The following is a 72089-nucleotide window of genomic DNA, read 5'->3' on the forward strand; positions in this document are numbered from 1 at the left end:
CGATTATGTTGAACATAAAAAGCCTCCGTGCCATAGTTTAGAGAAATGAGAAAGGCACAATTGCACCGCTAGGTGGATTAAAACAGGTTTTTTATGTTATAGAACAGTATATTTGACCAGAACTTTTCAAATAAACAGAAACATTAAATTTAATGTAGCACGTTTTGTCCAAAATCACGGTAGTATTAAATTAGTATTATCAGGTCTTAAATAGTACTTGCAGCTGAAATTTTAAAAAATATATTTGCAAAGCAATTTAAGTTTAGAAATAGCCAGAAAGCATTCTCGAAGAATTAGTTATAGATACTAGAGGAACCATTGCTTACTTCCCAAAAGATAATTCATTTCTTATTACCCTTAAAAAAAGTTTTAAAATTTGGCTTTTAAGCCATTACTTTTTTGTTTCAAGCAAGTGAGATTATCTGTACACAAGTTTCCCAACATTAGTTTCCATAACTTTCAATTATTGAGTAACTCGTGATGAATTACTCAAAAGTAGAATTTTTATTTTTGATGCTAAATGTGTTCAAGGTGCATGAGACGTCGAGATTTGATGCAAACTCGAAAAAAAAAAATTTGACTACGATTCACTTTTTTGGATTTTGGCACATTTTTGCTTTTCTCATATAGAAAGGTTATGCAATCACTCTGAAAATGTCAACCTAATCCCGGCCCGGAGGGCCGAGTGTCATATCCCATTCGACTCAGTGCGTCGAGCTCGGAAAAAGTCTGTATGTGTGTGTGTATGTATGTATGTGTGTGTATGTGTGTGTGTATGTGTGTGTGTATGTATGTGCGTATGTGTCAAATAATGTCACTCATTTTTCTCAGAGATGAAAGGTGCAACCTTCCCATCGGCTGCTATTGAATTTTGGATCGATCGGAATTCTGGTTCCGGAATTACGGGTTTCAGAGTGCGGCCACACAGAAATTTCTCATACAAACTATAGGAAAAATTAAAAACAGAATTTTTATTTTTGATGCTAAATGTGTTCAAGGTGCATGAAACGTCGAGATTTAATGCAAACTCGAAAAAAAAATTTGACCACGATTCACTTTTTTGGATTTTGGCACATTTTTGCCTTTCTCATATAGAAAGGTTATGCAATCACTCTGAAAAACGTCAACCTAATCCCGGCCCGGAGGGCCGAGTGTCATATCCCATTCGACTCAGTTCGTCGAGATCGGAAAAAGTCTGTATGTGTGTGTATGTATGTATGTGTGTGTATGTGTGTGTATGTGTGTGTATGTGTGTGTGTATGTATGTGCGTATGTGTCAAATAATGTCACTCATTTTTCTCAGAGATGGCTAGACCGATTTGACCAAACTTAGTCTCAAATGAAAGGTGCAACCTTCCCATCGGCTGCTATTGAATTTTGGATCGATCGGAATTCTGGTTCCGGAATTACGGGTTTCAGAGTGCGGCCACACAGAAATTTCTCATATAAACTATAGGAAAAATTAAAAATAGAATTTTTACTTTTGATGCTAAATGTGTTCAAGGTGCATGAAACGTCGAGATTTGATGCAAACTCGAAAAAAAAATTTGACTACGATTCACTTTTTTGGATTTTGGCACATTTTTGCCTTTCTCATATAGAAAGGTTATGCAATCACTCTGAAAAACGTCAACCTAATCCCGGCCAAATTTTTTTTTGGACTCGTTTAGGGTTTCTGGATTTTAACAGGGGCGTAGTTGATGGTTTACGGAGAGGGGTTACACCCCCCCTCTACTGTTCGCGCCCCTCCTTTAAAAATCTCCTTAAATCACCCCTCAGACCACCACCCCATCCAGCCCTCATACCCCTCCCTTTCAACCCCATCATCTTTAAACCACCACTATATCACAAAGCATACCAATTTAGGCTGGGGAGTCGTTCGTTCATGGGACTTTCGCCCTCTTCACATACCCAGCCCCGCATGACAAAATGAGTTAGCAAGCAGATAACATTGATCTAATGCTGATTAGGCTAATGGAGTATGATATTTTTTTTGTTTCAAGTGTTTCACCGTCGACACGTAGCTCATCGAGTTCGTGGCTGGCATGCCATTGTGTATAAGTGCAAAGTGTACTAAGAATGATCGTGGACATTTCCACGATTATGTTGAACATAAAAAGCCTCCGTGCCATAGTTTAGAGAAATGAGAAAGGCACAATTGCACCGCTAGGTGGATTAAAACAGGTTTTTTATGTTATAGAACAGTATATTTGACCAGAACTTTTCAAATAAACAGAAACATTAAATTTAATGTAGCACGTTTTGTCCAAAATCACGGTAGTATTAAATTAGTATTATCAGGTCTTAAATAGTACTTGCAGCTGAAATTTTAAAAAATATATTTGCAAAGCAATTTAAGTTTAGAAATAGCCAGAAAGCATTCTCGAAGAATTAGTTATAGGTACTAGAGGAACCATTGCTTACTTCCCAAAAGATAATTCATTTCTTATTACCCTTAAAAAAAGTTTTAAAATTTGGCTTTTAAGCCATTACTTTTTTGTTTCAAGCAAGTGAGATTATCTGTACACAAGTTTCCCAACAATAGTTTCCATAACTTTCAATTATTGAATAACTCGTGATGAATTACTCAAAAGTTGAATGTTATGGACACTATTGTTGGGAAACTTTTGTACAGGTAATCTGACTTGCTGTTCTCGTGAGAAATGCACGAAACAAATAGTAATCACTTAAATAACCATACATGTATATTCTTTATTCACGTACCGATTGTTCGCCTGATGATTTTGTTATTTGCGGTAAATTGCAGATTGATACCAAGTACGTGTCGCCCGTATCTAGAAGCAGAGTCTACTTTAACTGACACGAGCTTTCCCTTGACTTCATCACTAATGCATTTTTGTATTTCAAGGGCACACTTTTGCACATGTTCTTGCACTATTTTTCTGTTCATTCTAAATTTAAGTGCGTCACATATTGGATTTAACAGTTCTTGCATTCCTTCGCATTCGACAAAAGATAGTGGCGCTCTGTCTACTGTTACCAAATTTAAAATTGCACTCACTATACATTGTCTATCGAGTTCTACAGCCACTTTAGCAACTTTTCGATGTGTAAGCTGTTCAAACTCAGATTTAAACAATCCACGTCTTAAGGCCGATTCCCTATGCTCTTTTCGAAAGTGTCGAATATAGTTGCCCGAATCATAAAGATTTTTTTTGTTTATAGGCACATTTCCTTTCTTCTATATTGCACAACAAACATTCACCGTCTAGCAGCGTGCATTCTTTCGCGATTTGACGAAATGGCTTCTTGCTAGGCCCGGGAGCACTAAAATCTACTGACTATCGTTCATTTTCGGCTTTTATTTAGATATTCGTAGGCACTGTAATGTTAAAAATTCACCACTAACTAGGGTTCGTCGCGGTGCGGATGTGGGCGGTAAATGGATAGTCCGCACCGCAACCGCAAAAAAATAATAAAACCGCACCGCATACCGCAACCGCATTGCATTTACCGCACCGCACCGCGCGGTAATGCGGTAAATGCGGTAAAAATCATGTATTTTTAAAAATTATTCATTTATTTTGTATAACCATATATAATAAAATGTTATTCTTATTTACACCAAAATTACCTTTACGGACTCCTCTGAATGTAATATTTATGAAAAAATTCAACGTGAAAGTTTTATTAAGGGGGGGAGTGGTAAGGGTTTTGGCGCAAAAAATACTTTTTTGCGATTTTTTTAAACTTGGAGTTAAGCGAATTGATAAAAAGTTTTGTACATTATAGTGTATCATTTCAATAACATGCTGTAATCCATGCAGTCGACAAACGACTCGGTGACGAAGCTTTTTGTAGAACGTCTCTGGAAAAACATGGTTTGCGGTGGTACCTGCTATTCAAAAACTACTTAAGCGGTTTCATTCAAACTTTGCATACACATTCTATGTAAAAATACCTAACCCCTACGCTGAGATTTCAAGATAAATTTTCAATTAAGGCAAAAACTGTCCAAACTATTCAAAATTTGGCATCTGGGCTAATTTTTACACTTTTCACAGTATGAGGGGAGGCTTTGAGAAACACAAAAAAAATCGCAATGCCCTACACTAACTACGAAAGCTCTACTTTCAAAAATTTACAAAATACTCCTAACTGAAAAATATTAATTTGGTAGAAAAAATTCCCAGTTAGACGAACAATGGATGCACGCGAAAAAAAATCCTCCAAATTCGTTTGGTTTGATGATGATAATTACATTCTGTGGGTTGTTTTTAAATCTAAGTATGATTAGTTCATCTTTAAGTTCTCCAAATTAATCAAAATTCACAGTTGAGAAAATGTCATCGAAAACGATTCATAATTCCGCGATTTCTAAGAGAAATCGAGAGAAATGGTGCATTTTTAATTGGATTTGACAGCACAATTTCAATGATTGGATTGTGCGTTTTATGTATTTGAAAAGGCTCGTTTGTAAATTTTTAGTTTGAAGTATTAAATAAATAGTTTTCAAAATATGTCGTAAAAATAATGGTGCCAAATTATATTGGACACAGCTTATAGATTTTATTTCTTAGTAATAGTATATTTTATCATAATAGAATAACCAAAATGTAAAAAATCAAATTGCGATAGGTCGAATACAGATTATATTCGAATTTCTTCTCAAATCATTGTCAAGTCTATGGAAATTAGAGCAATTAAATGTTTATTATGTTTCTCTATTGTAGGGTAATAAGTAAGACTCGAACGTTCTGACAGAAGAATTTTCCTAATAATGACATTGATAAGCATTCGTTCAGAAAATAAATCTAGTTGCGTCCTTCTCAAATGGTAAAAGTCATAGTTTTAATTCACTTTTTAATGCAGACTGCAGACAATTATTTTTTGAAGCGCGGTTGCGGTAATACCGCGCGGTAGAAGCTCATTTCCCGCACCGCATCCGCGGGAAAAAGGGTCTCACCGCACCGCAGTTTTTGCGGTGCGGGTGCGGTAAATACCGCGCGGTTGCGGTAATTACCGCAACCACGACGAACCCTACCACTAACATCTCGTTGGGACGAACCGTCCGCTAAGTCGTTTGAGTGGCACGATCGGTACTGCTGCTACTCCGTTAAGCGACTGCTCGTCACGACAATGGGATAATGCAATAATTCCTAAACAAGTTAACCTGCGTACTGCTTGATGATGGACGCTGCTGCTTCACCAGTCGACTGATCGTTGATGGAAAATTTGTTATTTAATTCAAGGGAACACTGCTTACACCGACGCTCGACGATTTATATATTTCTTATAAAAGAAATGTATAGAATTCGCTCAAACTTTCAAGATTTTTTCCGAGGCCCGGAGGGCCGAGTCTTATATACCAATCGACTCAGCTCGATGATTTGGGACAATGTCTGTGTGTGTGTCTGTGTGTGTGTATGTAACGGACAAATTCTCATTCGTGTTTCTCAGCAATGGCTGAACCGATCTTATCCAAACTAGACCTGTGCGCCGCCGCGCCACGCCGCCGCCGCCGGTAATTTTTAACGTACGCCGGCGCCGAACGGTAGATCGGCGGCGCGCCGCCGATGCATTTTTCACGCGCCGACAATTCGCGAACTCTAAAATTGTTGACTCAAAATTTTATCCACAAATCTAGAAACATTGTCCATGGGCCGAATATACGACGTTAACTGAATGATGATTTATCACATCTTGATCATTATTTGGTATTAGTGGTCGTCAATTGGATTACAAAATTAAAATAATCTTGATATTTTCTCGAAAACCATTACACGACACTCGTTATATAATTCAAAGATCCATTCTTGCTTCGTCAACTGGTTATGATTGTGAGCATATAAGTTTCAATTCACCATTCGTGTGCGTGAAATGGTCCACAAATTAAAAAAAAACTTGCACTTTCAAGATATATGTGCCTGAAATTTACGATTATGTGCCTGATCCTATTCTTTGCACGTTATCAATTTCACTGGAACGCAGTGTATTATTCATTGATTTTTTAACCGATTCTTAATTCCTAATATGCTACACACGATTCACCAGTCGAGTTCGTGAAACTGTTCATGATGTAATTCATGAAGTAATTAATTTTCCACATAATCTTATTATACTTACGTAAACAATTACAAGGAACTCAGACTATCATTCATGGATTATTCGCTCTGCTTTTTGGTTTTGAAATTTCTATGTGAGCTATTGTGTACAACTGCTAGCAACCAGTCTCATAGGCACGAGCATTAGATACAAAGACATTACTAGGACCTCTCTAGTAACAATTTAGGTTTTAAGACAGTTTTATAGCCACTCGTAAAACTTAGATTGCACTTGTAGTGTGCTATAAAACTTCAATTGTTACTTGGGCTGTAAGCTTGTTATTCCTTTGTTAAAATTCAGAGAAATGTTCGGAATTAAATGAAACTGCGCTGAGCAAAATACATTACCTAGCCACAATTCATGTCCGTGAAATAATTTAGAAAACTATAAGACACGTGACTCTGTGTAAAAAATCCAACGGTAAGCTCAAGACTAAAATATCACGATAACACGACGAGAATTTACAAAAATCGTTGCACGTCGTTCAATTCTTGACTGTTTTAGTCAATAAAGTTAATACAAATCAATGTTTCATCGAGTTATGAATTAGAATCATAAAAATATTAAACATATTCAGACACAACCACCTACTAAACATTTCAGTATAATGTCTTTTTTTTACGTGAACTAGTTTTGTGAAAACACAAAATTTATTTTCAATACGAGGTTTATTTATAATTGATTGAATCGTCACCTATTTTAAATTTTTTTTCCCGAAGAATAGTTGAGCAAAGTGATCTTGACTTTTCGCGACGCTGGTGCACAGATGTGGCGATACAGAGGGTAAGATTTCTAGTCTCATAAATTATTCATCGTGTGATCTAGCCCCACTCAAGAAAGATTTTCAGTGTCAGTTGCACCAGCCCGGTATCACAGACAAATAAGACGTGATACAGAGCTAATTGCGTTACTTAGTTTCCGCACCCACCCGAAAACGTTACGGTCTTTTCAATCTCATGCAAACCAAAACAAACAATATGGACCAGAAATGTGAAATTCATTCTTGTCGATGTGCCCAAGGTGGGAGTTGTTCACAACCATTTCTTAAGTTACAACACGATGCCGATCGGTGAGTAAGCACATAACAGGACGTTAGTAATTTAATTGATTCGGTGCATCGAATGTATGCAATGGATTAGAATTCGTTGGTCCCCGGAACTGCTGGAGAAATTGGCGGGGTGCAGGTGCTACAAAAACAAGAGAACACTCAGACCATTTTCAATCAGACTTGTTTAGTGAACAGTTTCAACCTAACAGGAGCTAATACGTCAAGTCGTGGAATGATTATGATTGATAGTAACTGTATATTTAGGTTTCGTCAGGGTGTAGATCTGTATTATTCCAGCAAATTGAGCATACTTTGCACTCAAGATAGAAGCAGACCGTACGTTGTAAGAAAATGTAGTGCCAGGGAATCGTATTCCTTATCATTGGCGATTTTGTACTTACAAGAAGTAAAAGTAAACACCAGCCTGGAAAATGAAGTAATGTGTCTACCTTGAAAGGTGTCCTTACACGATCATTAAAAGTGACATTTCTGCGCAGTAATGCCAATAATAACGCCTCGTGTTAGGGTTCCTGATATCTGCGGGATTCTAAAAGAGCGACGGTAAACAACCCAGGGACAGATAGTTCTTGTTTCATATATGTACCACCGATTTGATGGTGGCGCTAGTATGCCTTCTCTGTATGAGTACCACGAACAACGAAACGAAAAAGTTTCAAGAGAAAAGCGTGTTTCGTTACGTGTGTTATGAACGCCGTCAATGCGGCTAGAACAATATTTAGAAAAAGCTTATTCCAAAATGTGAATAAAGAAAACTATTATTAGAGAATAAATTTATCCCTAACTGAAAACCGTCAGCAAAGTTACATAAATCTTATTATATATTTAGCTGGAAATTGTTGTTTTTAACAACCGGCTCTCTTCCCTCCTAAACAGTTTTGGTTTTCTTGTTGTGTGAAGTTTGAAACCGTTAAATCATTGGTGCTTTTTATCTCGAGAAATGTAAATGAAAAATATTTTGGCCAATGAAAGTACATCACCACCAAGCTTAACCATTCGTTTTGAATAGAATTTGTGTTTTTATTAGAATTCTAGCAGCAAAAAGAAATGGTAGAAATGGTAGAAATGCTTAAATTGATTATTTTCCACAGATATGAAAAATAATAAATGGGATGCGCCCTTTTTCAAATTTTGCTCCATTCGAGCCGCCATGACATCACCAAATCACCCCAAAATTTGCTTATGAATTCAATATATGGGAGTTGTCAATTGTCCCCGGGCTTCCGGTAAAGATGACTAAATAGAAACAAAAAACAATGAAACGACAACAACAATTAATTTCCTCAAACAAAACAAAAACTGTTTTACCGTTGCTTAATTTCCCAAATATAGAACAATAAATAATTATTATGGGTCATTGAAATACAGTCGTTACTCTGCATTCTTCAAATTTGTCCATTGCAATCATTATTTCATGCGAAGTCGTAGTATGCGACATCGCCAATTTTTCTATTTCGTTCTTCAAATTTTACAACTGTAAAAATAGTTCCACCTTTCATTTATTATCTTGCATTTGGCAAGCAGGGTGGTCACTATTGGAGCATCAGTTGAAAAAAAAATTGATATGGTTGCGAGAATTACATTTTGTGCAATGTGTTCAACAGATGTCGCTAGTACATCGTGGGCGATGATTTTTTAGATTTTCTTCAAACTGTAACGTTTGTTTGTATGTGCTGTGAAGTCTGTTACAATAGCTACCCAAAATTTGGGAAAGGAATTGTACTGTTAAGAATTTTTTTTAGTTACCTAGGCGTCAATATTCGTCACGCCGACACACGCCGGCGCGCCGCCGCCGATAGGGTCCAACGGCGTGACGCCGCCAACGCCGCCGCCGCCGGACAAAAATGTCGCTTACGCCGCCGCCGATTAAAAAAGCATTGGCGCACACCTCTAATCCAAACCAATTTTAAATGAAAGAACTAAAAAACAGTATGAACGCTATTAATTTATTTTTGATTCTGATGTTTAGTTTCCAAGATATGAATGTTTGAATGCGTAAAAATGGCGTTTTTTGCAGTTTTTTAAAATTATCTGCCGAAATTGACAATATAGATTAACAATTTATATGTTTTTAGATAGCTTTAACGAATACCTTTCGAACAAGCTATTCGGACTATTATCAAAAGAGATATTTAACATTAAATGCGGACGAAAGATTTTTATCATTTCCCATTGCCAGAAATATGACCAAAAACATGTAATCTATTGTTATCGCCAAAAGGGCTTATTTTAGGTCAATAGTATCTTCGGAGAATTTAATGGAGGTAATATGCCCTTTCTTTTGGTATTGTGCTTTTGCTGATTAATCCCCCTATGAGTGAGATATTTTCACAAATTTTCTTGGAAGTGATTATATCGAAATGATGTCTTCAGAAAATTTGTAGCTCTTACTTTTGCGAATAACTTTACTGAAGACTTTAAATATCTATTTTGAATACTTTAAAAGTTATGGCTTGTTGTTTGTGGGTTACTCTTTGTCGCCTATTTATTGTTCAATATAGTAATAATCCATTGAAATAAGCCAAACAGTATTTCGATAAAACGAATTTTGTATTTCATTTTTGTATCTACAACCGCTAGAAATAATCACCGAACACTTCCAAGTTGTCTGGAAGGAACTTGATAACTTATCAGTACAAAAATGTTCATTTGTGCGAACCTTCTGACTGCAATTTTTCTAACTTATGACCATCGGATCGATCTGAAACATACCGGAAAATGAAAAGCGAAATAAATATCTCCAAGCAACGGCGTAGCCAAGAGAAGGTTTTGGGGTTTAACACCATACAACCCCCCCCCTCCCCACCCCCAAAAAAAATATTGAATTGAAGTTGAAAATTTATTGATGCAGACTGATTTAATTCAATATTACAATAACAATTATCTGGTCCGTAGTTTGATAACCTGTTGTTTTAAACATCATGAGGACTTTTGATAAATTGTCGGAATGGGGTCCTCCTGATATGTAACTGATCTATTGGTCTTGATTTCACAGTTGTCTAATAACATCAATATCAAATTCCTGCCTGAAAACATTCCAATAGAAAAATCCAGAGTTCTGTAATCAATCATAATCCTCAGATTTATTTTCAAATTGAGCTCGTTTTTGTAGAAATGTACTGTAATAAAGGTCTTTATTTAATAGGAAGCGAAGTTAAAATTGATTTAATGTCTATGAAACATAGAACTGCTCACCAAAAAAAATGCATAACTTTCAACATGTGCTAAAAATGTTTTTGTCTTTCTCATTCACTCTACAATTCGTCAATCTAATCCCGACCTGGAGGGCCGTGTCATATGCCAATTGACTGAGTTCGTCGAGATCGGAAAATGTCTGTGTGTATGTGGAAAAAAATGTGACCTCTGTTTCTCAGAGATGGCTGGACCGATTTGCACAAAGTTAGTCTCAAATGAAAGGTACAACCTTCCCATCTGCTATTGATTTTTTTATTGATTGGACTTCCGGTTCCGGGGTTATGAGTTGAAGAGTGCAATCACGCAGCAAATTCCCATATAAACTGAAATGAAAAAAATTCAAAATCATATTTGTATTTTTGATGCCAAATGACTTTAAAATGCATGAAACATTGAGATGTTTGACAAAAATTGACTTTTTTAGACTTTGGTACATTTTTTCCTTTCTCATATAGAAAGGTTATGCAATCACTCTAAAAATCTTCAATTATACCGGCCCGAGGGGGGTATGCAGTGAGTGTTAGCGCCTCAAACGCTAATCAACGGTAGGCAAGTTCATATACTAGTAAAATCGCACAGCATCACAAACGATCAAGAACATTCCCGCAATATATATTTTGCGCATATGGTCATAACACATAGGTAAGCAAGCAGCAGTAGCAGCAATAGCAATAATAGCAGCAGCAGCAATACATGCGGTGCGGTATTGCATCATCGTCAGCGAGCGTGAGTGATCCAACGATACAATCGCCCGATGCGGAAAGGAGACGAAAAACAATTGATGTGTGACATGGCATCGACAAGCATCGCGGATGAGCCACGCGTTTCTAGAACGTGTGGCGTGTAATATAAGTACGCGCGTTCTGCGCATCGCAGCAGTCAGTTTTATTTCAACAAGTGTGAAGTACAAGTGAAGTGTAAAGTACAAGTGACAGAGTGAGTTTCCAAATAAAGTGTAAAGTGCAAAAGGTGTTTTTCCTTCCAATAAATCACATCCAGTAGCAAGTGGTTTTCCAAAATACAGTCCACATAAGTTGTTTGCGGTTTGTTTTGAGTGGTCCATCCAAGAGTGTGATTTGTCTGCGGACAAGTGTAAACATAGCCAGCCACCAACAGCAAGCTGCAAATTTCCTACACCAAGGGCCACCCCTAGGCCCAAACATTGGTCCTTCGAGCCGGATATTAGGTCCATCGTTCCTATTGCCACCGTGACTTCTGCTGTGATTACTGAGTGATTAGTGATAATCAGTGATAAACAGCCAAAATGCCGCCCAAGAGAACTCCAGTGAAAAATGCTGATGTTGATAGTGATGAAGATGTCAGTGCGCTCATTCACTTCCGCGAAATGGCGCAAGCAAAAGTGCTCCGGATTGAATCCATACTGCAGAATGCCAGAGTGGAGCAAACCGAGCTCACTCTTCCACAAATAAAAACATTTGTGAAGAAGTTAGAAGCAGCCTACGCCGAGTTCACTAGCAATCATCAGCGAATCATTGAAAGTATTCCTGCAGCCAAAAGGAAGGAACACAGTCAGTGCTATCTGCAATTTGAGGATCTTCACGACAGTGTATCCATTTTGCTCGAAACATGGCTCGAGGAAATTTCCAAGACACCACTAATTCCGCCACCTTCACAGTCCATCGTCAATCAGCAGCCGGTGATTGTCCAACAGCCACTCCCACGTGCTATACCTACGTTCGATGGAAAATATGAGCACTGGGAGAGATTCAAAATGATGTTCCGGGATGTGGTGGATCAATCCAACGAATCCAACCGCATCAAACTGTATCATCTTGAAAGATCACTCATCGGAGATGCTGCAGGTATAATAGACGCAAAAACTATCAGCGATGGAAACTATGAGCGGGCATGGCAGCTGCTCGAGGAACGCTTCGAAGATAAAAGACGCATAGTTCATCTACACATTGGAGGTCTCATTAACACGAAGAAGTTGTCCAAGGGGAGCTACGATGAATTACGAACGCTCGTTGAGTCTTTTGTCAGCCATGTGGAGAACCTCAAATTTCTTGGCCAGGATTTCACTGGAGTTTCAGAGCAGATGCTGATTTATATACTGGCTAGAGCGCTGGATGACGAAACCAAGATACACTGGGAGTCAACAATCAAGCGTGGGGAACTGCCTACCTATGACGAAACCATTGCATTCCTGAAGCAGCGTGTTTCCATTCTAGAGCGATGCCAAAGCAGAGCACCACGCAACGAAACTCCGATAAAGCAACAACGCGGCAATCCTCTTCCAGCAACCATCAGGACATCGTTTCATAGAGCCAATGCAGTTACAGCACCACCTCAGACGCCTCAGTGTGACTTCTGCAACAAGAATCATCTTACCTTCAAGTGTCCGACATTCAGAAACTTGTCAATCTCCCAGCGATTCACACTGGTGAAAGACAAAAACATTTGTTTCAATTGCCTCCGAGTTGGACATCGATCGACAGAATGCAACTGTGAAAAAACGTGTTTGAAATGCAAAATGAAACATCATACCATGCTGCACGATGATACTTTGAAACAGAATCTAACAGAGCAGGAAAATTGTGTGAGTCGTCCAAACAACACGTCGATGGTGCCCAGACCAATCAACGAGCCTTCTTCGACCAGCAGCGAACAATCCCGTAGTAAGCTTGCGTGTAACCATTCCCAGGCAATTAAAACTGTCATGCTTCTTACGGCTGTCGTCAATGCGCGAGATTGCAATGGAGGTGTTCTTCCTTGTCGAACCTTGCTGGATAACGGTTCCCAGGTAAATTTGATATCAGAATCAATTGTGAACCGTTTGGGTCTGGAACGAAAGCCAGTATGTATTCCTATTACTGGTATAGGGGCATCCAAAACATATGCCAAAGACATCATCCTGCTTGGTCGTTCCCAAAGTAACTGGAATTATTCCCACAACAAAAATCGATACATCATCTTGGCCGATACCAGCAGATTTTCAAATGGCAGATCCGCAATTCAACATACCAAACCACATTGATATGCTAATTGGTGTATCCAAATTCTTTCGTTTACTAAAATCGGGATTCTTTCAAATGGCCGACGACTTGCCGGATCTTCAAGAGACCCACTTTGGGTGGGTAGTAGCTGGTGATGTAAGAGATTCCTTTTCTGGTCAGCAGTTTGCGCATTCTGTAACGATTGATCAAATCCATGAAACAATCCAACGATTCTGGGCGCTGGAGGAAGTCCAACCAGAATCATCCTTCGACAGCGAACAGGAAGAGTGTGAAGCATTATTCCGGTCCACTCATCAAAGAGACAATTCGGGGAAGTACATCGTAGAACTTCCATTTCGCGAGTCAGTAAACGAGATTGGCGATAATCGTTCGCTGGCTCTACGACGATTTTTAGCTCTGGAAAGGCGTCTAAAAAAAGATCCAGAATTGAAGTCGGAGTACACAAAGTTCATCGAAGAATATGAAGCAATGGGGCATTGCAAGGAAATCAACGAGCGCAATGATTTACCTGACCAACGTGTTTACTACATACCGCATCACGCTATCCTACGTCCATCGAGCACCAGTACCAAACTAAGGGTGGTATTCGATGCATCGGCGAAATCGCACCCATCACCCAATTTCGCTAAATGAAGCATTGAAAGTTGGACCTACTGTGCAAAGTGACCTGTTCGAGATTCACATCCGATTTCGCCAGCACAGGGTGGTTTTCACGGCCGATGTAACAAAAATGTACCGGCAAATCTGGATTGCGCCGTTCCAGACGTGCTTTCTTCGAATTTTTTGGAGAACCAACTCAGCTGACCCTCTGCGCGTACTTGAATTGACAACCGTCACGTATGGTACTGCGTCCGCTCCATTTCTAGCTACACGATGCTTGGTTCAGCTTTGTGAAGATGAAGGTGCAAAGTTTCCAATGGCAGCTCAAATTATTCTAGAAGATTGTTACGTTGACGACATCCTATCTGGAACCGACAGTTCAGAAAAGGCTATTGATTGCATCAACCAAATACAAGGCTTACTACGATGTGGAGGATTTCCTGTTCATAAGTGGTGTTGCAACGATCCGACTGTATTACAACACATTCCTGATTGCGATCGTGAGAAACTAGTATATCTCGATCCATCATCCGATGATGGAGTGATTAAAGCGCTGGGAATAATTTGGAGTCCCGGAGAAGATGAATTCCGATTTCAAGCCATTCAATATACTGAACAAAACATCACAAAGCGTCGTGTGCTGTCCGAAATAGGAAAACTGTTCGATCCACTAGGACTCCTATCACCGGTAATAGTGATTGCAAAACTGTTAATGCAGCAGCTGTGGGCCGCTGGTGTTTCTTGGGATGATAACCTCAATGGAGATTTGCTTTCTTCCTGGCTACAATTTCAGCGATCTCTGCCGGAAGTAAGAAATATTGCAATACCACGTAACGTTTTTCTCTCAGAATCCATTGCTCTCGAAGTCCATGGATTTTGTGACGCTTCGACTGTGGCTTATGGTGCTGCTGTATACGTTCGAAATATTCTTTCGAATAATACTGCTATTCTCAGGCTTTGGTGCAGTAAATCCAAAGTTGCTCCAATGAAAGAATTGAGTATTCCACGCAAGGAATTGCTCGCCGCCAGATTGCTTTCCAAGCTCATCGTCAAAGTTCTTCAAGCATCCAAACGTCAATTTCGAGAAGTAGTCCTTTGGTCAGACAATCAAATTGTGTTAGCCTGGCTCAAAAAACCGTTGGCCATGCTTCAAGTTTTTGTTCGCAATCGCGTAGCTGAAATTCTGCAAGAGACGGGAAGATTTCAATGGAAGTATGTGCCATCAAAGGACAACCCCGCAGATATTATATCACGTGGACAGTTTCCAGCAGCATTGAAAATCAACGATTTGTGGTGGAATGCTCCAGCATTTTTACGAGTAGTGGACTATCAAATTGAAACACCTGATGAGTTACCAGATAGTCACATTCCTGAGTTAAAGCAGAGTAAAATTGTTGTAGCCGTCGCTTACAATCAAGATGAGCTGCAATTATTTTCCAAATTTAGCTCATTTCGTAAAATGCAACGAGTCGTTGCATATGTTCTACGTTTCATCAATAACTGCAAAAAGAACGATAGTCGACAGCGAAAGTATCAGCCCTATCTTACTATCGAAGAACTCCGATTGGCACTAAATCTCATTCTCAAGGTAGTACAACATGAGGTTTTGGCTGATGAAATAGTGCATATACAGAACGATGAACCAAGCAAACGTTTGAGCACATTAGCACCATTCTACAAGGATGGTCTCCTACGAGTAGGAGGTAGATTGCAGCAATCTAAGCTTCCGATCGATTGCCAACATCAGATAATTCTCCCTAAACATGCAATTACCGACAAGATAATTCGAGCATATCACATTGAAAATCTTCATGTTGGGCCATCTATGCTACTAGCGACCTTGCGGACAAAATTTTGGTTACTCGATGGCCGGTCTTCCATCCGCAAGATAACAAGAACTTGTGTCACCTGTTTCCGTGCCAGACCAAAGCAATCAAGTCAGCAAATGGGTCAACTACCCGCCTTTCGAGTTGTACCATCACACCCATTCGAGGTTACCGGCGTCGACTATGCGGGACCAATTCTGGTGAAATACGGCACCCGAAAACCGCAAATTAAAAAAGCTTATTTTGCAGTCTTTGTTTGCATGACAACGAAAGCCATCCACCTAGAGCTAGTGTCGGATATGACAACTGCAGCATTTTTAGCAGCTCTTCATCGTTTCGTCAGTCGGAGAGGATTACCACGAGAGATCCATTCCGATAATGGATCCAACTTCAAAGGAGCAAGGTCTGAACTTCATGAGCTGTTTCTACTGTTTAATGACCGAACCACCGTCAGTCAGATCGCCGAGTATTGTCAACCGAGAGAGATATCTTGGAATTTCATTCCTCCTGAAGCTCCCAACTTTGGTGGCCTTTGGGAGGCAGCAGTTAAGAGTACCAAGTATCATCTAAAGCGTACCTTGAAACACGCTTTGCTTACCTTTGAGGAGTACGCAACAGTCTTAAGCCAAGTGGAAGCTGTATTGAACTCTAGACCGTTATTTACACAGTCAACAAACCCAAATGATCCAGAGGTTCTAACACCGGGTCATTTTTTGATTGGTCGACCACTGGTTGCAGTCCCACAGCCGTCTTCCGAGGGAGTAGCTATCAATAGACTATCACGATGGCAATATTTGCAACGATTACGAGATGATTTCTGGAAGGTATGGAAGCGAGACTACCTTTTAGGCCTTCAACCAAGAGGAAAGAACCGTAATTCCTCTCCGAACATTCAACCTGGAATGGTGGTAATTTTAGAAGACAAAGATTCTCCACCTCAATCCTGGAAACTTGGACGTGTAATGCGAACTTATCCTGGACCGGACGGGTTAGTGAGAACTGCCGACATTAAATTAGGAGATTCGATTTTGAGACGTCCCACATCGAAGCTATCCATTCTTCCGATTGAGGACAACCGATTTGCTTATCCTGAACATCAAAATAATTCTGGGAGTTCATCCCAGCCCGGGGGAGTATGTTAGCGCCTCAAACGCTAATCAACGGTAGGCAAGTTCATATACTAGTAAAATCGCACAGCATCACAAACGATCAAGAACATTCCCGCAATATATATTTTGCGCATATGGTCATAACACATAGGTAAGCAAGCAGCAGTAGCAGCAATAGCAATAATAGCAGCAGCAGCAATACATGCGGTGCGGTATTGCATCATCGTCAGCGAGCGTGAGTGATCCAACGATACAATCGCCCGATGCGGAAAGGAGACGAAAAACAATTGATGTGTGACATGGCATCGACAAGCATCGCGGATGAGCCACGCGTTTCTAGAACGTGTGGCGTGTAATATAAGTACGCGCGTTCTGCGCATCGCAGCAGTCAGTTTTATTTCAACAAGTGTGAAGTACAAGTGAAGTGTAAAGTACAAGTGACAGAGTGAGTTTCCAAATAAAGTGTAAAGTGCAAAAGGTGTTTTTCCTTCCAATAAATCACATCCAGTAGCAAGTGGTTTTCCAAAATACAGTCCACATAAGTTGTTTGCGGTTTGTTTTGAGTGGTCCATCCAAGAGTGTGATTTGTCTGCGGACAAGTGTAAACATAGCCAGCCACCAACAGCAAGCTGCACATTTCCTACACCAAGGGCCACCCCTAGGCCCAAACAGTGAGGGGTTGCTACTTTAAAATTAAAACTAGTTTAAAATTTCTTAACAAGTTGAAAAATTTTGGCAGGACCTGGACCTCCCGAATCTTTCTCCATGATCCGCCGCTGGTTTCAAGCGATGTTTCAGTATCACATAGTATCTCAAGATCGTGGCTGTCGATCCATTGAATGTATGTGCAAATCGTACTGAACATGTAATATTCATTTCCACCATTGTATTGAACATAACCAGCCATGGAATCGTAGTCTGGACAAATGAGACAAGCACAATTGCACCACTAGGTGGATTAAGACAGGTTTTTTGGGAATGCGTCGAGTTGAGACGAAAACGTAATATTATTAATAACGAGGATAACAGTTTCCGAATGTAGAGAGAAATTTATGAAAAATGACGATTTCCATTCGACTCTAGCAGTTCCTGATCGATTTTGATGAGCATTTAATTTTTGTTATATGACCTATTATATGTATAGGTCAAATGTTTAAAAACAGTAATTTAAGGTAAAGATAGCATCATTTTGAAACCACCGATTTCGGAGGTTTAGTATCTTCGATGAGTTTTACAAACGTTAAACAGCGCATCATTTGATAAAATAATTTTGACGGTATATCGTCCAAGAAGTATTTATGGTGAATTTTCTCAGGTTAATATTCATAACTACAATAAAGTCTCAAAAATTTCGCTAAAGACACGAACTCTGTCACTATTTTCTGAAAAAATAATTCTGCATAATTTTAAAACTTCAAAAATTACGGTTTCGGAATTATGCCGTTTGGACAGTATGATCGATTTTCACCAAAACCCCACCAAACCGAATTTCTGGCTACGCCGCTGACTTCAAGTAAGTAGAAACAAAGTCGTTCTACACTCGTTCACAAGAAACTTCTTCGAATGCTGAATATCTATTATAATACATTGAAACCCCGATTTTATCAGCCAAATATGAAAATATGTTTGATGGGCTCTAGCAGACGAACAAGACTGAATTCGAGTAAATCCTTTCTTGAGCATGTTTTCCTTATCATGAAGATGGAAATATACAAAAATAAAAAGTTCATCGTAATCAGAAATAGTTATCAGACTACATCAAGGGACGGGAAGATTATTTTAACAGCTTCAGTTTATTATAAAGAAAAAAAATTGCCCGATTTAGTCAATGTCCCCATTTTGTCAGCCTAAAATACACCATGAGGTTGATAAAAATGGGTCTTTATTGTATGTGTTATTCACTGTGTTTCACATTAATAGATACATTTCATTTTTGGGGATTTTTTTATTGCATCGAACTACAACAATTTTTAGGTAGCTTTCAAGGGGTTACTTTATAGACTTCTTCCAAAATTTGGCGAACCTATTCCAATTCGTATACCAATTAATTGGTACACTTGAGGGTTTATATGTTGCAGATAGAGAAAATACTGAAATTATCAGCTTTTTTCCTACACAATATTACGAAAGCTTATTAAACAATTTTTCCTAATAAGTTTGTGAAAATTATAAACTATTTGAATTTTTTTAATAGTTTTATTTTTTATTTAACCGTGATTTTTAATAAATAGTGACCATCGCTTCACAACGTAGTCTATTTTCATGGCTTGCGGTGAGCGCGAACTCTCGAATTGCTGAACTGAAAATTATGGAATAGAAATTGATTTTTAGTATTCTTTACAGATTTAACTCGCCGCGCAGATAGCTCTGAATTAGACCCGCTGGTGCCCTAAGACGATTTCGCTAGATTTTCAGAGCACTGTGCACCCAGTGCATTAACGCAAGTGACGGAAGGTTATCGAAAAGATTCGTGAAAATGAAAATTCCAGTAATGATGATGAATTTCCCAAACGGTTCGTTTTCGAGAGGTTTTTATTTGTTCTCTGACATTAGGATTAGCGATAATAATTCAAATCTGGGAAATCACCTTTAGAAAAAGACGATGTCAAAGTAAAATTTGGAACTATACACGCATGCACTTCAGAGATAGCGTGATATCAGAAGCTGCGATCTCATTTCAACGCTTTTTTGTGAAAAGGGCGATACTTACAAATGTAAACATATGGCTTGTTTTCATACATGCGAATGAGGGCTTTGAAACGCAACAAATTAACCTAAAAATTTTGATTCTACGATATTGCTTTCTTAAACTACAGCAAAAAATACAACGCGCGAAACTGTATTTTTATTTTGTTTATTTAAAGTTTCGCCCTCCACGCTCCATGCAAATAAACAGGGCGATACTTTTTTTGCTAGCAGTTTAGAGGCGAAGCTGTTATTTTCGTATTTTATTAGGATTATCAAGCTGATACCAGCTGTAAATAGTAACAATGATCGCTATTGAAAAATTACGGACGAAATCGGTGGTGTAGAACGGTAGTTATTGTAAAAAACCGTAAGGGCGATACTTCAATGCTGATAGGTGGGACCGAAAAAGTAAACAATCGCCAAAGGGGCGATACTATCATTTTGTCAATTTCAATAGCAAAAACAAATTTTAATTTAATAATTTCAAATACTTTATGAAGTTTTGGGTTTCGATCACTGAATCATGTAATCTAGGATGTAAAAACACAATAGTTCTTAAATATGAAATAAAACCAAGTCTGGAAATATTCACTGTTGATTTTCTTTGAATGGTATCACTGCTAGTATCGCCCTTTTCAAGAAAAAGCGTTGATTTCTTAGTTCTCAGTCGCGTTGGAAATTTGAGTAAAGTATAAACTTCAAATCGATTCAAAAAAAATTTCGATTTTTTTGGCTCAGTACAATATATAACCCCTTTAAGAAAATTCAGTTTTCCCACCACAATTTAGATATTTTAGGAACAGAGCATTAACAATAATTCGTTGGTATGTCTATTTTATGGGCCATTTTTTCGCTTTCCCATTGATTTGGTTTGAGATTTCTAGCACTGATGTTGTCCTATGCTGATTTGAGCGATTCTCTGAGTCCTGCCGCTATCCCATGTAGTATGTGTTATCAAAAACATCGCGAAGTATCAAGTTCTAAATGTTCTCAAACGATATAATATCCGAAGAGAGTGAAAAGAGTTATAAAAAATGTCTCATCACACTGTTAGGTGGATTAAAAGCGTTTTTATTGATACGTTCGGTACTGCTGCTGCTGTTCGGTCAAGCGACTGCTAGCCTCGACAATCGGATGATGCAATAATGCCTAAACACGTTAGCCTGCGTGCTGCTTGATGATGGACGCTGCTGCTTTACCAGTCGACTGATCGTTGACGGAAAATGTCTTATTTAATTCACGGGAAGACTGCTCACACCGACGTTCGACGATTTAATGAATTCCCGAACCGAAGCGTCCACGTTTTACATTTCTTATAAAAGAAATGTATAGAATTCTCTCAAACTTTCAAGATTTTTCCGAGGCCCGGAGGGCCGAGTCTAATATACCAATCGACTCAGCTCGACGATTTGGGACAATGTCTGTGTGTGTGTGTGTGTGTGTTTTTTTTTTTTTTTTTTTTTTTTTTTACAATGGAGAAGACCTTTATGTCCTAGCCCAGTACACGTGCTAACGGTAGGGTCCAATCTACCACACGGGGTGCACTGGGGGCGTGTCGGACTCGAATGGTGACCAGCCATTAATACCGACTAAACTCCATTGGGCTCCGCCATCATTCCTCCCAGGAACTACCTCTCGGTATTACTTCTGGGGGGATGGCTGTACTAAGTGTACTCATTCACTCTCACTCGCGCGATCATACATCCTGTATGAGGCTTACTTGGGTGCTCTCTCAATCACACTTTGATTCGCTCTCAAACACTCCCACATGAGGCTGACTTTTGTGCTCACCTTTTACGTTCCATGCGAGGCTGACTTGTGTGCTCACCTTACTCATTCCTTGCTAGGCTTACTTTTGTGCTCGCCCTACCCATACATGTGAGGCTGACTTGGGTGCTCACCCTATCACCTGATTCACTCTCAATCGTGCCACTCTATTGTACCTTTGTCACTCCCTCTGGCATCCCATGTGGGACATTTTTCTTAGGCCCCACTTCTGACATACCATGCGAGGCTGACTTTTGTGCTCACCTTTTTCATTCCTTGCTTGCTACCAACCTGTGAGGCTGACTTTTATGCTCACCCTTAACATGCAGTGTGAGACTGACTTGGATGCTCACCCTTTCACTCCTCTGCCACGCCATGAGGCATCGATAGCTTAGTTCCAACATACTACGCTACGACCCTCCCGTCTTGGCATGAGGCAGTCCACTTATACGCCTATACACTCACTCTTCTGTCTTGCTTCGGGGTGGCTGGGTTTACCCCTTACGCGGTTGCCATTCGCTGCGCCAACCTACCTCGGCATGAACAGACCATTCACTCTCTTATTTTGCGCTTGGCCTTTTTCGCTCCAGCTAACCAATCACTAGTTAGCCGTGCCCGCCGTCTGTTGCTCGGTTCGCCAGATTACCTGTAGCCTACTGGCAATCTGGATGGTAGCAGCCGAGACTGCGTTCCACTTCTCCACCGTTTGACACATCCGCTGGATAAGGGTATCCGGGGTTGTGTCCCAGCCACAGACGTCAAGCATTGCTCTTCTTTCGACGTCGAACCGATGACATACGAACAGTATGTGTTCGGCAGTTTCATCTACACCTGGGCAGTCCGGGCAGACTGGGGCCTCCGCGTGCCCGAACCTGTGGAGGTACTGACGGAAACAGCCATGGCCTGACAGGAATTGTGTCAGGTGGAAGTGAACTTCCCCATGGGGTCTTCCCACCCAGCTCGATATGCTAGGTATCAGCCGGTGGGTCCACCTACCTTTCGAGGAGTTGTCCCACTCACGCTGCCATCTGGCGACCGAGGTCACCCTGGTGCGCTCGCGGGCTCCCCTATTTCCACGTAGCTCAAAGCACTCCTCGTCTTCCCGAATGACCAGCCCGACTGGCATCATGCTCGCTATCACGCAGGATGCATCGTGTGATACCGTGCGGTAGGCAGATATCACTCTGAGGCACATCACGCGGTAGGTGCTCTCCAGTTTCTGTAGGTAACTGGTTACCCTCAGTGCTCTTGACCATGACGGGCCGCCGTACCTGAGGATAGATACGGCAACGCCTGCCAGTAACCTACGTCTACTGGCGCACACCTTTGAGCTGTTGGACATCATTCTCGATAGTGCCGCAACAGCAGTCGACGCTCTCTTGCACGTATAGTCGACATGGCTGCCGAAGGTCAGCTTGTCGTCTATAATGACTCCGAGAGACTTCAGACTTCGCTGTGAAGTGATCGCGACTTCTCCCACATGGATAACTGCATGTTGTGCCGACTTGCGGTTGTTGACGATAACTACCTCCGTCTTATGATGAGCGAGCTCCAGGCCTCTCGCGCTCATCCATTCCTCCACCGTGCTAATCGCGTGTTCTGCGGTTAGTTCTACCTCAGGAATTGACTCCCCGTAGACCTCCAAGGTTACGTCGTCGGCAAAGCCGACGATCTTGACCCCAGGAGGGAACTTCAGTCTCAGAACCCCGTCATACATGAGGTTCCATAGCACCGGGCCTAGGATCGAGCCCTGCGGGACTCCGGCGGTAATCGGAACCCTTTTCTGACCGGCATCGGTCTCGTATAGCAGTACGCGGTTTTGGAAGTAACTTTCCAGGATCCGGTACAGACCCACCGGTAGGCTAAGCCGGTGTAACGAGAGCGCGATGGCATCCCAGCTTGCGCTGTTGAATGCATTCTTCACGTCAAGTGTCACTAACGCACAGTATCGAATACCTCGCCTTTTTCGTTGGATCGCTATCTCGGCAGTATTTATCACTGAGTTGAGAGCGTCCACTGTGGACTTACCCTTCCGAAAGCCAAACTGGTTGCTTGACAGACCGTCCGTACCTTCCGCGTACGGGGTGAGCCTGTTGAGGATGATCCTCTCAAGCAGTTTGCCAGTCGTGTCTATCAGACAGATTGGTCTGTACGCCGATGGGTCGCCTGGCGGCTTCCCGGGCTTCGGCAACAGCACCAGTTTCTGCCTTTTCCATCTATCGGGGAAACGGCACTCGTCAAGGCATCTCTGCATAGCTAGCCTGAACATGTTCGGGTTCGCTATGATCGCTGCCTTGAGAGCGTTGTTCGGGACTCCATCCGGCCCTGGAGCTTTGTTCATTGCTAGGGATTTAGCCACTGCGAGTAGTTCTTCGTTCGTCACTGGAGCCACCATTTCGACCGTGCCCGCACTGTCTCGTAGTGCAGGTGGCCAGGGGCTTGTGGCTCGAGACGGGAAGAGTACTTCGATAATCGTTGCCAACCGGTCCGGAGACCGTTCTGGGGGTGAGGAGCCCCCTTTGGTCTTGGCCATCACAATCCGGTAGGCGTCACCCCACGGATTCGCGTTGGCACTCTCACACAGGTTGTCGAAACACGCTCTCTTGCTGCTTTTAATAGCCTTGTTAAGGGCTAATTTCGCAGCTCGAAACACTTCACGGCGGTTCTCTCTTGCATCCTCGGTGCGAGCTCTTTGCATCCTACGTCTAGCTCTGAGACAGGCTGACCGTAGAGCTGCAATCTCGGCACTCCACCAGTATACCGGGCATCTACCGTTTCTTGGCAGTGTTTTTCTCGGCATAGTGGCGTCGCACGCGCGTGATAGAACAGCTACCAGCGCATCCCCGCTTAGACTGTCGGTGTTGGCCTCCAGTCCCAGGGCCGCGGTGAAAGCTTCGCTGTCGAAGTGATTGGACTTCCACCCGCTTACCTGACAGGGATCTCCCGCCCTCGGATGCTGCACACCATAGTTGATCTTAAAGCGGATTGCTAAATGATCACTATGGGTGTAGCCTTCGTCTACCCTCCATTCCATGCCTGGAGCCAGACTCGGGCTGGCAAAGGTCAAATCAATCCACGCCTCCACTCCGTTTCTACGGAATGTACTAGCGGAGCCATCATTAGCTAGCACAGTATCGAGTTTCGCAAACGCTTCCATTAGCGCTTGACCCCTGCTATTTGTACAGCGGCTGCCCCACTCCACTGCCCAAGCGTTGAAGTCTCCCGCTATTACTACCGGTTTCCGGCCCACGAGGTCCGACGAGAGCCTGTCGATCATCTGGTAGAACTGTTCTATTGGCCACCTTGGTGGGGCGTAGCAGCTGCAATAGAACACACCATTGATCTTGGCAATCGCCACACCCTCGGCGGAGGGGTGTATTACCTCTTGAACCGGGAACCTTCCCGTTGTACAGATTGCCACCATTCCAGACCCGTCCGACACCCAATTGCCGTTGCCGGCAGGGATGCTGTACGGGTCTGATAAGAGGGCGACATCTGTCCTCGACTCCGAGACCGACTGCCACAGCAGCTGTTGGGCTGCTGCACAATGGTTAAGATTTAGCTGTGTGACTCTCACGGCTTCTTCTTATTTAACTCGCCGAAGGGACACGAAGGTCCGCCCATAGCATGTTTATGGGCTTGCTTCTTAGAGGTGCAGATAAGGCACTTATATGCCTTAGTGCACCCCCGCTCTTTATGCCCCTCCTCGCCGCATCTACGACATAGCTTACTCCTGTCTAGGCCTTTACATTCGTAAGCTTTATGGCCGGATTCTAGGCACCGATAGCACCTGTCCACTGAAGGCGGCTGGGGTATACTGATAGGGCATACCGACCAGCCGATCTTCAGCTTCCCTTTCTCGGTTACATTTTTGGCATCCGCATTGAGTAGCCTGAGGTAGGCTACTTGGGTGCCAGAGGGTCCGTCCCTCAATCGCACAGAGGCCCGCTCGATTGTGACGCCGCATTGCTCCTTGACGGCTGCGGCGACGTCTTCTGCGGTCGCGAACTCGTCCAAGTGTTTGCACTGGAGAGTTGTTTCCGCACCTAGCGACCTGATTTGGGCGCCCTCACCAAGGACCTCTTGGGCCAAGGCCTTGTATATTGCACTTGATTGTGCGCCTCGCTTCAACACCAGGAGCATCTCTCCCGTGTTGGTGCGTCTTACGCTACGCACATCCTGCCCAAGGGCCGAGAGGCTTTCGGCCGCTTTCATCGATTTAAGGACATCGGCGTATTTGTCCTTGTCGGTTTTTAACCACAAGGCTTCGCCTCTGTCCTTGGCCTTCCTCGCAGGCCGCGGTACCTCCGGTTTCGGTGCCGGCTTTTTCTTGGTAACCAGCGTCCAGGGGTTTGAGCCCCCCTGCCCCGGTCGTGCCGGGTTGCTGGTACCATCGCTCTCAACAGCGAGGTCACTCTCGCCCTCGCTTACCTCACCCAGGCGGCGTTTGACCTTGACGGTTGCACGCCGAGTGGTGTCGGTTTTGGCACCCTCTCCTGGCGACTTCCTAGGGCGCTTCGCATTCGATGCCGTCTTGCGATTGCCCTTTCCCTTTCCCTTCGAGGGGAACTCGGTCGCCGCTCCGATCGACGTGGCTGCTCCATAGAAGGTAAAGGCCACTGTCTGTGAACCTCTATTAACCTTCTCTCTTTCCTCCCTATTGGAGGCCACTGTCTGGGTTTCTCTGTCGGGCCTCTCCCGACATTCCACCCTCTCAACATATGCCTGCTGTTCCTGTCTTGCGACACGAACAGCTTTCCGGAGCTCCAGAAGGCTCAACTTCAACTCCTTGGCTATGTTCTGCTTTGCGCTAGCGAAGTCGATTATAGCATCGAGTTGCTTCGCTACTTTGCGCATCGCAGCTATTGGCCCCTCCGATGCATTGGTAGGGGTATTGCCTACCGCTGCTGGGGGGTCACTGGTGCTTTCGAGTACAGCACTCATCGTTCCACTACTCTCCCCACGGGGGGGAGACCTCGCCAAACCACCTCTTGCGAAGGGGTTTGGCACCTCCGTCTGTTTATTTTTGTTTTTATTTTGCTCCATGAAAATTCCCACGAGTAGCGCGAGAAATATATGTCCGCCACGCCAGAGCTCCGCATTAGCGTGGTAAGGGACGCTTACTGTGGGGGTTGCCCAGGTACCCCACAGGCTCCGTTAACGATCGAGCATCTTTTTCACCCCCTCGATCACTCATCCCTCGGCACGGGTCGCTTCACGCCTTGGAATTGGGGTTATGCCCTACCTTGCTTTACGTGGTGATCTCGGCCCGGATCATCACAACCATCCTCCTTTACCAGGGCTTTGGACCTGTAGCTCTGGATCTCAATAGTTCCATGTACGTATGTTATTACAGACATGCTACTATTGGGATCCGTCATTCGCTAGCGGAGTTGTGTGTGTGTGTGTCTGTGTGTGTATGTAACGGACAAATTCTCATTCGTGTTTCTCAGCAATGGCTGAACCGATCTTATCCAAACCAATTTTAAATGAAAGAACTAAAAACATTATGAACGCTATTAATTTGTTTTTGATTCTGATGTTTAGTTTCCAAGATATGAATGTTTGAATGCGTGAAAATGGCGTTTTTTGCAGTTTTTTAAATTATCTGCCGAAATTGACAATATAGTTTAACAATTTATACGCTTTAAGACAGCTTTAACGAATGCCTTTCGAATAAGCTATAGATTGTTGAAATCGGACTATTATCAAAAGAGATATTTAACATTAAATGCGCACGAAAGATTTTTATCGTTTCCCATTGCCAGAAATATGACCAAAAACATATAATCTATTATTAACGCCAAAACGGCTTATTTTAGGTCAATAGTATCTTCGGAGAATTTAATGGAGGTAATATGCCCTTTCTTTTGGTATTGTGCTTTTGCTGATTAATCCCCCTATGAGCGAGATATTTTCACAAATTTTTTGAAAGTGATTATATCGAAATGATGTCTTCAGAAAATTTGTAGCTCTTACTTTTGCGAAAAACTTTACTGAAGACTTTAAATATCTATTTTGAATACTTTAAAAGTTATGGCTAGTTGTTTGTTGATTACTCTTTGTCGCCTATTTATTGTTCAATATAGTAATAATCCATTGAAATAAGCTAAACATTATTTCGATAAAACGAATTTTGTATTTCATTTTTCTATCTACAACCGCTAGAAATAATCACCGAACACTTCCAAGTTGTCTGGAAGGAACTTGATAACTTATCAGTACAAAAATGTTCATTTCACCCAAAAAAATTATTGGATTGAAGTTGAAAATTTATTGATGCAGACTGATTTAATTCAATATTACAATAACAATTATCTGATCCGTAGATTGATAACCTGTTGTTGTAAACATCATGAGGACTTTTGATAAATTGTCGGAATGGTGTCCTGATATGTAACTGATCTATTGGTCTTGATTTCACAGTTGTCTAATTGCATCAATATCGAATTCCTGCCTGAAAAAATTCCAATAGAAAATTCCAGAGTTCAATCATAAACCTCAGATTTATTTTCAAATTGAGCTCGTTTTTGTAGAAATGTACTGTAATAAGGGTCTTTATTTAATAGGAAGCGAAGTTAAAATTGATTTAATGTCTATGAAACATAGAACTGCTCACCAAAAAAATGTATAACTTTCAACATTTGCTAAAAATGTTTTTGCCTTTCTCATTCACTCTAAAATTCGTCAATCTAATCCCGACCCGGAGAGCCGAGTGTCACATGCCAATCGACTGAGTTCGTCGAGATCGGAAAGTGTCTGTGTGCATGTATGTGTGTATGTGGAAAAAAATGTGACCTCTGTTTCTCAGATATGGCTGGACCGATTTGCACAAAGTTAGTCTCAAATGAAAGGTACAACCCCCCATTTTTTATTGATTGGACTTCCGGTTCCGGAGTTACGAGTTAAAGAGTGCAATCACACAGCAAATTCCCATATAAACTGAAATGAAAAATTTTCAAAATCAAATTTGTATTTTTGATGCCAAATGACTTCAAAATGCATGAAACATTGAGATGTTTGACAAAAATTGACTTTTTTGGACTTTGGTACATTTTTGCCTTTGTCATATAGAAATGTTATGCAATCACTCTAAAAATCGTCAATTATACCGGCCCGGAGGGAGTATGCAGTGAGGGGTTGCTACTTTAAAATTAAAACTAGTTTAAAATTTCTTAACAAGTTGAAAATTTTCGGCAGGACGTGGACCTCCCGGATCTTTCTCCATGATCCGCCGCTGGTTTCAAGCGATGTTTCAGTATCACATAGTATCTCAAGATCGTAGCTGTCGATCGATTGTATGTATGTGCAAATCGTACTGAACATGTAATATTCATTTCCACCATTGTATTGAACATAACCAGCCATGGAATCGTAGTCTGGACAAATGAGACAAGCACAATTGCACCACTAGGTGGATTAAGACAGGTTTTTTGGGAATGCGTCGAGTTGAGACAAAAACGTAATATTATTAATAACGAGGATAACACTTTCCTAATGTAGAGAGAAATTTATGAAAAATGACGATTTCCATTCGACTCTAGCAGGTTCTGATCGATTTTGATGAGCCTTTGATTTTTGTTGTATGACCTATTATATGTATAGGTCAAATATTCAAAAACAGTAGTTTAAGGTCGAAATAGCATCATTTTGAAACCGCCAATTTCGGTGGTTTAGTATCTTCGATGAGTTTTACAAACGTTAAACAGCGCATCATTTGATAAAATAATTGTGACGGTATATCGTCCAAGAAGTATTTATGGTGAATTTTCTCAGGTTAATATTCATGACTACAATAAAGTCTCAACAAATTCGCTAAAGACACGAACCCTGGTACTATTTCTAAAAAATAATTCTGCATAATTTTAAAACTTCAAAAAATACGGTTTCGGAATTATGCCGTTTGGACAGTATGATCGATTTTCACCAAACCCCCACCAAACCGAATTTCTGGCTACGCCGCTGACTTCAAGTAAGTAGAAACAAAGTCGTTCTACACTCGTTCACAAGAAACTTCTTCGAATGCTGAATATCTATTATAATACATTGAAACCCCGATTTTATCAGCCAAATATGAAAATATTTTTGATGGGCTCTAGCAGACGAACAAGACTGAATTCGAGTAAATCCTTTCTTGAGCATATTTTCCTTATCATGAAGACTACATCAAGGGACGGGAAGAATATTTTAACAGCTTCAGTTTATTATAAAGAAAAAAAATTGCCCGATTTAGTCAATGTCCCCATTTTGTCAGCATAAAATACGCCATGAGACTGATAAAAATGGGTCTTTATTGTATGTATTATTCACTATGTTTCACATTAATAGGTACATTTCATTTTTGGGAATGTTTTTTATTGCATCGAACTACAACAATTTTTAGGTACTTTTCAAGGGGTTATTTTATAGACTTCTTCCAAAATTTGGCGAACCTATTCCAATTTGTATACCAATTAATTGGTATATACCAATTAATTGGTTTATATGTTGCATATAGAGAAAATACTGAAATTTTCAGATTTTTTCCTACACAATATTACGAAAACTTATTATACAATTTTTTCTAATAAGTTTGTGAAAAACTATTTGAAATTTTTTAATAGTTTAATTTTTTATTTAACCGCGATTTTTTAATAAATAGTGACCATCGCTTCACAACGTAGTCTATTTTTCATGGCTTGCAGTGAGCACGATCTCTCGCATTGCTGAACTGAAAATTATGGAAAAGAAATTAATTTTTAGTATTCTTTACAGATTTAACTCGCCGCGCAGATAGCTCTGAATTAGACCCGCTGGTGCCCTAAGACGATTTCGCTAGATTTTCAGAGCACTGTGCACCCAGTGCATTAACGCAAGTTTATTTATTTCGTCAATTGATGTAGACTGGTATAGTTACAGTAATGTTTACATTTTTCTTATTTACTAATATATATATATATATATATATATATATATATATATATATATATATATATATATATATATATATATATATATATATATATATATATATATATATATATATATATATATATATATATATATATATATATATATATATATATATATATATATATATATATATATATATATATATATATATATATATATATATATATATATATATATATATATATATATATATATATATATATACGTAATTTTATTATAAATAAAACAATTTCAACTTTTACAGAATCATTTTCTTATGCGTTAGAATTTCTTTTATGTATAAAATATTGTGTGAGTTTTAGTTTGTACATTGTAAAATCAATTGATTCGCAATAGCGGTTATAAACAGCCATCATTCGATTTATAGGGCCATATTTTGCATAATTTGTGCGATATGGAGTTATTGAAAATATGCTTCGATTTTGTAGCTGTCGAGAAGGTGCATAAAAGTTCAATTTAGATAAAATTTCGGCTGAATCAATACGATGCGAGACGATATGATTAATGAACGAAAGCATTGCAAATTCACGACGTTCCTTCAATGTTTGTATATTGATAAGCATGCAGCGTGCTTCATAAGATGGCAGAGGAAATGCTATCCAACCTAGTTTACGAAGGGCAAATAATATGAATTGTTTTGTACAGATTCTATTCGTTCTTCATGTGTGCTTGAAAAAGGGCACCAAATGATGCTGCAATATTCCAATATCGACCTAACATAAGTAATATATAACGTTTTGATTGTATACGGATCTACAAAATGATAACTAAAGCGTTTTATAAAACTGAGCATGTTGTTAGCTTTGTGAATAATTGTGTTATATGATCAATAAAATTTAACTTGGAATCTAATATAACGCCTAAATCCCTAATTCTTTCACATTTTGCTACAGTCTGTCTTCCTAAGGTAATCACAACATTCGGTGTTTGTCGTTTTCGACTAAAAGTGATTGAATTGCATTTTTTCACGTTTAGCTGTAGGAGGCATTTCTTATCTCCAAGTAAAGTTTCATGTCATCGGCATAGATTAGTACTTTCAGTTTTTTGAGAAGGAAGGAAATATCGCTCACATATAAAATAAACAATAGAGGTCCTAAATGAGAGCCTTGTGGAACTCCTGAGGTGACTTCAATTGGATTAGAATGTTTTCCTTTGAATTTGATTATTTGCTGGCGGTTGGATAGATATGATTCTAACCACGTACGCAGCTCAGGCTCAATTCCCATCTTTTTTAATTTATAAAGTAACATTGGGATGTCGATTCGATCAAAGTGTAAAGTGCTTCCACGTAGTTTCCATTGTCCATTGCAATCAGTGAATAGTTAATAAATTCTAGTAAATTTGTTGAGGTCGAACGACCTTTGAAGAAGCCATGTTGGAGGTTAGTAATTCTGTTTTTTATTTGAAGAAATATTTTTTCGTTAATGATTGATTAAAAAAGTTTCGGAATGCTGGAGATTATGGCTATTCCACGATAATTGCGAACGTCAGATTTTTTCCCAGATTTATATATAGGTACTAAGAAACTACTCTCCAGATTGTAAAGACATATTAAAGAGCCAGAACAATGGAGTTGTAAGCTCGGTTGCTAGGTTTTTCATAAATAATGGTGGAATTCCATCAGGGCCAGCACCTTTTGATGAATCCAAATGATTTAGAGCATTGAAAATGTCCTCCACTATGACATGACTGACACCAATATCCATAGGAAAATCTGGAAGAAAAGCAAAATAATCGCGATCGCGGTCTTGTTCAGAAAAAGTTGTATATATTTCTTGGAAGAATGTTGCAAATAGGTTGCAGATTTCTTTCGGGCTATCATGTACGTTGTCATCCAAGTGCATTGTTGATGGGAAATTGTCTGATTTTAATTTAGTTTTGACGTAGTTAAAAAAATTCTTTGGACTGGATTTAATCTGCTGTTCAGTTTTGGAGTTGTAATCCGCAAGTGCAGAATCTATGGCAATATTTAGTTTATCGCAAATATCGAGATATTGTTCCAAGTGCTCGTTATTTTGATTTTTCTTGTGTAGCTTGTGGGCTTTTTGTTTCCTATTTTTCAGATTTTTAATTTGCCTGTTGTACCAAATAGGATGCTTCGAGCTACCGTGTCGTCTTTTCTTCTTAATGGGCACCTCTTCATGAATAATTTCGAAAATTATTTTGTAAAATACGTCCAGGGCGGTTTCAATATTCGCTTCATTCCAAAGAGTATTTTGCCAGTCGACATTACCTACCTTCCGTCTGATATTGTCATAATTAGCTTTATGGTATTCAAAGACTTCCTCAAAGTCATAGACGTTGGGTTATTGATTTTTATGGATGAACAAAGAAAATTCAATAGCAGTATGAAAAGCTTCATTTTTCCACAAAGGAGCCAAAGATTCAGATACACAGAAATCTTCCTGAGTGTTTGTAAATAAAAGGTCAAGATAGCAATTCTGTTGATTTTTTACATGATTTATTTGATTTAATCCTATGCTAGCAGTTTTGTAAAATATGAAATTCAATGTTTCGTTTTCTCCTACGACTGGGATTAGAGTATTTTCATTTTCAGAATCCGGAATAAAATCGGCATTACGCTGGTTAAAGTCTCCGTAAATGTGAACTTTGACCTCGACCGGAAGTTCAAATAAAATTTGTTCAGTAATTTTGAAAAAGGCTTCATACGATGATATATTAGCATGCTCTGGTGGGAAATATACAGAGGCAAAAACATGTATTTCACCTGAAATGTTCGCTTTAACCCACACATGTTCAAATTCTTTAAACTTCACTGTGGGAAGAATTTCAGAATTAAATTGAGCCGAAACGCCTATAAGAACTCCTCCACCAGACTTCTTTTGAGATTCTAAAAGATTTCGGTCGTCTCTGAATACGTTAAAGCCACTACCAAAAATTTCCTCACTTTTTATGCTATCGTTCCAACTTGTTTCAGTGCCTAAAATAACAGAATAAGAGGAGCTCAATACATTACTATAGATTTTGCTCATTTTAGATGCGCACTGCATACGATTAAAATTTTGACAATATCAAAATTTCTGAAAGCGTTTCTGATAAAGTTAATGGCAATTTGTCATACTTAGAAATATCATGCAAAACTATTGATCCGTTTTCATCCGTAACCGGTTCGTCATGGTCTGCCTCTGAAGAGTGCGTTAGGTTGGACGAAAACACGAATGCTCACAGGAACAAGCTGAACAGCGCTGAGAAAAGGAATTCGTCAGGACGGGGGTTACAACCCTATCTGGTGCGGAAGTTGAGTTAAATTGATGTACAACCGGGTATGGATTCAGTGTTTCACCACGTTGAAACCTGATACCACGCTGATTTTCAAACGTAGGCCTAGAGAATTGCACCCTTGCCGCCGCAAGTAGATCCTTATCCCGGGGAAGAGAGTTGCCAGCTGTTGGACGACCGCCCTGCGTATTGTTGTTGTTGTTGCGATTATTGCTGCTATTGTTGTTGCGATTGTTGTTACGATTATTGTTGCTATTGTTGTTGCTATTGTTGTTGTCATTGAGGTTATAGTTATAATAACTGCTTCTGGATATCTGATGTTTATTTGTCTCATTAGTATTACGGCTATGTTGGTGTCTGTTTTTATTGCGATCATTTATTACCCGATGCAACTGCTTTTTATTAGCTTTTCTTCGTGCCATCGCCCTATCTTTCATCTTTTGCTGTTGAATTCTACGCTGATTACGTGTGTCGTACTCCGTCCAGTCAGAGCGCCACACTTTCTTCGAACCCAAAATGCGCCACCCTTCAGTTGCTTCGGCAGTGGAACGGTGACCTGAGTCACCCGATTTTGTTGATTGGGCATTTAATTCGTCCATCAAGCTGGGGCCCGCTGGTGGCAAACAAGCATCGCGTATACTGCTATCCAAAGTGTTAATTGAGCCGGCAAGAGATTGTACTTCTTTGAGAATGTCACTGCCAACTGAATTTGTTATAATTTTCACTTCGTCTAAAACTTCACGTGTAGGACGCGATTCACTCAGGTAGTGTTCATTACAATGAGCTGCCATATCTATGGTAAGGGTGCTCAAGTTCTGAACTTCACTGCAGATTTTTTTCAATTCTCTGGTCAAATCGGCAGTGAGATCATTTACATACTCTTCAATGTGTTTTTTTGTGGATCCCATAGATATGTTGAATAGTGATGTGATATGGTTTTTCAGCGTGACCAGCTCATCGGCCTTATTAAAAGAATTACTGTCAATGGCCTGCGATAGTGCCGATACAGCATTTGCCACTTGCGACGATGTGTTTATGTTCACATTCGCCACTGATTCATTAAGCTGCTGCTCAACATTTTCGAATAAGTCAACAATTGAATTGAACTTTTATGTCGGCTGCTATTTGCAACTTGCAGTCCGTTTGCGTAGTTATAGATTAAAATAATTTTTCCTGTTGGTACAGCACTTTTCGTGTGTCTATGCCTACCTTTAGATTATGCTGGCAATCTGCACACAGGGGAATCATGAAGTGCGAGATAAATTCTTCTTGATTTCGCTGGACTCCTACACAAGCTGCATGATAACATTTTCTACAGAATTCACACTGCCACAAGAAACGATCATCGCTGATATTACAAGATGTCACACTGCAGCTCATTATGATAACCGTTGTTTAATAGGATTGAACACACGCGCGACGGTAGAAAGATAAATAAATAGCAATTAACTGCGGACCGTAAAAACACGTCTATACTCAAAGGCGTTCGATTAAATAATCGGAAGGTTATCGAAAAGATTGGTGAAAATGAAAATTCCAGTAATGATGATGATTTTCCCAAACGGTTCGTTTTCGAGAGGTTTTTATTCGTTCTTTGGCATTAGGGTTAGCGATAATAATTCAAATCAAGGATACTACTGGGAAGTCACCTTTTGAAAAAGTCGATGTCGAAGTAAAATTTGGAACTATGCACGCATGCACTTCAGAGATAGCGTGATATCAGGAGCTGCGATTTCATTTCAACGCTTTTTTGTGAAAAGGGCGATACTTACAAATGTAAACATAAGGCTTTTTTCATACATGCGAATGAGGGCTTTGAAACACAACAAATTAACCTAAAAATTTTGATTCTACGATATTGCTTTCTTAAACTACAGCAAAAAATACAACGCGCGAAGCTGTATTTTTGTTTGTTTATTTAAAGTTTCGCCCTCCACGCTCCATGCAAACAAACAGAGCGATAATTTTTGCTAGCAGTTTAGAGGCGAAACTGTTATTTTCGTATTTTTTTAGGATTATCAAGCTGATACCAGCTGTAAATAGTAACAATGATCGTTATTGAAAAAACACGGACGAAATCGGTGGTGTAGAACAGTAGTTAAGGTAAAAAAACGTAAGGGCGATACTTCAATGCTGATAGGTGGGACCGAAAAAGTAAACAATCGCCAAAGGGGCGATACTATAATTTTGTCAATTTCAATAGCAAAAACAAATTTTAATTTAATAATTTTAAATACTTTATGAAGTTTTGGGTTTCGATCACTGAATCATGCTATCTACGATGTAAAAAAAACACAATAGTTCTTAAATAGGAAATAAAACCAAGTCTGGAAATATTCACTGTTGATTTTCTTTGAATGGTATCACTGCTAGTATCGCCCTTTTCAAGAAAAAGCGTTGATTTCTTAGTTCGCAGTCGCATTGGAAATTTGAGTAAAATATAAACTTCAAATCGATTCAAAAAAAATTTCGATTTTTTTGGCTCAGTATAATATATAACTCCTTCAGGAAAATTCAGTTTTCCCACCAACGAGTAGATATTTTATTAACAGAGCATTAACAAAAATTCGTTGGTATGTCTATTTTATGGGCCATTTTTTCGCTTTCCCATTGATTTGGTTTGAGATTTCTAGCACTGATGTTGTCCTATGCTGATTTGAGCGATTCTCTGAGTCTTGCCACAATCCCATGTAGTATGTGTTATCAAAAACATCGCGAAGCATCAAGTTCTAAATGTTCTCAAACGATATAATATCCGAAGAGAGTGAAAAGAGTTATAAAAACGTTTTTAATCCACCTAACAGTGTGATGAGACATTTCTTGTTCGAGCACGAACTTTTGCCGGTCACCGAAGGACTTACTTCTAGTTAATAAACTAGCACCGAAAGTGCGCACAGAAAAAGGCACGGGATCGCAATTCCACCGAACACTGGGGGAACTTAATAAAATGTTTGCATCGCGCACTGCAAACTAAAGTCCGCCCTTCGCTTGGGGACTTAGCCAAAATCTCACTATGGCTCACCGTATCACAAAACGAACCGAAACACTAAGTCCACCAACCCGCTGGGGACTTGTAAAATTTACTGCCTGCTGACAGGCAAAATTACCGACGGCTTTCTTTTAAATCACACCGAGAACGAAAACGAACAACCTTCCTTCACCAGATCTATTTTCAACTGACTTTATATACATAGTATTAGCCGTGATCAGCTGTGATCGAGACGATAGTTTCATTCCTCTCTCTCTCCAAATATTTTCTACCTACTGCTACACAGCAGAGTGTATGTATAGTAGTGCTCGTTTCAAATTACACAGGCTGAGTATTTGGCATAATCATTTCTAGTCCAAGGGTAGCGTTACTATTTTAACGTATACAAAATATAGTTTTACTTTAGTTTCTAATTGTAGTTCAGTGATTTCACAGTAGTTTTAAGTCTAGTAGAAATATTTACAAAATAGCGTGTGTGCCGAACATTCCGGCCACCTTGAAACATTACGGTGTTTCAACAAAAAATTCAAAGTGTGTTTGTTCTGGTGTTGCTTGCTCCGGGTAGTGGATGTCGATGATCTCGGTTGAGGATAGCAGATGTTACTCGGGAATGTGATAGCTGAGTTGCTCGTGTATAATGTCCACCACAAATCCAGTGACTGGCAACCATTGCCCTTGGAGTAGTTCATCGCCATCGACCGAGAAATAAGAAAAGACCAGGTAGATCGAACGATTGGGGTTAGGGGATTGGAATTGCAATTACCTGTGCAATGCGCAGGTGCGCATCGAGCAATTTCTCCCCGTCCGGGTTGCTCTACCTGGATGACAACTCTCAGTCGGCTCGTTGAGTTGGTGGTGTCGGTAGTAGAGCGATTCTGGCCACAGGACGCACAACCTCCTTGGCTGCAGCGGTTCGTAGAGTGACCACACGAACGATGCCATCGGCTCCGGGATGACATTTGATGATTTGGCCGAGAGGCCAATTGGTTGGCGGGATGTTGTCTTCCTTCGCGATGACGACTCTGCCAACGTCGACGGAGACAGGCGGGTTGCAGCCTTTCGTAGCACGAGACTGCAGCTGTTGCAGGTATTCCGGGTACCAGCGAGACCAAATAGTTTGGAACCGTTTTTGAGTTAATTCCCAGTGGTCCAAGCGGTTGTCAGGAGTCTCCTTCAGATCAGCTTCCGGAACAGCTTGGAGATTGCTCCCGACGAGAAAATGTCCTGGCGTAAGGACCTCGAGATCGGACGGATCGTCCGGCATTGGAGTCAGCGGACGAGAATTGAGGCACATCTCTATCTGCGCCAGCAGTGTGAGCATGTCCTCGTACGCAACGTTCACGTTGCCGATTGCCTTCAACAGGTGTGTCTTCGCTGACTTCACTGCAGCCTCCCAAAGACCGCCAAAGTGTGGTGCTCGAGGTGGGATGAACTTCCAGCGAATTTCGTTGTCGGAGCACCAGTCGAAGATCTGATTCCGATCAGACTCATCGACCTTCAGCATGCGGTAGATGCGGTTCAGTGCATTTGATGCACCTTTGAAAGCGGTAGCGTTGTCAGAGTGCAACTCTACCACCTTTCCTCTGCGGGCGACCAGACGACGGAGTGCAGCTAGGAACGCTGGAGTAGACAGGTCGCTCACTAGCTCGATGTGAACTGCCTTCGTAGAGAAGCAGACGAATATGGCCACGAACACCTTCGTTGGGCCACGGTTGCGGACAGCGGACTTCAAATAGAAAGGTCCGCAATAGTCGACTCCGCAGACGGAAAACGGTCGGGTTGGAGATACTCTCGATGCCGGAAGATCTGCTGTGCTCTGCTGGACTAGTGTGGGCTTGCTACGGAAGCAAGTGTGGCAACGGTGAAAGACGGATTTCACAAGATTTCTGCCGCCCAGAATCCAAAACTTCTGGCGGAGAGTGGCTAGCAGGAGTTGGGGGCCTGCGTGCAGTAGCTTCAAATGATAAAAACTAGCCAACAGAACAGCGAGCGGATGCTTGGCAGGGAGGACGATCGGGTGTTTCTTCGCATCAGTCAGCGCGGCATTGCGAAGCCGGCCACCGACACGTACGGTGCCTTCGGGATCGACGAACGGGTTCAACCACTTCAGCGTGGAAGATCTTGCGACACGTTCGCCACTAGCGAGATCGGAAATCTCCTCAGCGAAAAGTTCACCCTGCGCGAGATGACAGAGCGTAAGTTCGGCGTGTTGGATTTCTTGTGCGGTAAGCGGATGGACTGGGTGCGGGTTAATGTTCGGGATGACGAGTGGCTTGTACTTCTCCTTTTCCGAACGACGTTGCGAGGCTCGTTCACGAAGCACGTGCAGATAACGCTGAATGAACACTGTCACTCGGCGCAGCTTGGAGAAGTTGGAGTAGCGAGCGAATAAATCAGTGCAGAAACTCAGTTGTGTCGTGGTCATGGCAACTAGTGGTATCTTGCGTCCTTCGGCGGACACTTCTGGAGTTTCTGCTGCAGGTAACGTTGGATTTGGCCAAAAATCCGGAGACCTTGCTAGCCACTGTGTCCCAGTCCACCATCGTGTACGGTTGAGGAGATCAGTAGGACTCAATCCTCGGGAAATGTCGTCAGCAGGATTGTCGACTCCAGGAACATGCTTCCAGCGGTTGAGATCGGTTGAAAGCTGTATCTGCGAGACTCGGTTTGCGACGAAAGTCTTCCAACGACTCGGGTTCCCGCGAAGCCATTGGAGGACAGTAGTGGAATCTGTCCAGAAATGAACAGTCGCAGGAAGCTTCAGCGTCGCGTTCAGCTTCTTGTACAGCTGGGTCGACAAATGTGCGGCGCAGAGTTCCAGTCTGGCGATTGTCTGGCGAGTAGAAAGCGGAGCTACCTTGGACTTGGACGCCAACAACTGGACCGAAACTGTGCCGTGTGCTTCGGTTCGGACGTAACAGCATGTCCCATATGCGCGCTCAGACGCATCGCAGAAGAAGTGAAGCTGGATGCTGACGGTGTCGGGCATCGAAATGAAGCGGGGTACGCGAACTTCACTCAACAGGTGTAGTGTGTTATGGAACAGTTTCCATTCTTCTTGGAGTGTAAACGGGAGCGGCGTGTCCCATTCACATGCTTCGCCATTCTGCTTCAGAGCCCAAAGTCGCTGCATGAAGAGTTTGGCCTTGGTGATCGTTGGACCCACGAGTCCAAGAGGGTCGAAGATTTGGGCGATGTACGACATCACCTTGCGTTTCGTCAGTACGGATGCGGCTAACGGCAACTGAACCTTGAACCGGAGTATGTCCAACTTTGGTTCCCAAATGAGGCCGAGCGTGGAGACGGCCTGGTCATCCTGAAGATTATGGAACGGCTGAATTGCCACATCATCAGGTGGTACATCCCCAAGAACTTCAGGAGAATTCGATGCCCATTTCTTGAGCGGTAATCCAGCGGAAGCTAGCATTGCCGATGCCTCACGACGCAGCTTGATGGCGGATTCTACGTCCGGCGCCCCAGAAAGAAAATCGTCGACGTAGAAGTCTTCCGTAACTGGCCCACTCGCGATTGGATACAACTGCTTGGTATCCTGTGCAATTTGCTGCAGAGTACGCGTAGCTAGGTACGGAGCGCTCGCTGTTCCGTACGTTACTGTCTGCAGTTCGTACGTAGCGATGGGTTCATCAGGGCCCGTGCGCCAAAGAATTCGCTGAAACGGCTGATCTTCAGGATGCACGAATACTTGCCGGTACATCTTCTCGATGTCCGCAACCAGAGCGACGTGATGTGTCCGAAATCTCATCACGATGGAGAGTAGATCTTGCTGAACTACGGGTCCGACCAACAGCGTGTCGTTCAGCGAATATCCTGACGCCGTCTTGCAGGACGCGTCGAAAACGACCCTAACTTTCGTAGTTGTGCTCGACTCCTTGAACACGGGATGATGTGGGAGATAACAGTGAGCCTTCACGTCATCTACAGGCTCGTCAAGCCTTCTCATGTGACCGAGCTGTAGGTACTCGTCCATGAAACGATGATACGATTCCTTGATTGCAGGATCTCGTTGCAAACGGCGCTCCAGACTGTAAAAACGGCGTTCTGCGATGGCTCTAGAGGCCCCCAGGAAGACTTCTGGATCTTCGTTGTGAGGAAGACGTACGACGTACCTTCCAGTCGAATCACGCTTGACTGTTTGGAGTATAACTCTTCACAGCGATTTTCTTCGGGTGAGTGTGCAGGCCCAGTGGAAATCGCTTCTAACTCCCAAAACTTCTGAAGTGCGGCTTCCAAATCTTCATTGGTAATGGAGAGATTGCAGATCCGGGGAATGCAGGTAGATCCATTGGACGCGGAACCAGAGACCGCCCATCCGAATGGTGTTTCGACTACCCACGGAAGACCGTTACCGAGCGAGATCTTCCTACCGGTGTGAAGTTCCCAGAAGGCCTCACTTCCGATGACGAGGTCAATCCTTCCTGGGACGTGGAACTGTGGATCTGCTAATCCAACCTGCGGGAATTTCCACGCCGACGTATCGACCGGCATGGTCGGCAGCTCTGCGGATGGCTGCTTCAGAATGAGAAACTCGAGCTTAGTGGAGAATGGCTGAGTTCTCGATTCAATGGAGGCGGTAATGGCATTTTTCACCCTTTGCGTTGAGAGACCGATTCCTGCGACCGAAATGTCCACCTTGGTGCGACGGCTGAGGAGAACCTTCGCTAACTGACCGGAGATGAAATTGGACATTGACGCCGAGTCGAGTAGAGCACGAGCCTTGTGTTCCCTGCCATGATCATCAACAACGTTGAGAACAACCGTTTCCAGTAGAACCATACTGCATGCGGTTTGGACCGCCATGCTGACCTGCGGTGGAGCAGAACCCGAACTGGACGAATGCGGCTGTTGAACCGGTGGAGATTGTTGTGATGATCCCGTAATGGCAGGACTCGACGACACCCTGGATGGAGAGGAATCGTGTAACAGGGAATGATGTCTTTCGTGGCACGTACGACACGTAAACTTCGATACACACTTCCTGGCTGGGTGACCGAAGCTCAGACAGTTCCAACACAACCGTTTTTGCGAAACCAGCTCTCGGCGCTGGCGGACATCCTTTCCTAGGAACACTGGGCAATTGCGGAGGGAGTGGCTGTCTGAACATGCTAACTGACATGGAGAATCTTGGTTGGGCGTAGCAGCTGCGTTAGCTGCGAACTTCACCTTCGTGCCCTTCCAACTCGGGGGGCCGGCCACCTTTGGAGGTGCCGGTTGCTGCGTGTCTGGCCCGACAGAATTGAGGACGCGCACCCGCTGGTACAGGAACTCAACCAGTTCCTCGTACTTGACATCGTCCTGGCTGCTCGTTTTCTCCTCCCATGCTCGCAATGTGGATTGGTCCAGCTTATACGACAGCATGTTCACCAGCGGCGTATCCCAATGCTCCACAGGTTCGTCAACGTCCGTACATGGCGCTGAAAATCGTCGACCAGACTGTGGATGCGCTTAGCAGATTCCTGCTTGACCGCTGGCAGCTCGTAGAGTGTCCTAAACAGCTGACGTTTGAGAAAACGGCGATTGTCGTACCTCTTGTGTAGGGCGTCCCATGTTGACGCATAGTTGTCAGCTTCGACGTCAACTGATTCGAACGGCTTCTTTGCGTCCCCTTCAAGCGATTGTAGAAGGTACTGAAGCTTGGCGACCGTTGGTATGTCCCCATTGGAATGAACCATGGACGTAAAGGTGTCTCGAAATGACAACCAACGTGAGAAATCGCCATCAAATCTCGGTAGGTCGATCTTTGGAAGACGGAGGTGGAATCCTGTCGAGAAAGTGTGTTGATTTGCCATCATGGATGTGTTCAAAGCTGAGTTGCTCGCTTCTACAGGAACCTTGGAGAGTAGGAAGCCTTTCGCTGCGCAGTATCGCTGCTCGAAATCGACACGTTCCGCCAGGTGTGATGCCAGAAACTCCTCCTTGTCCAGTCTCTCAATTGCATCCTGCGCCTCCATGAACTGTGCATAAGCCCTATCCAGCGACTCTATACGAACACTCAACTGAAAAGCATCACGTGCAGGATCGTACCGAATGATGAACTTCTCCAAAGCATCACGAATTGCCAGCAATCCATTGCGCTGGACAAGCCGGTCTCCCAACACTTTCTCCTCTTTGGGTGGCATCACGACGCACTACGAACGGAAACGGCAGTTAAATCGATAACGGACTCCTTCCCGACGCGAACTAACCGTTTCTACGCGAAACCGAACCGAACGAGGACAAAACACACTCGACACGAATAATCCTTCCCGACGCGATGAATTGCCCTTCGCGAACGCGAAATTCGAACGGAAGTGAGCAGTTTTATAATCGAACGATTGCTCCTTCCCGTCGCGAACTAACCCACTTCTACGCGGTATCGCAAATCGAGGGCGCGAAACGATTTTCCACTCGATTCGCGGACCGTCCACCGATTGCCACAATGACTGAAGGTCACCCACTTTCTTAAACTAAAACAAATGCTACTGCAAGCCACGTGTGGCGGAAAATTGGAATTGACTCACCGGGGATTCCAGTCCGGAATCAGAAGTGTTGCTCAATGACAAGCAGGGACATTTATCACCAGTACCTTCACTGACAACAACAGCTTCCCAAGCGACGCTCACTCAGCGTCCAAAATGGCTCTGCAGACGCGGCTATCGGGGTTCAGCTACCTTCCGATCCGTTGAATGGCCACCAGTCACAATGGCCCACTCGATGGCTTGAAAAATGGCCACAGTCCAAGCGCTTCACACGCGACAGTAATCGCGGTAGCGCTAAAATCTTTCCACCACACAATCTATAGCACTAGCCGTCGTATTTCGGCTTTTCCACTAGCGCATTTACCTTTGCGCAAAACGTTAATGTTAACCGCGCGATCGCGTTCGCACGAAAAAACGACCTTCACTACGGCGCACCCGCCAGTTCACAAACGCGATGGCTATCTTTTTCAGCCACGCAATGGCTACACTTCGCCCAAGCGGTACCTTTCCCGCGGTTCACTCACTACCGCACAACGCACTTGCGGCTTGAATTGCCTTCTATCCGGCTCGAAGGACCAAAATGTTCGAGCACGAACTTTTGCCGGTCACCGAAGGACTTACTTCTAGTTAATAAACTAGCACCGAAAGTGCGCACAGAAAAAGGCACGGGATCGCAATTCCACCGAACACTGGGGGAACTTAATAAAATGTTTGCATCGCGCACTGCAAACTAAAGTCCGCCCTTCGCTTGGGGACTTAGCCAAAATCTCACTATGGCTCACCGTATCACAAAACGAACCGAAACACTAAGTCCACCAACCCGCTGGGGACTTGTAAAATTTACTGCCTGCTGACAGGCAAAATTACCGACGGCTTTCTTTTAAATCACACCGAGAACGAAAACGAACAACCTTCCTTCACCAGATCTATTTTCAACTGACTTTATATACATAGTATTAGCCGTGATCAGCTGTGATCGAGACGATAGTTTCATTCCTCTCTCTCTCCAAATATTTTCTACCTACTGCTACACAGCAGAGTGTATGTATAGTAGTGCTCGTTTCAAATTACACAGGCTGAGTATTTGGCATAATCATTTCTAGTCCAAGGGTAGCGTTACTATTTTAACGTATACAAAATATAGTTTTACTTTAGTTTCTAATTGTAGTTCAGTGATTTCACAGTAGTTTTAAGTCTAGTAGAAATATTTACAAAATAGCGTGTGTGCCGAACAACTGGAATTTTCATTTTCACGAAACTTTTCGATAACCTTCCGTCACTTGCGTTAATGCACTGGGTGCACAGTAGGGTGACAGGAAAAAAATGACCCCTATCGGCCCACCTCTGCGACGATTCCTAGTCCCACCAGGAGTACTTGCACCAAATTTGAAGCAAATCGGACAAGTCTAACTACCGGACCAACGGGCCTGAAGTTTGTATGGGAATTTTCAATAATTTACATGGAGAAAACCCACAAGCACGCATTTTCGCCGCTAGGTGGCACTGTATGCATCGTATTATCACTGTAAGTGAAAATAAGAAGGATAATTGAATTGTCTACAACTTAGTCGAAGACTGCAAGTAAATCCGACTTTGTTAAAAGAAGTTATTAAACTTTTAACGAAGTGATGTCTGAGTCAGTTGTGCATGGGGCCTAATAGTGCATGGTTGTGTATCAGTACTCGATTCACACGAACTAAATATTTTTGTGAAATAATCGTTAGGTTTAGCTCAATGGTATGTTTACAAGAATTATAGTAAATAATATGAGTCATGCTTTGATTAGAAAATTTTAGTTCCACCTGTTACCGCATAGAGGGCGCCAACACTAACTTTTCAACGGAGAGAGATAGAAATTTGGTGTCTTCTACAAAGTTATAGAACAGGCATTTTTCAGTATTTCTTCTGAACATTTTGATACTCTATCTCTCTTCTATGAAAAGTTAGTAGTGGCGCCCTCTATGCGGTCAAAGGTGGAACTAAAATTTTCTAACCAAAACATAACTCGTATTATTTACTATAATTCTTGTAAACATACTATTCGGCTAAATCTAACCATTATTTCACAAAAATATATAGTTCGCGGGACTCGAGCACTGATACACAACCATGCACTGCTAGGCCCCATGCAAAACTGACTCAGACATCACTTCGTTAAAAGTTTAATAACTTCTTTTAACATAGCCGGATTTACTTGCAGTCTTCGACTAAGTTGTAGATAATTAAAATATCTTTTTTTATTTTCACTTACAGTGATAATACGATGTATACAGTGCCCCCTAGCGGCGAAAATACGAGCTAGTGAGTTTTCTTCATGTAAATTGTTGAAAAATCCAATATAAACTTCAGGCACGTTGGTCCGGTAGTTAGACTTGTCCGATTTGCTTCAAATTTGGTACAAGTACTCCTGGTGGGACTAGGAATCGACTCAGGGGTGGGCCGATTGAGTTTTCAAAAATTCATCATTTTTCTGGGCAGTCTAGTGCACAGTGCTCTAAAAATCTAGCGAAATCGTCTTAGGGCACCAGCGGGTCTGTAAAGAATACTAAAAATTAATTTCTATTCCATAATTTTCAGTTCAGCAATTCGAGAGATCGTGCTCACCGCAAGCCATGAAAAATAGACTACGTTGTGAAGCGATGGTCACTATTTATTAAAAAATCACGGTTGAATCAAAAATAAAACTATAAAAAAAATTCAAATAGTTTATAATTTTCACAAACTTATTAGGAAAAATTGTTTAATAAGCTTTCGTAATATTGTGTAGGAAAAAAGCTGAAAATTTGAAAATAAATCTGAGGATTATGATTGATTACAGATCTCTGGAATTTTGTATTGGAATGTTTTCAGGCAGGAATTTGATATTGATGCTATTAGACAACTGTGAAATCAAGACCAATAGATCAGTTACGTATCAGGACCCCATTCCGACAATTTATCAAAAGTCCTCATGATGTTTACAACAACAGGTTATCAATCTACGGATCAGATAGTTGTTATTGTAATATTGAATTAAATCAGTCAGCATCAATAAATTTTCAACTCCAATCCAATATTTTTTTTTGGTGTGGTGGGGGGGGGCCTTATGGTGTTAAACCCCAAAACCTTCTCTTGGCTATGCCGTTGCTTGGAGTTATTTATTTCGCTTTTCATTTTCCGAAAGGTTTCAGATCGATCCGATGGTCATAAGTTAGAAAAATTGCAGTCAGAAGGTTCGCACAAATGAACATTTTTGCACTGATAAGTTATCAAGTTCCTTCCAGACAACTTGGAAATGTTCGGTGATTATTTCTAGCGGTTGTAGATAGAAAAATGAAATACAAAATTCGATTTATCGAAATAATGTTTGGCTTATTTCAATGGATTATTACTATATTGAACAATAAATAGGCGACGAAGAGTAATCCACAAACAACAAGCCATAACTTTTAAAGCATTCAAAATAGATATTTGAAGTCTTTAGTAAAGTTATTCGCAAAAGTAAGAGCTACAAATTTGCTGAAGGCATCATTTCGATATAATCACTTCCAAGAAAATTTGTGAAGATATCTCACTCATAGGGGGATTAATTAGCAAAAGCACAATACCAAAAGAAAGGGCATATTACCTCCATTAAATTCTCCGAAGATACAATTGACCTAAAATAAGCCGTTTTGGCGTTAATAATAGATTACATGTTTTTGGTCATATTTCTGGCAATGGGAAATGATAAAAATCTTTCGTCCGCATTTAATGTTAAATATCTCTTTTGGTAATAGTCCGATTTCAACAACCTATAGCTTGTTCGAAAGGTATTCGTTAAAGCTGTCTAAAAACATATAAATTGGTAATCTGTATTGTCAATTCCGGCAGATAATCTAAAAAAACTGCAAAAAACGCCATTTTTACGCATTCAAACATTCATATCTTAAAAACTAAACATCAGAATCAAAAACAAATTAATAGCGTTCATACTGTTTTTTAGTTCTTTCATTTAAAATTGGTTTGGATAAGATCGGTTCAGCCATTGCTGAGAAACACGAATGAGAATTTGTCCGTTACATACACACACACAGACACACACACACACACACACACACACAGACATTGTCCCAAATCGTCGAGCTGAGTCGATTGGTATATAAGACTCGGCCCTCCGGGCCTCGGAAAAAATCTTGAAAGTTTGAGCGAATTCTATACATTTCTTTTATAAGAAATGTAAAAATGTCTCATCACACTGTTAGGTGGATTAAAAGCGTTTTACATTTCTTATAAAAGAAATGTATAGAATTCTCTCAAACTTTCAAGATTTTTTCCGAGGGCCGAGTCTTATATACCAATCGACTCAGCTCGACGATTTGGGACAATGTCTGTGTGTGTGTGTATGTAACGGACAAATTCTCATTCGTGTTTCTCAGCAATGGCTGAACCGATCTTATCCAAACCAATTTTATATGAAAGAACTAAAAACAGTATTAACGCTATTAATTTGTTTTTGATTCTGATGTTTAGTTTCCAAGATATAAATGCTTGAATGCGTAAAAATGGCGTTTTTTGCAGTTTTTTTAAATTATCTGCCGAAATTGACAATATAGATTAACAATTTATATGTTTTTAGACAGCTTTAACGAATGCCTTTCGAACAAGCTGTGGATTTTTGAAATCGGACTATTATCAAAAGAGATATTTAATATTAAATGCGGACGAAAGATTTTTATCATTTCCCATTGCCAGAAATATGACCAAAAACATGTAATCTATTATTAACGCCAAAACGGCTTATTTTAGGTCAATTGTATCTTCGGAGAATTTAATGGAGGCAATATGCCCTTTCTTTTGAAACTGTGCTTTTGCTGATTAATCCCCCTATTAGTGAGATATTTTCACAAATTTTCGTGGAAGTGATTATATCGAAATGATGCCTTCAGCAAATTTGTAGCTCTTACTTTTGCGAATAACTTTACTGAAGACTTCAAATATCTATTTTGAGTACTTTAAAAGTTATGGCTTATTGTTTGGGGATTACTCTTTGTCGCCTATTTATTGTTCAATATAGTAATAATCCATTGAAATAAGCCAAACATTATTTCGATAAAACGAATTTCGTGTTTCATTTTTCTATCTACAACCGCTAGAAATAATCACCGAATACTTCCAAGTTGTCTGGAAGGAACTTGATAACTTATCAGTGCAAAAATGTTCATTTGTGCTAACCTTCTGACTGCAATTTTTCTAACTTATGACCATCGGATCGATCTGAAACATGTCGGAAAATGAAAAGCGAAGTAAATAACTCCAAGCAACGGCATAGCCAAGAGAAGGTTTTGGGGTTTTACACCATACAACACCGCCCCTCACCACCCACCCAAAAAAATATTGGATTGAAGTTGAAAATTTATTGATGCAGACTGATTTAATTCAATATTACAATAACAATTATCTGATCCGTAGATTGATAACCTGTTGTTGTAAACATCATGAGGACTTTTGATAAATTGTCGGAATGGGGTCCTGATATGTAACTGATATATTGGTCTTGATTTCACAGTTGTCTAATAGTCCTGCCTGAAAACATTCTAATAGAAAATTCCAGAGTTCTGTAATCAATCATGATGATCAGATTTATTTTCAAATTGAGCTCGTTTTTGTAGAGATGTACTGTAATAAGGCTCTTTATTTAATAGGATGCGAAGTTAAAATTGATTTAATGTCTATGAAACATAGAACTGCTCACCAAAAAAATGCATAACTTTCAACATTTGCTAAAAATGTTTTTGCCTTTCTCATTCACTCTAAAATTCGTCAATCTAATCCCGAACCGGAGGGCAGAGTGTCGTTTCCCATCGACTGAGATCGTCGAGATCGGAAAATGTCTGTGTGTGTATGTATGTGTGTATGTGTGTATGTGGAAAAAATGTGACCTCTGTTTCTCAGAGATGGCTGGACCGATTTGCACAAACTTAGTCTCAAATGAAAGGTACAACCTTCCCATGCTATTTAATTTTTTATTGATTGGACTTCCGGTTCCGGAGTTACGAGTTGAAGAGTGCAATCACACAGCAAATTCCCATATAAACTGAAATGAAAAAAAATTAAAATCAAATTTGTATTTTTGATGCCAAATGACTTTAAAATGCATGAAACATTGAGATGTTTGACAAAAATTGACTTTTTTGGACTTTGGTACATTTTTGCCTTTGTCATATAGAAAGGTTATGCAATCACTCTAAAAATCGTCAATCATACCGGCCCGGAGGGAGTATGCAGTGAGGGGTTGCTACTTTAAAATTACAACTAGTTTAAAATTTCTTAACAAGTTGAAAATTTTCGGCAGGACCTGGACCTCCCGGATCTTTCTCCATGATCCGCCGCTGGTTTCAAGCGATGTTTCAGTTTCACATGGTATCTCAAGATCGTGGCTGTCGATCCATTGTATGTATGTGCAAATCGTACTGAACATGAAATATTCATTTCCACCATTGTATTGAACATAACCAGCCATGTAATCGTAGTCTGGACAAATGAGACAAGCACAATTGCACCACTAGGTGGATTAAAACAGGTTTTTATTTTGGGAATGCGTCGAGTTGAGACGAAAACGTAATATGATTAATAACGAGGATAACACTTTCCGAATGTAGAGAGAAATTTATGAAAAATGACGATTTCCATTCGACTCTAGCAGGTCCTGATCGATTTTGATGGGAATTTGATTTTTGTTGTATGACCAATTATATGTATAGGTCAAATGTTTAAAAACAGTAATTTAAGGTCAAGATAACATCATTTTGAAACCGCCAATTTCGGAGGTTTAGTATCTTCGATGAGTTTTACAAACGTTAAACAGCGCATCATTTGATAAAATTATTTTGACGGTATATCGTCCAAGAAGTATTTATGGTGAATTTTCTCAGGTCTCAACAAATTCGCTAAAGAAACGAACTCTGTTACTATTTTCTGAAAAATTAATTCTGCATAATTTTAAAACTCTAAAAATTACGGTTTCGGAATTATGCCGTTTGGACAGAATGATCGATTATCACCAATCTCCAACTAAACCGAATTTCTGGCTACGCCGCTGACTTCAAGTAAGTAGAAACAAAGTCGTTCTACACTCGTTCACAAGAAACTTCTTCGAATGCTGAATATCTATTATAATACATTGAAACCCCGATTTTATCATCCAAATATGAACATATGTTTGATGGGCTCTAGCAGACGAATAAGACTGAATTCGAGTAAATGCTTTCTTGAGCATGTTTTCCTTATCATGAAGATGGAAATATGCAAAAATAAAAAGTTCATGATAATCAGAAATAATTATCAGACTACATCAAGGGACGGGGAGAATATTTTTTCAGCTTCAGTTTATTATAAAGAAAAAAAATTGCCCGATTTAGTCAATGTCCCCATTTTGTCAGCCTAAAATACACCATGAGGTTGATAAAAATGGGTCTTTATTGCATTTCATTTTCGGGGATTTTTTTTATTGCATCGAACTACAACAATTTTTAGGTAGCTTTCAAGGGGTTATTTTATAGATTTCTTCCAAAATTTGGCGAACCTATTTGAATTCGTATACCAATTAATTGGTATACTTAAGGGTTTATATGTTGCAGATAGAGAAAATACTGAAATTTTCAGCTTTTTTCATACACAATATTACGAAAGCTTATTAAACAATTTTTCCTAATATGTTTGTGAAAATTATAAACTATTTGAAATTTTTTAATAGTTTTATTTTTTATTTAACCGTGATTTTTTAATAAATAGTGACCATCGCTTCACAACGTAGTCTATTTTTCATGGCTTGCGGTGAGCACGATCTCTCGAATTGCTGAACTGAAAATTATGGAATAGAAATTGATTTTTAGTATTCTTTACAGATTTAACTCGCCGCGCAGATGGCTCTGAATTAGACCCGCTGGTGCCCTAAGACGATTTCGCTAGATTTTCAGAGCACTGTGCACCCAGTGCATTAACGCAAGTGACGGAAGGTTATCGAAAAGATTCGTGAAAATGAAAATTCCGGTAATGATGATGATTTTCCCAAACGATTCGTTTTCGAGAGGTTTTTATTTGTTCTTTGGCATTAGGATTAGCGATAATAATTCAAATCAAGGATACTGGGAGACTGGGAAGTCACCTTTAGAAAAAGTCGATGTCGAAGTAAAATTTGAAACTATGCACGCATGCACTTCAGAGATCGCGTGATATCAGGAGCTGCGATTTCATTTCAACGCTTTTTTGTGAAAAGGGCGATACTTACAAATGTAAACATAAGGCTTTTTTCATACATGCGAATGAGGGCTTTGAAACGCAACAAATTAATCTAAAAATTTTGATTCTACGATATTGCTTTCTTATTATCTTTTGCTGTAGTGTACAAAAGATACAACGGGCGAAACTGTATTTTTGTTTGTTTATTTAAAGTTTCGTCCTCCACGCTCCATGCAAACAAACAGGGCGATACTTTTTTTGCTAGCAGTTTAGAGGCGAAACTGTTATTTTCATATTTTTTTTTGGATTATCAAGCTGATACCAGCTGTAAATAGTAACAATGATCGCTATTGAAAAAACCTGGACGAAATCGGCGGTGTAAAACGGTAGTTATTGTAAAAAAACGTGAGGGCGATACTTCAATGCTGATAGGTGGGACCGAAAAAGTAAACAATCGCCAAAGGGGCGATACTATCATTTTGTCAATTTCAATAGCAAAAACAAATTTTAATTTAATAATTTTAAATACTTTATGAAGTTTTGGGTTTCGATCACTGAATCATGCAATCTAGGATGTAAAAAAACACAATAGTTCTTAAATAGGAAATAAAACCAAGTCTGGAAATATTCACTGTTGATTTTCTTTGAATGGTATCACTGCTAGTATCGCCCTTTTCAAGAAAAAGCGTTGATTTCTTAGTTCGCAGTCGCATTGGAAATTTGAGTAAAATATAAACTTCAAATCGATTCAAAAAAATTTCGATTTTTTTGGCTCAGTATAATATATAACCCCTTCAGGAAAATTCAGTTTTCCCACCACAATTTAGATATTTTATTAACAGAGCATTAACAAAAATTCGTTGGTATGTCTATTTTATGGGCCATTTTTTCGCTTTCCCATTGATTTGGTTTGAGATTTCTAGCACTGATGTTGTCCTATGCTGATTTGAGCGATTCTCTGAGTCTTGCCACAATCCCATGTAGTATGTGTTATCAAAAACATCGCGAAGCATCAAGTTATAAATGTTCTCAAACGATATAATATCCGAAGAATGATAAAAGTTATAAGAAATGTCTCATCACACTGTTAGGTGGATTAAAAGCGTTTTTATTGATACGTTCAGTACTGCTGCTGCTGCTGTTCGGTCAAGCGACTGCTCGCCACGACAATCGGATGATGCAATAATGCCTAAACACGTTAGCCTGCGTGCTGCTTGATGATGAACGCTGCTGCTTCACCAGTCGACTGATCGTTGACGGAAAATTTCTTATTTAATTCAAGGGAAGACTGCTCACACCGACGTTCGACGATTTAATGAATTCCCGAACCGAAGCGTCCACGTTTTACATTTCTTATAAAAGAAATGTATAGAATTCGCTCAAACTTTCAAGATTTTTTCCGAGGCCCGGAGGGCCGAGTCTTATATACCAATCGACTCAGCTCGACGATTTGGGGCAATGTCTGTGTGTGTATGTAACGGACAAATTCTCATTCGTGTTTCTCAGCAATGGCTGAACCGATCTTATCCAAACCAATTTTAAATGAAAGAACTAAAAACAGTATTAACGCTATTAATTTGTTTTTGATTCTGATGTTTAGTTTCCAAGATATGAATGTTTGAATGCGTAAAAATGGCGTTTTTTGCAGTTTTTTTGAATTATCTGCCGAAATTGACAATATAGATTAACAATTTATATGATTTCAGACTGCTTTAACGAATACCTTTCGAACAAGCTATAGATTGTTGAAATCGGACTATTATCAAAAGAGATATTTAACATTAAATGCGGACGAAAGATTTGTATCATTTCCCATTACCAGAAATATGACCAAAAACATGTAATCTATTATTAACGCCAAAACGGCTTATTTTAGGTCAATAGTATTTTCGGTGTATTTAATGTAGGTAATATGCCCTTTCTTTTGGTATTGTGCTTTTGCTGATTAATCCCCCTATAAGTGAGATATTTTCACAAATTTTCTTGGAAGTGATTATATCGAAATGATGTCTTCAGCAAATTTGTAGCTCTTACTTTTGCGAATAACTTTACTAAATACTTTTAATATCTATTTTGAATACTTTAAAAGTTATGGCTTGTTGTTTGTTGATTTCTCTTTGTCGCCTATTTATTGTTCAATATAGTAATAATCCATTGAAATAAGCTAAACATTATTTCGATAAAACGAATTTTGTATTTCATTTTACTATCTACAACCGCTAGAAATAATCACCGAACACTTCCAAGTTGTCTGGAAGGAACTTGATTACTTATCAGTGCAAAAATGTTCATTTGTGCGAACCTTCTGACTGCAATTTTTCTAACTTATAACCATCGGATCGATCTAAAACATATCGGAAAATGAAAAGCGAAATAAATAACTCCAAGCAACGGCGTTGCCAAGAGAAGGTTTTGGGGTTTAACACCATACAACCCCCCCCCCTCCCTCCACCACACCATACCCAAAAAAAATATTGGATTTAAGTTGAAAATTTATTGATGCAGACTGATTTAATTCAATATTACAATAACAATTATCTGATCCGTAGATTGATAACCTGTTGTTGTAAACATCATGAGGACTTTTGATAAATTGTCGGAATGGGGTCCTGATATGTAACTGATCTATTGGTCTTGATTTCACAGTTGTCTAATAGCATCAATATCAAATTCCTGCCTGAACACATTCCAATAGAAAATTCCAGAGTTCTGTAATCAATCATAATCCTCAGATTTATTTTCAAATTGAGCTCGTTTTTGTAGAGATGTACTGTAATAAGGGTCTTTATTTAATAGGAAGCGAAGTTAAAATTGATTTAATGTCTATGAAACATAGAACTGCTCACCAAAAAAAATGCATAACTTTCAACATTTGCTAAAAATGTTTTTGTCTTTCTCATTCACTCTACAATTCGTCAATCTAATCCCGACCCGGAGAGCCGTGTGTCATATGCCAATCGACTGAGTTCGTCGAGATCGGAAAATGTCTGTGTGTATGTATGTGTGTGTATGTGTGTATGTGGAAAAATGTGACCTCTGTTTCTCAGAGATGGCTGAACCGATTTGCACAAAGTTAGTCTCAAATGAAAGGTACAACCTTCCCATCGGCTACAGTTGAATTTTTTTATTGATTGGACTTCCGGTTCCGGAGTTACGAGTTGAAGAGTGCAATCACACAGCAAATTCCCATATAAACTGAAATGAAAAATTTTCAAAATCAAATTTGTATTTTTGATGCCAAATGACTTTAAAATGCATGAAACATTGAGATGTTTGACAAAAATTGACTTCTTTAGACTTTGATACATTTTTGCCTTTCTCATATAGAAAGGTTATGCAATCACTTCAAAAATCGTCAATCATACCGGCCCGGAGGGAGTATGCAGTGAGGAGTTGCTACTTTAAAATTAAAACTAGTTTAAAATTTCTTAACAAGTTGAAAATTTTCGGCAGGACCCGGATCTCCCGGATCTTTCTTCATGATGCGCCGCTGGTTTCAAGCGATGTTTCAATATCACATAGTATCTCAAGATCGTGGCTGTCTATCCATTGTATGTATGTGCAAATCGTACTGAACATATAATATTCATTTCCACCATTGGATTGAACATAACCAGCCATGGAATCGTAGTCTGGGCAAATGAGACAAGCACAATTGCACCACTAGGTGGATTAAAACAGGTTTTTATTTTGGGAATTCGTCGAGTTGAGACGAAAACGTAATATGATTTATAACGAGGATATCACTTTCCGAATATAGAGAGAAATTTGAAAAATGACGATTTCCATTCGATTCTAGCAGGTTCTGATCGATTTTGATGAGCATTTGATTTTTGTTGTATGACCAATTATATGTATAGGTCAAATGTTTGAAAACAGTAATTTAAGGTCAAGATAGCATCATTTTGAAACCGCCAATTTCGGAGGGTTAGTATCTTCGGTGAGTTTTACAAACGTTAAACAGCGCATCATTTGATAAAATAATTTTGACGGTATATCGTCCAAGAAGTATTTATGGTGAATTTTCTTAGGTTAACATGGTTAGGTTAAGACATGAACTCTGTTACTATTTTCTGAAAAATTAATTCTGCATAATTTTAAAACTACAAAAATTACGGTTTCGGAATTATGCCGTTTGGACAGTATGATCGACTTTCACCAAACCGAATTTCTGACTACGCCGCTGATTTCAAGTAAGTAGAAACAAAATCGTTCTACACTCGTTCACAAGAAACTTCTTCGAATGCTGAATATCTATTATAACACATTGAAACCCCGATTTTATCAGCCAAATATGAACATATGTTTGATGGGCTCTAGCAGACGAACAAGACTGAATTCGAGTAAATCCTTTCTTGAGCATGTTTTCCTTATCATGAAGATATGCGAAATATGCGAAAATAAAAAGTTCATCATAATCAGAAATAGTTATCAGACTACATCAAGGGACGAGAAGAATATTTTAACAGCTTCAGTTTATTATAAAGAAAAAAATTGCCCGATTTAGTCAATGTCCCCATTTTGTCAGCCTAAAATACACCATGAGACTGATAAAAATGGGTCTTTATTGTATGTATTATTCGCTGTGTTTCACATTAATAGGTACATTTCTTTTTTGGAGATTTTTTTATTGCATCGAACTACAACAATTTTTAGAAAGTTTTCAAGGGGTTATTTTATAGACTTCTTCCAAAATTTGGCGAACCTATTCCAATTCGTATACCAATTAATTGGTATACTTAAGGGTTTATATGTTGCAGATAGAGAAAATACTGAAATTTTCAGCTTTATTCCTACACAATATTTATTTATTTATTTATTAACAGATTAAGGCCGAAGTGGCCTGTGCCGTATACAAAAGATTCCTCCATTCCACTCGGTCCATGGCCGCGCGTCGCCAGCCACGCAGTCTACGAAGGGTCCGCAAATCGTCTTCCACCTGGTCGATCCATCGTGCTCGCTGCGCGCCACGTCTTCTTGTACCGGTCGGATTGCAATTGAGAACCGTTTTCACCGGGCTATTGTCCGACATTCTGGCTACGTGCCCGGCCCACCGTAGTCGTCCGATTTTCGCGGTATGACAGATGGGCGGCTCCCCCAACAGCTGATGCAGCTCATGGTTCGTTCGCCGTCTCCATGTGCCGTCTTCCATCTGCACTCCACCGTAGATGGTACGCAGCACTTTCCGTTCGAAGACACCAAGTGCGCGTTGGTCCTCCACGAGCATGGTCCAGGTCTCGTGCCCGTAGAGAACTACCGGTCTAATCAGCGTCTTGTAGATGGTCAACTTCGTACGACGGCGAATTCTGTTCGACCGAAGTGTCTTGCGGAGGCCAAAGTAAGCACGATTTCCTGCCACGATGCGTCTACGAATCTCTCTGCTGGTATCATTGTCGGCAGTCACCAGTGAGCCCAAGTACACGAACTCTTCAACCACCTCGATTTCGTCGCCACCGATGCAAACTCGAAGCGGGCGGTTCTCATTCTCTTCTCGTGAACCTCTTCCTATCGTGTACTTTGTTTTCGACGTGTTGATGGCAAGTCCGACGCGCTTGGCTTCTCTTTTCAGTCTGATGTAGGCTTCCTCCATCTTCTCAAAGTTTCGTGCAATAATATCAACGTCATCGGCGAAGCCAAGTAGCTGAACGGACTTTGTGAAAATCGTACCACTCGTGTCGATCCCTGCTCTTCTTATTACACCTTCCAGCGCGATGTTGAATAACAGACACGAGAGACCATCACCTTGCCGTAACCCTCTGCGTGATTCGAAGGGACTCGAGAGCGTCCCTGAGACACGTACTACGCACATCACCCGATCCATCGTCGCCTTCACTAATCGCGTCAGTTTGTCCGGGAATCCGTACTCGTGCATAATCTGCCATAGCTGATCTCGATCGATAGTGTCGTATGCGGCTTTGAAGTCGATGAACAAATGATGTGTGGGCACATTGTACTCGCGGCATTTCTGCAGTACTTGACGAAGAGCGAACACCTGGTCCGTGGTAGATCGTTCGCTCATGAAACCCGCCTGGTACTGCCCCACGAACTCTCTTGCAATTGGTGATAGTCGACGGCATAGTATTTGGGAGAGTACCTTGTAGGCGGCGTTCAGCAGGGTGATTGCTCGGTAATTACAGCAATCCAGCTTGTCGCCCTTTTTGTAGATAGGACACACGACACCTTCCATCCACTCCTCCGGTAAAATCTCCTCCTCCCAAATCTTGGTAATCACCCAGTGCAGCGCTTTAGCCAGTGGCTCGCCACCGTGTTTTAGTAGCTCGCTTGGTATTTGGTCAACCCCAGCGGCTTTATTATTTTTGAGCCGGCTAATCTCCTCCTGGATTTCTTGGAGATCCGGAGCCGGTAGTGTAATGTCTTCCGCGCGTGCTCCCAGGTGCGTTACCGTGCCATCGTCGTCGTCTGCTGCATCGCCGTTCAGGTGTTCTTCGTAGTGCTGCCGCCACCTCTGGATCACCTCACACTGGTCCGTGAGAAGATTCCCGTTTGTATCTCTGCACATGTCGGCCTGTGGTACGTGGCTCCTGCGCGAGCGGTTTAACTTCTCGTAGAATTTCCGTGTGTCTTTAGCGCGGTACAGCTGCTCCATCGCTTCGCGATCTCGGTCTTCCTGCTGGCGCTTTTTGGTCCGGAAAACCGAGTTCTGGCTGTTCCGTGCCTGTTTATATCGCGCCTCGTTCGCCCTCGTGCGGTGTTGCAGCATTCTCGCCCATGCTGCATTCTTCTCTTCGACTAACTGCTCGCATTCGCCGTCGTACCAGTCGCTTCTTCGGTCCGGGCCCACCGTACCTAGTGCAGTGGCTGCGGTCCTACCTATGGCGGATCGGATATCTCTCCAGCCATCTTCAAGGGCAACTGCGCCTAGCTGCTCTTCCGTTGGTAGTGCCACTTCCAACTGCTGCGCGTATTCTTGAGCCACTCTGCCATCTTGTAGCCGCTCGATGTTTAGCCGCGGCGTTCGGCTTCGACGAGAGCTATGCACTGTCGAAAGTTTTGAGCGCAAGCATACTGCAACCAGGTGGTGGTCCGAATCTATATTCGTACTGCGATAAGTGCGGACGTTTGTGATGTCCGAGAAGAATCTACCGTCGATTAGAACGTGGTCGATTTGATTTTTTGTTACTTGGTCCGGTGATCTCCAGGTGACTTTGTGGATATCTTTGCGAGGGAAGAAGGTGCTTCGGACTACCATTCCACGGGAGGCTGCGAAGTTCACACATCGTTGGCCGTTGTCATTTGATACGGAATGCAGGCTGTTAGGCCCGATCACCAGTCTGTACATTGCCTCCCTTCCTACCTGTGCGTTCATGTCGCCGATGACAATTTTCACGTCTCGCAGAGGGCAACCGTCGTATGTCTGCTCCAGCTGCATGTAGAACGCTTCTTTCTCGTCGTCGGGTCTCCCTTCGTGTGGGCAGTGCACGTTGATGATGCTGTAGTTGAAGAAACGGCCTTTGATCCTCAACTTGCACATCCTTGCGTTGATCGGCTGCCACCCGATCACACGTTGGCGCATCTTGCCCAGCACTATGAAGCCGGTTCCCAGCTCGTTGGTTGTACCACAGCTCTGGTAGAAGGTAGCCGCTCGATGCCCGCTTTTCCACACCTTCTGTCCCGTCCAGCAAAGCTCCTGCAGCGCCACGATATCGAAGTTGCGGGGGTGTAGCTCGTCGTAGATTATCCTGTCACATCCTGCGAAGCCGAGCGATCTGCAGTTCCATGTTCCGAGTTTCCAATCGTGATCCTTTATTCGTCGCCTGGGTCGTTGCCGATTGTTCTGGGTCGTATTCTCTTCTGTATTGTTCGTTATGTGGGTTTTTTTAAGGGGTGGCTTATAGGGCCTACGCCAACCACCTGTCTCGCCGGTGGGCCATCGTGCCAGGACTGCTTAAGGTCCCACCTGGGCACCAGGACAGGTTTACACCTTCCGAAGAAGGGTAACCCCCCCTTCCCTGCCAGCATACGACCAAAGTTCCCACCGGGGTTGGTTACCCGATCTTCACTAAGGTTACTCGTATCCCAGTCGACGCCACGAGGAGGCCAGGGCTAGGAGTTACTGGGCAGGAATCTAAGGACCGCAAGTGGGGTCTATTTTATGCCTTCAGGCACGAGAGGCTTACGCACTGCCCAGTCATTGTCGACCAAATATTACGAAAGCTTATTAAACAATTTTTCCTAATAAGTTTGTGAAAATTATAAACTATTTGAAATTTTTTAATAGTTTTATTTTTTATTTAACCGTGATTTTTTAATAAATAGTGACCATCGCTTAACAACGTAGTCTATTTTTCATGGCTTGTGGTGAGCACGATCTCTTGAATTGCTGAACTGAAAATTATGGAATAGAAATTAATTTTTAGTATTCTTTACACACCCGCTGGTGCCCTAAGACGATTTCGCTAGATTTTCAGAGCACTGTGCACCCAGTGCATTAACGCAAGTGACGGAAGGTTATCGAAAAGTTTCGTGGAAATGAAAATTCCAGTAATGATGATGAATTTCCCAAACGGTTCGTTTTCGTGAGGTTTTTATTTGGTCTTTGGCATTAGCATCAGCGATAATAATTCAAATCAAGGATACTACTGGGAAGTCACATTTAGAAAAAATCGATGTCTAAGTAAAATTTGAAACTATGCACTTCAGAGATAGCGTGATACCAGGAGCTGCGATTTCATTTCAACGCTTTTTTGTGAAAAGGGCGATACTTACAAATGTAAACATAGGGCTTTTTTCATACATGCAAACTATTATCAAAAGAGATATTTAACATTAAATGCGGACGAAAGAATTTTATCATTTCCCATTGTAGGGGTGGAGATAGCGTAGTTGGTAAATCGATTGCCTTGTACGCAGATCACCTGGGTTTAAATCCCAACCCCGCACATAGGGTTAGAGATTTTTCTAAAGAGATTTCTCTAACCCGACAAAGAGGCGAATGACCCTAAGGTTAAAACCTCTATAATCAAAAAATAAAATAAATTTCCCATTGCCAGAAATATGACCAAAAACATGTAATCTATTATTAACGCCAATACGGCTTATTTTAGGTCAGTAGTATTTTCGGTTTATTTAATGGAGGTAATATGCCCTTTCTTTTGGTATTGTGCTTTTGCTGATTAATCCCCCTATGAGTGAGATATTTTCACAAATTTTCTTGGAAGTGATTATATCGAAATGATGTCTTCAGCAAATTTGTAGCTCTTAATTTTGCGAATAACTTTATTAAATACGTTTAATATCTATTTTGAATACTTTAAAAGTTATGGCTTGTTGTTTGTTGATTTCTCTTTGTCGCCTATTTATTGTTCAATATAGTAATAATCCATTGAAATAAGCTAAACATTATTTCTATAAAACAAATTTTGTATTTCAATTTACTATCTACAACCAGGCCCGTAGCCAGGATTTTGTTTCGGGAGGGGCTTAAAAAAATTTGCATAAAGCTTTTAATTCTGACAATTTGATATAGTCACTAGAAACTAAATTAAATTTTGAAAAGTTCATAATGAAATCAATTCCAAATCAAAGACAATCCTAAAAATATGTTCATTGACACAAGAAAGGTTATAGTACTTACTCTCGTTACAACAAAGTATATTCTAGAGTTCACAGTATTTATGCGCTAACCGAATATGACAATGCTTGACGGTGCTGGAAAACACTAGGTGTTCCAAGCTACACCTTTAAAAGGCGTAGAAGATGATAAACCGAAATGAGTAGCAATATCCATAAAATGTTCGAACGAAGAGAAAGTCGAAATTCGTACAAAATCTTCTGATTTAGCAAGCGATTTTTAGATGCGCAGAGACGGTTCAACTTCTATTTTCTTTGTCTGGTGTTCTGCGAGTATTACCAGTTCCAAGGCATCATGCTAACACAATTTTTTGATATATTCTATTTAAATGAAACTATTTTCAAGACTAGCCTTGGTCGGGTAGATTAGAACCCCAGTTAGGAAGGATTTTTGGTAATCAATAGGATCAAAATATAAATTTAAATGATTAAATCAACTGAAGGAAACTGCCCACAATTTAATTGATTAAAGAAAATTGTCTACAAATCGAATGAAAACACTGATTACTAATATCTTCTAATTTTCCTTCAAATCGCCAGTCGCCGTGCATGTGTCGTTCACCGTGCAGTTTCAAAATCACGAAATTTAAAGAACTAGCTCCCTAAATCCATCGGAGAGATCCAGATCCCAAATCCTTTCGTTTCATCGTTTTATTGAAACATTCCAACTAAAGTTGAATCAAAATTTTAAATACACCGTAAGTTGATCATATAACGTGCACTGGTGCCAAACAAATGTCCTCAACTACTTATTCTCGTTTTGTTGGTAATAGTTTTATATTATTTCTAAATTGTGACGTATTTAGATAGGTATTTTTACGGTGACTATGAGGGCGGTTCTCATTTTGATAAAAAAAACAGGATTTGAAGTCACGTCAAATTCACCTAAACGCACGGTAACTGGGGACTTGACGGTACGTGAAATTTGTTAAATGTATTACCAAAAGAACTAGAAGGTCTACCTTCTGATGTCGCAAAAAGCAGAAGCAAAAAAAATTGCTACGCTATAGCAGGCTACAGGCACCAGTGAATCAAGCTAGCTATTGTTCTATATCAGTGCACATACAAATTGTATCGTTGCCCCCGGCTGCGGAGTAAAATGAGTTTGCCAAATGAAGCAAAAGTGCCTGTGCTACGGGATAACACGAACAGTTAAGGAAGTGGAACAATTAGTTAAAGTGAAAATGGAGCTTAATCTCGCTGAAGTTACCTACATTCAGCTACATCACGTAAAAACTGTGTTTTGATCACGTTTAGAAGCTTAGCACAGGCCGAAAACTTTATTGCAAAGAACAACATGCAACACGAGGTCGAATTTAATAACACCAGAATCAAGATCCCCGTGCATATGGAAAACGACATGGTGGACGTGCGTATCCATGATTTGGCCCCGCGCACGAAGGAGGATTTCATCAAACAAATCATGTCGCAATATGGAGAAGTAGAATCTATTACGAATGACACCTGGAGAAATTTTTTCTCCGGCATTCCCAATGGCGTTCGTATTGTGAGAATGCGAGTGACTAAACCAATACCTTCTTACATGACTATCGAATGCAAATCACCGAAGGATGGCGTGACCTATAAGCAAACAACGCTAATTACATATCCCGGGCAGACCCCAACATGCCAATTCTGTAACTATACAGCCTACTACGGAAAAACATGCGCCGAAGCAACTAGTCAAAACTCATCTACTACAGCCAACTCTAACACGCAGCCACCGATACCTTCAGATAAACCTAAAACAACGATCCAATTACCCAATAATGCAGGTACAACGACCACGACAACCGCTCCCAAACCAACAACTAGCATCGCCAATAAAGAAGCAAATACCGATGAAGACGGATATACAACAGCGACCCATAAGAACAAGAAACAAATAAGAACCTCTGATCGTGAACAGGAAGAAAGCAGTACCGATGACGACATGGACGGGAACGATAACGCGAGAGAAGGCAGACTGAATGACCACCAAGCGGCCTCACCGCCAAGGAAAAAGATCTCAACACGCAGCAGCAAACTGCGTCAACAAGATCTGGCAGACCGACATTCTTAGAATTTTTTTATTTTTACTTATTGTAAAAAAAATTAAAAGACCCATGGATCAGTTGTGCTAACGCATTGAGCCGTTTCAAATAAAATTTTAGATTGAAAAAAAAAAAGAAATATTATAAATATGAACAAGCTCAATAATTTCAGCATCTCTTTATTCCGACATATGGACGGGTATACATCGCACTTACTTCACCTCTGTCGAAGAGTAACGTAGGTGTAAGGCCAACTTTCTTTGATGATTTCTGTTGTTCTGTAGTTGAGTGCCCAGAAAATATAGAACAGCTGCTCTTGGGTCGATTTCAATTTATTAATTATTTTTTCTCTCTTTTTCTTCGTGATCTCTGCTCATCTCTCTCATTTTATTCCATAACGAACACAAATAAAACGAAAACATGAAATCGAAACATTAATCCCAATTTATTGACTGTAGACTCATCTAGTTACAACATTTTAGTCGCTCTCCGTGATAGGCTACTGATGTTTGTTCACTGTATCGTCACGTCGTTTTTAGACTTACATTAATTGGAAACCATCGAAAGAGACAGAAATGCTGCTGCTTACAACATTAAGTTTATTATGATTGATTGACTAATATGTGGTTTAGCATCTATTGACATCCGTTGAAAAGTAAGGATAAAATCACAACAGATAGTCCTACCGCTACTATGTACGTTTCTGTATGTGAACAACATTAGTAATATACGACGGTATACAATTCTTGGGTTGATGAACACCTCAGAAAAACCGCTGTTTTACCACTTTTTGGCTTGTTTATTTTTTGGCATTTTTCTTGCTTATTGTTCGATTGTTTAAAATATCACTACTTTGCGGACTAATAATGTTTAAATACGGACCGCATTCTCCGCATAAAATGAAATTGAGTGTCAACAGAAATACTATTGCATTAAAATGACGCGAAAACAAAAACTGTCTTCTCGACTATATTGTCATCAACTAACGGAAATGTTTTTGTCTAGCACGCTTGAGTGAGATGCCTGATGTTTCTACTAAGCGTACAGTGCACTAACCTATTACAGAAATTCAATCTGCTTATGCTTTAACTAACTTTATTCTGGCTAATATATAACATAATATCTGAGTTTTGTTAGACACAACCACTAGCGATAAAGTTCTCATTTTGGGACAGTTTTTGAGCTCACTTTTCTATAAAACTTCTGCAATTTTATTATATATTTCGTTTATTTTATTCGGTTCAATGCATTAGCTAAATGAAGCCTTGTGTCTTCAATATATTTCCATGATGTGAACAATGAAAGTGATAAAACGTAAATGGTTGTCCTACAGATCTCGTGCGAACAACTAGCGATTGCATGTGGAGAACTATTTACTAGGCTGAGAAATATTTTTCCTAACCAACAGTGTCGCGGTGGTGTTCATTTCTATCTCGTACACTTCCTTATCATCATAGTGGTTACTGCCATGTCCATGTTCGCGAATTTCTGACGGGTCACGAGTGTCGACTTCCTCAATGATGGTGCCGACCGTTGATTTTGAGATACTAGACGCAGTTTTTGCCGTCAATATTATCCGAACAGCAGCCAAAATTTGGCAAATGTTTGTTTTTCAGGAAATGGTTTTGGAGACTATGTATATGCAAAGATATAATGTGTAAAATAATACTATCGCATTCAGTTTTTACGTGCAGGGTCAGGTTGGAGGAAATATGTCTGTTCACCTAGATTTTCACCACAAAAACACCATTTAATATACTTCCTAGATGTGTCCTTTATAATGAATACCATTTTTTCCAAATGTGACAGGAATCTTTTAATAGCCACGGTGCAAGTAAGTGGTATCAGATCTTGTAGCCGAGCATTGATTTTCTTATCGTCCATATATATGAGGATCAACCACATGTTACAAGTTGTTATGCAAAATGACTGGTTTCGCCTGGGCTAATTTGTTAAATGGCATCAGCACTGAACGCCTGACATGGTTAAACTCGTTAAAGGCGATGTTCGTAAGCATAACCTCCATAATCACCTTCAGCAAATATTTCACATCATTAATGTTGCTCCAGCCAAATACGGAGGCTATTGACTTCAGGTCTTTTCGCATAAGATCGATCTTATGCGAAAAGACCTGAAGTCAATAGCCTCCGTATTTGGCTGGAGCACTACTTCTTGCTTCTGCGACTCAATCATTCGACAGATCCCCACAGCAAGAATTAAAGTAACAGTTTCGTTTGTCTTCCGACGAGTCACACAATATGAAGGGAACTGTTTTATCACACTCAGCATACTGAGTAGATATCCTGACCGCTGTCTTCGGTGGTTCGAAATAGCAATCTTCCTCACAATTCTCGCATTAATTTGTTGAAACCAAACAAGATACAATTTTTTAAGAGTCACCGAAAAACATGTTGTTTCTTAAATTTATTTTTGAAAATTTTCGGGGGGGGCTTTAGCCCCCTAGCCCCCCCTCTGGCTACGTGCCTGTCTACAACCGCTAGAAATAATCACCGAACACTTCCAAGTTGTCTGGAAGGAACTTGATAACTTATCAGTGCAAAAATGTTCATTTGTGCGAACCTTCTGACTGCAATTTTTCTAACTTATAACCATCGGATCGATCTAAAATATATCGGAAAATGAAAAGCGAAATAAATAACTCCAAGCAACGGCGTAGCCAAGAGAAGGTTTTGGGGTTTAATACCATACAACCACCCCCCCCCCCCACCATGCCCAAAAAAAATATTGGATTGAAGTTGAAAATTTATTGATGCAGACTGATTTAATTCAATATTACAATAACAATTATCTGATCCGTAGATTGATAACCTGTTGTTGTAAACATCATGAGGACTTTTGATAAATTGTCGGAATGGGGTCCTGATATGTAACTGATCTATTGGTCTTGATTTCACAGTTGTCTAATAGCATCAATATCAAATTCCTGCCTGAAAACATTCCAATAGAAAATTCCGGAGTTTTAATAGGAAGCGAAGTTAAAATTGATTTAATGTCTGTGAAACATAGAACTGCTCACCAAAAAAAAAATGCATAACTTTCAACATTTGCTAAAAATGTTTTTGTCTTTCTCATTCACTCTACAATTCGTCAATCTAATCCCGATCCGGAGAGCCGTGTGTCATATGCCAATCGACTGAGTTCGTCGAGATCGGAAAATGTCTGTGTGTATGTATGTGTGTGTATGTGTGTATGTGGAAAAAATGTGACCTCTGTTTCTCAGAGATGGCTGAACCGATTTGCACAAAGTTAGTCTCAAATGAAAGGTACAACCTTCCCATCGGCTACAGTTGAATTTTTTTTATTGATTGGACTTCCAGTTCCGGAGTTACGAGTTGAAGAGTGCAATCACACAGCAAATTCCCATATAAACTGAAATGAAAAATTTTCAAAATCAAATTTGTATTTTTGATGCCAAATGACTTTAAAATGCATGAAACATTGAGATGTTTGACAAAAATTGAGTTCTTTGGACTTTGGTACATTTTTGCCTTTCTCATATATAAAGGTTATGCAATCACTTCAAAAATCGTCAATCATACCGGCCCGGAGGGAGTATACAGTGAGGGGTTGCTACTTTAAAATTAAAACTAGTTTAAAATTTCTTAACAAGTTGAAAATTTTCGGCAGGACCTGGACCTCCCGGATCTTTCTCCATGATCCGCCGCTGGTTTCAAGCGATGTTTCAATATCACATAGTATCTCAAGACCGTGGCTGTCGATCCATTGTATGTATGTGCAAATCGTACTGAACATATAATATTCATTTCCACCATTGGATTGAACATAACCAGCCATGGAATCGTAGTCTGGACAAATGAGACAAGCACAATTGCACCACTAGGTGGATTAAAACAGGTTTTTATTTTGGGAATGCGTCGAGTTGAGACGAAAACGTAATATGATTAATAACGAGGATAACACTTTCCGAATATAGAGAGAAATTTGAAAAATGACGATTTCCATTCGATTCTAGCAGGTTCTGATCGATTTTGATGAGCATTTGATTTTTGTTGTGTGACCAATTATATGTATAGGTCAAATGTTTGAAAACAGTAATTTAAGGTCAAGATAGCATCATTTTGAAACCGCCAATTTCGGAGGGTTAGTATCTTCGGTGAGTTTTACAAACGTTAAACAGCGCATCATTTGATAAAATAATTTTGACGGTATATCGTCCAAGAAGTATTTATGGTGAATTTTCTCAGGTTAATATTCATGACTACAATAAAGTCTCAACAAATTCGCTAAAGACATGAACTCTGTTACTATTTTCTGAAAAATTAATTCTGCATAATTTTAAAACTTCAAAAATTACGGTTTCGGAATTATGCCGTTTGGACAGTATGATCGACTTTCACCAAACCGAATTTCGGGCTACGCCGCTGATTTCAAGTAAGTAGAAACAAAGTCGTTCTACACTCGTTCACAAGAAACTTCTTCGAATGCTATCTATTATAACACATTGAAACCCCGATTTTATCAGCCAAATATGAACATATGTTTGATGGGCTCTAGCAGACGAACAAGACTGAATTCGAGTAAATCCTTTCTTGAGCATGTTTTCCTTATCATGAAGATATGCGAAATATGCGAAAATAAAAAGTTCATCATAATCAGAAATAGTTATCAGACTACATCAAGGGACGAGAAGAATATTTTAACAGCTTCAGTTTATTATAAAGAAAAAAATTGCCCGATTTAGTCAATGTCCCCATTTTGTCAGCCTAAAATACACCATGAGACTGATAAAAATGGGTCTTTATTGTATGTATTATTCGCTGTGTTTCACATTAATAGGTACATTTCTTTTTTGGAGATTTTTTTATTGCATCGAACTACAACAATTTTTAGAAAGCTTTCAAGGGGTTATTTTATAGACTTCTTCCAAAATTTGGCGAACCTATTCCAATTCGTATACCAATTAATTGGTATACTTAAGGGTTTATATGTTGCAGATAGAGAAAATACTGAAATTTTCAGCTTTATTCCTACACAATATTACGAAAGCTTATTAAACAATTTTTCCTAATAAGTTTGTGAAAATTATAAACTATTTGAAATTTTTTAATAGTTTTATTTTTTATTTAACCGTGATTTTTTAATAAATAGTGACCATCGCTTCACAACGTAGTCTATTTTTCATGGCTTGTGGTGAGCACGATCTCTTGAATTGCTGAACTGAAAATTATGGAATAGAAATTAATTTTTAGTATTCTTTACACACCCGCTGGTGCCCTAAGACGATTTCGCTAGATTTTCAGAGCACTGTGCACCCAGTGCATTAACGCAAGTGATGGAAGGTTATCGAAAAGTTTCGTGGAAATGAAAATTCCAGTAATGATGATGAATTTCCCAAACGGTTCGTTTTCGTGAGGTTTTTATTTGGTCTTTGGCATTAGGATTAGCGATAATAATTCAAATCAAGGATACTACTGGGAAGTCACATTTAGAAAAAGTCGATGTCTAAGTAAATTTTGAAACTATGCACTTCAGAGATAGCGTGATATCAGGAGCTGCGATTTCATTTCAACGCTTTTTTGTGAAAAGGGCGATACTTACAAATGTAAACATAGGGCTTTTTCATACATGCGAATGAGGACTTTGGAACGCAACAAATTAACCTAAAAATTTTGATTCTACGATATTGCTTTCTTAAACTACAGCAAAAAATACAACGCGCGAAACTGTATTTCTGTTTGTTTATTTAAAGTTTCGCCCTCCACGCTCCATGCAAACAAACAGGGCGATACTTTTTTTGCTAGCAGTTTAGAGGCGAAACAGTTATTTTCGTATTTTTTAGGATTATCAAGCTGATACCAGCTGTAAATAGTAACAATGATCTCTATTGAAAAAACACGGACGAAATCGGTGGTGTAGAACAGTAGTTAAGGTAAAAAAACGTAAGGGCGATACTTCAATGCTGATAGGTGGGACCGAAAAAGTAAATAATCGCCAAAGAGGCGATACTGTCATTTTGTCAATTTCAATAGCAAAAACAAATTTTAATTTAATAATTTCAAATACTTTATGAAGTTTTGGGTTTCGATCACTGAATCATGCAATCTAGGATGTAAAAAACACAATAGTTCTTAAATAGGAAATAAAACCAAGTCTGGAAATATTCACTGTTTATTTTCTTTGAATGGTGTCACTGCTAGTATCGCTTTTTTCAAGAAAAAGCGTTGATTTCTTAGTTCTCAGTCGCGTTGGAAATTTGAATAAAGTAAAAACTTCAAATCGATTAAAAAATTCGATTTTTTTGGCTCAGTACAATATATAACCCCTTAAGGAAAATTCAGTTTTCCCACCACAATTTAGATATTTTATTAACAGAGCGTTAACAATAATTCGTTGGTATGTCTATTTTATGGGCCATTTTTTCGCTTTCCCATTGATTTGATTTGAGATTTCTAGCACTGATGTTGTCCTATGCTGATTTGAGCGATTCTCTGAGTCCTGCCACTATCCCATGTCAGGGCCGGCGGATAGCGTGGGTAGTATGGGTAGTACTACCCACTCGAAAATAACCGAGTGGGTAATTACCCACTCGAAATTTTGGACCTTTTCATAAATTTGAAATCTGCCATGTATGTATCTCGGGCACAAATTTGAAAATTTCGATGTACGACAATTCCATTTGCACAAACACACCGCAAGTGATTGAATGTAAAGGTAATGCAAGTGTGTGTTTTGCAAAAATCAGACAAATCCCTATTCTATTACCTTCACCTTATGCTTACTACCCACTTGGGCTAAAAGTGTTACGCCGGCCCTGTCCCATGTAGTATGTGTTATCAAAAACATCGCGAAGCATCATGTTCTAAATGTTCTCAAACGATATAATATCCGAAGAGAGTGATAAGAGTTATAAGAAATGTCTCATCACAGTGTTAGGTGAATTAAAGCGTTTTACATTTCTTATAAAAGAAATGTATAGAATTCGCTCAAATTTTCAAGATTTTTTCCGAGGCCCGGAGGGCCGAGTCTTATATACCAATCGACTCAGCTCGACGATTTGGGACAATGTGTGTGTGTGTCTGTGTGTGTATGTAACGGACAAATTCTCATTCGTGTTTCTCAGCAATGGCTGAACCGATCTTATCCAAACCAATTTTAAATGAAAGAACTAAAAACAGTATTAACGCCATTAATTTGTTTTTGATTCTGATGTTTAGTTTCCAAGATATGAATGTTTGAATGCGTGAAAATGGTGCTTTTTGCAGTTTTTTAAATTATCTGGTGAAATTGACAATATAGATTAATAATTTTTACGTTTTTAGACAGCTTCAACGAATACCTTTCGAACAAGCTATAGATTGTTGAAATCGGACTATTATCAAAAGAGATATTTAACATTAAATGCTCACGAAAGATTTTTATCATTTCACATTGCCAGAAATATGACCAAAAACATGTAATCTATTATTAACGCCAAAACGGCTTATTTTAGGTCAATAGTATCTTCGGAGAATTTAATGGAGGTAATATGCCCTTTCTTTTGGTATTGTGCTTTTGCTGATTAATCCCCCTATAAGCGAGATATTTTCACAAATTTTCTTGAAAGTGATTATATCGAAATGATGCCTTCAGCAAATTTGTAGCTCTTACTTTTGCAAATAACTTTACTGAAGACTTTAAATATCTATTTTGAATACTTTAAAAGTTATGGCTTGTTGTTTGTTGATTACTCTTTGTCGCCTATTTATTGTTCAATATAGTAATAATCCATTGAAATAAGCTAAACATTATTTCGATAGAACGAATTTTGTATTTCATTTTACTATCTACAACCGCTAGACATAATCACCGAACACTTCCAAGTTGTCTGGAAGGAACTTGATAACTTATCAGTACAAAAATGTTCATTTGTGCGAACCTTCTGACTGCAATTTTTCTATCTTATAACCATCGGATCGATCTGAAGCATATCGGAAAATGAAAAGCGAAATAAATATCTCCAAGCAACGGCGTAGCCAAGAGAAGGTTTTGGGGTTTAACACCATACAACTACACCCCCCCCACCCAAAAAAAAGTTATTGGATTGAAGTTGAAAATTTATTAATGCAGACTGATTTAATTCAATATTACAATAACAATTATCTGATCCGTAGATTGATAACCTGTTGTTGTAAACATCATGAGGACTTTTGATAAATTGTCGGAATGGGGTCCTGATATGTAACTGATCTATTGGTCTTGATTTCACAGTTGTCTAATAACATCAATATCAAATTCCTGCCTGAAAACATTCCAAATTCCAGAGTTCTGTAATCAATCATAAACCTCAGATTTATTTTCAAATTGAGCTCGTTTTTGTAGAAATGTACTGTAATAAGGGTCTTTATTTAATAGGAAGCGAAGTTAAAATTGATTTAATGTCTATGAAACATAGAACTGCTCACCAAAAAAATGTATAACTTTCAACATTTGCTAAAAATGTTTTTGTCTTTCTCATTCACTCTACAATTCGTCAATCTAATCCCGACCCGGAGAGCCGTGTGTCATATGCCAATCGACTGTGTTCGTCGAGATCGGAAAGTGTCTGTGTGCATGTATGTGTGTGTATGTGTGTATGTGGAAAAAATGTGACCTCTGTTTCTCAGAGATGGCTGAACCGATTTGCACAAAGTTAGTCTCAAATGAAAGGTACAACCTTCCCATCGGCTTCTATTGAATTTTTTATTGATTGGACTTCCGGTTCCGGAGTTACGAGTTGAAAAGTGCAATCACACAACAAATTCCCATATAAACTGAAATGAAAAAATTTCAAAATCAAAAATGTATTTTTGATGCCAAATGACTTTAAAATGCATGAAACATTGAGATGTTTGACCAAAATTGACTTCTTTGAACTTTGGTACATTTTTGCCTTTCTCATATAGAAAGGTTATGCAATCACTCTAAAATCGACAATCATACCGGCCCGGAGGGAGTATGCAGTGAGGGGTTGCTACTTTAAAATTAAAACTAGTTTAAAATTTCTTAACAAGTTGAAAATTTTCGGCAGGACCTGGACCTCCCGGATCTTTCTCCATGATCCGCCGCTGGTTTCAAGCGATGTTTCAGTATCACATAGTATCTCAAGATCGTGGCTGTCGATCGATTGTATGTATGTGCAAATCGTACTGAACATGTAATATTCATTTCCACCATTGTATTGAACATAACCAGCCATGGAATCGTAGTCTGGACAAATGAGACAAGCACAATTGCACCACTAGGTGGATTAAGACAGGTTTTTTTTAGGAATGCGTCGAGTTGAGACGAAAACGTAATATGATTAATAACGAGGA

At 40.3% G+C, this 72089-nt stretch overlaps 4 protein-coding genes across 4 annotated transcripts; 1 reads left to right on the top strand and 3 right to left on the bottom strand.

Moving 5' to 3' along the window:
* Positions 1-14035: 14035 nt before the first annotated feature.
* On the top strand, positions 14036-16873 carry LOC131680284 (uncharacterized). Its single transcript, XM_058961005.1, has one exon. It carries the CDS (start codon positions 14036-14038, stop codon positions 16871-16873), a length of 2838 nt encoding a protein of 945 aa, XP_058816988.1.
* Positions 16874-33490: 16617 nt separating this feature from the next.
* Positions 33491-34278, bottom strand: LOC131680285 (myb-like protein D). The gene is made up of 3 exons (XM_058961006.1): positions 33871-34278; positions 33563-33801; positions 33491-33494 (listed from the first exon to the last, which is right to left on the bottom strand). Exons 1-3 carry the CDS (start codon positions 34276-34278, stop codon positions 33491-33493), a joined length of 651 nt encoding a protein of 216 aa, XP_058816989.1.
* A 3030-nt stretch (positions 34279-37308) lies between these two features.
* Positions 37309-40437, bottom strand: LOC131680286 (uncharacterized). Its single transcript, XM_058961007.1, has one exon. The coding sequence runs from the start codon at positions 40435-40437 to the stop codon at positions 37309-37311; it is 3129 nt and encodes a 1042-aa protein (XP_058816990.1).
* Positions 40438-41854: 1417 nt separating this feature from the next.
* On the bottom strand, positions 41855-42613 carry LOC131680287 (uncharacterized). The gene has a single exon (XM_058961008.1). It carries the CDS (start codon positions 42611-42613, stop codon positions 41855-41857), a length of 759 nt encoding a protein of 252 aa, XP_058816991.1.
* Positions 42614-72089: the final 29476 nt, after the last annotated feature.

This window comes from Topomyia yanbarensis, chromosome 2 (genome assembly GCF_030247195.1).
Source record: "Topomyia yanbarensis strain Yona2022 chromosome 2, ASM3024719v1, whole genome shotgun sequence".
Lineage (NCBI taxonomy): Eukaryota > Metazoa > Arthropoda > Insecta > Diptera > Culicidae > Topomyia > Topomyia yanbarensis.

Excerpts from the sequence above, each read along its gene's own strand:
- LOC131680284 (XM_058961005.1), top strand. The coding sequence starts at position 14,036 with ATGTACCGGCAAATCTGGATTGCGCCGTTCCAGACGTGCTTTCTTCGA.
- LOC131680285 (XM_058961006.1), bottom strand. The coding sequence starts at position 34,278 with ATGGCAGCTCATTGTAATGAACACTACCTGAGTGAATCGCGTCCTACA. Across the intron at positions 33,802-33,870 it reads ATAAAAAGCAGTTGCATCGG|ATATCCAGAAGCAGTTATTA; the intron begins GTAATAAATGAT and ends AATAAACATCAG.
- LOC131680286 (XM_058961007.1), bottom strand. The coding sequence starts at position 40,437 with ATGAGAAGGCTTGACGAGCCTGTAGATGACGTGAAGGCTCACTGTTAT.
- LOC131680287 (XM_058961008.1), bottom strand. The coding sequence starts at position 42,613 with ATGCCACCCAAAGAGGAGAAAGTGTTGGGAGACCGGCTTGTCCAGCGC.